The sequence below is a fragment of the Passer domesticus genome, chromosome 25 (genome assembly GCF_036417665.1).
Source record: "Passer domesticus isolate bPasDom1 chromosome 25, bPasDom1.hap1, whole genome shotgun sequence".
Lineage (NCBI taxonomy): Eukaryota > Metazoa > Chordata > Aves > Passeriformes > Passeridae > Passer > Passer domesticus.
Window position 1 is genome coordinate 5,802,770 of NC_087498.1, and position 71,127 is coordinate 5,873,896.

Consider the following 71,127-nt stretch of genomic DNA (forward strand, 5'->3'; position numbering starts at 1 on the left):
TTTGCAAACAAACCATGCCTGCAGTTGGCTGTGTCTCCTGGAGCAGCCAGGGAGGAAGGTTCTGCTCCTCCACAACCACGAGCACACAGAAAATGCATACAAATGATTGCAGCTGTCGCTAGCACGACGGAGGAGCAAATGCAGATGGCATGAAATAATATTCACAAACAGCTAATAGAATTTTAATGGCTGTAGGAAGAAAATAAAATGAAAGACGCCGTATTTACTTGGGATGTGAAGGGAGCTTGGAGTGTGCCAGTGCAAGGAATGAGTCACTTTGGACCTTGCATTTTCCCACATGCAGAAGTGGGCAAGGCCCCGTGGGGTTTGTTTATGGGGAGTTTAAATAGCAATCAGAGTCTGTGAAATGTTCAAGGGTGCATCTGCATAAAGTATGATGTTGGCATTATGCAAATGTCATGTATGATGAATGAAATGCATCAAATGTCTTGAGGACACCCAGATGTTAAAGCTACCAGGATGCCAGGAAACATGGGAGGAGGTGAAGAACATGATTTCTTCTTGAGTTAATTGATTCTCATGTTCCAGCAGCACCTTCTAAACACTTCCAATCAAGAAGCAAGCTCCAGTCACCGTTCACTTGCTGTGGTTGTCTTTTTCAATCATCACTCTCAGCCTCCAAGCCCAGCCCAGTCCAAGAGCCACCCCAGCCTTGCACGGGCAGATGAGATCCTTTCCTCACACAGAGCCCAGTGTGAGAGCTCCCTGCTCCACGGCTCTGCTTTCCTCACACTTTTGTTCTGTGGCCAAGGAGAAGGGCAGCAGGGCCCTGCTCCAGCTCCTGCCAGGGCGGTGGAGTCTGAGATGGAGGAATTCCAGCCCTGGCACACACAGCAGCACCGGGCAGATGGGGCTTTGCAGGGTGGCTCCTCCTTGTGGGTTTAGGAGGAGAGATCATAAAGATCCATATGTGCTGAGCAGGGGAATTTATGGCAGAGTGAAAGGCTGTCCTATTAAAAGGATCAGAAGCTGTGCCTCCCACTTAATTTGGATGTTATTTCGTGCCCTGCACTGAGCACATTCAGTCACCTTGAACCCTGTTGTGTTTTGTTGTGTTTTCACTGTACAGTCCAAACAAAAATACCCTCAGCCTTTTCTGCTGTGGAGCTGATGTCCCAGAGCTGCAGGGAATCATCTCCTGGCCAGCACCAAATCCTGCAGCTTGTGGTGCAAGTGAACTGCCAGACAGAAATGGTTCAGGTGAACTGCCAGGTAAAATGGTGCAGGCGAACTCCCAGAAAAAATGGTTTACATGAACTCCCAGGTTAAAATGGTTCAAGTGAATTCCCAGGTAAAATGGTTCAGGTGAACTCCCAGGTTAAAATGGTTCAAGTGAATTCCCAGATAAAACTGGTGCAGGTGAACTCCCAGGTAAAAATGGTGCAGGTGAACTCCCAGGTAAAAGTGGTTCAAGTGAACTCCCAGGTAAAAGTGGTTCACCTCTTGCTGCCCACAGGAGGCCGAGCAGCAGCAGCAGGGGAAGGGCCAGGGCTCCCCTGGCTCTGCTGAGTGGTGGAGCAGCAGCTGCTGAGCATCACACCCTGGAGGGGATTTCTGCTGTCTTTGGGGCACAGGGACCCCATGTTCCCATCCTCTTCCTGCTGAAGAAAAGAAGATTTATGGCCGTGAGCAGGGCCTGCCAGTGCAGTTTCCATATGGCAGAGGAGAGGAGGCTGCAGCAGGTGGGTCCCAGAGCAGATGCTGAGGATCCACACGCAGCCAGGACCTGGCTCAGGCTGCCTCTGCCAAAATCCTGAGCGTGCCAGCAGTGGAGCAATCCCTCTTTGACCCACAGGGGGAAGATTTGGGATAAAATGCCTGAAAGCATTTCGGGGACTGACAAGGCAAATGTGGGATTTGTTCTTTTCTGGGCCCAGCAGCAGCTCTTCCCTGGAGGGGCTGGATTCCACCTGCATGGGCTGGCCTGGCAGGGACCTCCAGGGTCACCCGGTGCCACCTCTGCCATGGCTGCAGCTGCACCACCCGGGCACGTGCTGCCCAAAGTTATTTACTTGCCATCTGAGGCCCTGGATGAAGGTGAGCGAGCTCCTGATGAAGTTAGGAATGCAAATCTCACCAAACTTCAGTGCTGCTGATCCCCCTGATGTGGCAAATCAGCAGCTGTCTGGCAATGACAGATTAAAAGTGATAATTTTATTACTGAGCACATCATTTGATGGTGTACAAATGGGATTGTGAGAGCCAGTTCCAGTGATGGCTATTGAATCTGCCCTGGGTGATGGATAGCTTTTAAATGCACCAAACCTGTCCACCAGCTGAAATTCATAATCTTTTTAGCACTTTTAGGCCGGAGATGACAAATTTTAGCTTCAGTGGTGCAAATTCCAGCCTCTGCTCCACCAGAGGCCTGACGGGTGTGTCAGCACTGCTGGGAGCTCCAGATGCACCCAGCAGTAAATAAAGGGTAAATCCCCTGGCAGAGCCAAGGGGCTCCTGAACTTTCCCTTTGTTTTCCCTCATTTGATTTCACATCTCCAGACTCTGCAGCACGCTCTCAGCAGCATTTAGCAGGAGTCTCCTTCTCTTTAATCCTTTCTCTTATCTCCCTGGGGAGGATGAAAGCTAAATGATGTTAATCTGCTAAATATTTCTGATCACTGAGAGCGCAATAGAAATTACCACCCCGACTGGGAATTAATTGCAAAATCAAATGGGCTTGGAGAGGGATGTCAGCACCTGAACATCCTTTCTTCTCTCAGAGAAGGACAGCTCTGGAATTCAGGGTAAAATCTCCACAAAAAAATGAGAATCAGATGCTTGGGGGATCACAGATTTCATTTTTGGAAAGTTTGGGTGCTCACAGAAGTTTAGGTGTACCAAGAATAAAGAAACTCTGGTTCTTCTGCAGAACTTCACAGTGGAAGGAAAGATCCAAAGCCCCCAGAGCCAGTGGGGAAAATCCCATTTGCTGCTGGGTGCTCCCACTCAGGGCTGAATGCACGGAGTAAAAACCAGCAGGAGCCAAAATCCTCTTTTATTTTATTCCGTTCTTATTCACTCAAAACCCCTGCCAACATCAGCTGGAGCTGGAGGGGAGCAAGGGCAGTGCCACGTGTGGACGAGCTGACCTAACACCTCTTTATTTAAAGCTTCCCATCCACTGAGAGCTCCCAGCCAAGGAAGAATCCCCTGAGGGACAACAGGAGCATCCCCAGGGCTGGTCCCAGCCCCACAGGGAGGTGTGCTCCTTCCTGACAGAGCAAGTTTTTCTCAGATTCTGTAATTTTTCTCAGATTCTGTAATTCCTCCTGTAATTCCAGGGGCACAGCCTGCTCCAGGTCCAGAGCCTGCCCCCGTGCCAGGGCCTGGAGCTGGCATTTCTCTGCTGGCACTGGCAGCTCTGGGGGAGCAGTGCCTCAGCTTCCCCAGCCTGGGGAGCAGCTTTCCAGGGCAAACCCCTCCAAACACAGAACCTCCATGAGAAACTCTGCAATATTTGGCTTCAAAATATTAATTTGGGGAGCGGGGAGCGGGGAGGGGGGTTAATGAATTTCACACTCAGCAAGTGCTGTCGGATTTTGGTGCCATCTGCTTCTGCTCAAGACACTTTCCAAGGCGGTTTTGCTGCCTGGATCCTCTGCTGTGGGAGCCCAGGAGCAGGGAGAGGAGGAGCCCTGTGCTTGGCCTGCCAGGGCAGCCTGGATCCACCTCCCAGTCTGACACTGAATATATCTGCAGCCCATTTACAAACAGCAGCAGCCTTGAACCGCTCTGCTGAGGGAAAGGGGGAGCATAGCAGGGGGATAAAATGGATAAAATGGTCCGTGGTGTGCAGAGCACATTCCCACCCTCACTGAGATGATTTTGCACGCGGTCTGTGCTGTGTTAATTTTCTCTCCTTTAATCCTAAAACACGACAAATTAATTGAGGAATTGCTTCACCCACCGAAGGAACAGAAGCAGCAAAATCCTCCCACCAGCAGAAGGCAGGAAGGAGGGGACACGAGGAGAGCCGTGAATATTTTGGGAGGAAGGGAGGAGGAGAACAGAGCTGCTCTTAGTGGAGACCCCTCAGGCCAGCAGCAGAGACCGTGAGGCACGGCAGGGACAAAGCCCAGGGGGTCTGGGGACTTGGGGATTTGGGGATTTTGGTGATTTTGGTAATTTTTGTGATTTGGTGATTTGATGATTTTGGCGATTTGCTGATTTTGATGATTTGATTATTTGATGATTTGGCAATTTGGTGAATTTGGTGATTTTTGTGATTTGCTGATTTTAGTGATTTTGGTAATTTGGTGATTTTGGAGATTTTGGTGATTTGCAGCCACGTTTCACTGCAGGCAAATTTCAGAGCCCCGGCAAAATGGCAACTAGAGACGTAATTATATCCCAATTAACTTTTTGTTGCTTCAAATGTCCCCCCAAAGATCCTGCCTGATCACTCAGCCTCCTTCAGTCCCCAGCAACCCTCGAGGCTGCTCCAGTGCCAGTGGGGCCCAGTATGCCCAGCCCAAGAAGGAGAACACAACTCCTTGCCCAAGAGAGCCCAGAGCCTGAGGGATTTTGCCAAAACCAGCCTTGACTGGTGCAGAAGGACCTCACAAAACCCCCGTGTGGGTGCAGTGTCACACGTCCTTTGGGGAAATGACAATTCCGTCTCTGGAGGAGCTGGGGGAGAAGCAACAGTTCTGCAGAGATTCCCTTGAAATATTGTGCACGAGGCTTTCCCAGAGCTCTGTGCTGTGACCCCAGGTGGAACATCCATAACTCCTGCACACAAACCTTATCTGGAGACATTAAAGAAAGCTGCTTGACATTGAAAATCAAATTGATTTCTTGCCAAGATTTCACAAGGGCATGTGTGACAGCAAATGACATGCTTAAGCCTTGCAAGAAGAAAATAAACATGTCCAATGCAAAAGCCATCAGTTTCTGTGCCAGCTTGAATTATGCACATCTGGAGTGATTTGACACCCAGCTTGCTTGGCAGCACGGAGGGAGCGTTGCCACGAGCTGAAAGAGATAAATAGGCTGGAGCAGAGCTGCCTGCCCCGCGTGAGGCTGCAGAGGAGGCAGAGTTAAGGCACTGCTGCTCACTCTCCTGTTTGCCACTCTCCTGCTCACTGGCAGCTCCTTGGAAAGCTCTGCTGCTGCCCCTGCTGCTGTGCTGAGAAATTCCCGGGGCTCCCCTTCTGCCCTCCTGCCACTGGCACAGAGCCCCCAGCCAGGCAGGAGCAGCCTTCTCCCCAAAACCCAGAACTCAGTGGGTGAGGCTCTCTGATGGGCAGAGCACCCAGAATTCATTCTCTGATGGGCAGAGCACCCAGAATTCATTCTCTGATGGGCAGAGCACCCAGAATTCATTCTCTGATGGGCAGAGCACCCAGAGCTCATTCTCTGATGGGCAGAGCACCCAGAATTCATTCTCTGATGGGCAGAGCACCCAGAGCTCATTCTCTGATGGGCAGAACACCCAGAGTTCATTCTCTGATGGGCAGAGCACCCAGAAATCATTTTGTGATGGGCAGAGCACCCAGAATTCATTCTCTGATGGGCAGAGCACCCAGAGCTCATTCTCTGATGGGCAGAGCACCCAGAGCTCATTCTCTGATGGGCAGAGCACCCAGAATTCATTCTCTGATGGGCAGAGCACCCAGAGCTCATTCTCTGATGGGCAGAGCACCCAGAGTTCATTCTCTGATGGGCAGAGCACCCAGAGCTCATTCTCTGATGGGCAGAACACCCAGAGTTCATTCTCTGATGGACAGAGCACCCAGAGCTCATTCTCTGATGGGCAGAACACCCACAGTTCATCCTGGCTGCAGGGCTGGCCGAGCAGGCACTGCTCACCACGGGGACACTGCACACAGTGACCTCCCACCCTGAGCTCTGGGGATTTGGGGTCCCTCTCACCTTTCCAGTCCCCAGGGATCCCGTTCCTGAGTGAATTGAGGTCAGCTGTCCAAACCCAACCCCTGAACAGAGCAGGCAGCAGGACTGCCCACCGTGTCCTGCTGGGTGTCCCAGGCCCTCTGAGGTCACTTCTCTTGGAATTATTAATATTGGAACGATCAAACCCACACAGAAACCCTTCAGGCCAAGCACCCAGGAGTGCATTTCATGCCCACACGGTGCCAGCGCCCTCAGGTGCCATAAAACCCTTCCCATCTCAGCCCCTGGAGAACAGAACCGGGCGTTGGATCCCCCGGGTGCTCCCACCCCAGAGACTGATGGCAGAGCCACCTCCCAGCAGCCTCCTGCTGCATTAACATAAAGTTTCTACTGCACAGCAGTTTGATCCATTTGTGTTTGTTTAACTCCTGTGTTCTGACAGAAGAAGATGGAGAATCTGCATAATTAATAATGACCCAAGCAATCTCCCTTAATGCCTGCTCTGAAGGCCTGATATCCCTGGTAACTGAGCACATCCATAACAGAGGCAGACAGGAGCAGGCTCCTTCAGCCCGCTGAGATATTGCTCCCCTGGGATCAGCAAGGGGTGCTTGGCAGCTCCAGCCATTAGCTGCAATTGCTCAGGTCATTGATAAAACTTCTTTTCTTTGCACAAAGGGAGCCCAGAGGCGGGGCTGCAGCACAGAGCTGGCACGAGCATGGATCTCCTTTACATATTTCTAGATTTGTATCTGCAATGGCACAGTGCTCCTGGCCTGAGCTGCCCTTTGGGTGCACGATGGTGGTTTTGGGCAGCCCAGGTCACCAAGTCCTTAGTGTCACCTCTGCTCCAAGCTGAGAGGCTGCCCAAAATCCCTGTGGAACAGGCAGGAGCGGTGCTGAGCCACCCCAGATTTAAACACCCCCAGCCCTGGCCACGAGGCCCCTTGGGAAGGGGCCTGGGAGCTGTGGGGCTCTCTGCAGGCAGGGGCTTTGTCTCCTGCAAGGAAGGAAACTTGTAATTCCTGCTATCAGAACAATGCTCTTTGCCAAATCAGATGAAATGCTTGTAAGAGGGGCTAATCAGATTCTACATTAATGAGAGAAAATATGAAGCTAATCAACACTCAGGCAGGTCTCTAGGCTGCAGGCCTATTAAACTTCATAAAAAATTAATGACTGAAAGAGCAAAATCGTCTGTAAGGGGTCTCCAGTGGCACGGGCAGCTCTGGAGCCCCGTTCCCCTCTCGTTGCTCTGCATTAGCCCCAGCCCTGCCCTGCTCCAGGACACTCCTGGTAGGTCCATCCCTCCTCACACCTCCTGCCCCACTGCCACGGTGCCTTTTCCACTGGGATTGAGGACATTTGTACCCCACCACTCCTTGGACTGGGCTGGGAAGGACCTTAAAGCCCATCCCATCCATCCATCCATCCATCCATCCATCCATCCATCCATCCATCCATCCATCCATCCATCCCATGGATCCCATCCCATCCCATCCCATCCCATCCCATTGATCCCATCCCATCCCATCCCATCCCATCCCATCCCATCCCATCCCATCCCATCCCATCCCATCCCAGGGCACTGCCAGGCTGTACTGGGCAGTTTTTGTGCTCTCCCCAGGCAGTTTTTGTTCTTTCCCAGGCAGTTTTCCATGCTTTCCCCAGGCTGGATCTGCAGAGTCCCTGCCGGAGCAGTCCCAGAGCTGCCAGCCCCCCGTGCCACCTCCAGCAGGTTGTGCATCACTAATGAGATGCAAAACTGGAGATCCCATTACAACGAGCTGCGCAGGAATGGAAACAAGGAAGGCTCCTCTGCCACATCTGTTGAGCATAAAAGGAGCCTCAGCTGATTTGGGCTGTTCCAGGCAAATTTCAAGCAGACAGGCTCAACCTGCCCGGTCCAGTCCCTGCCTCACAGGCATTGTTCAGCTCTCACTTAATTGCAAGGTTGTGCACAACAGATCACTTCCAGTGATCCTCTGTTTGCAGTGTGCTGCAGGGAAAACAATCATTGCTGGGGTTTTTTGGCTGGGAAAAGAGAAGACCATTAGAGGGAATCTTCAATATTTAATGCACTATGTAAATGAGATGTGTAAGCACAGATCTGGTTCCGAGCAGGAGGAGGGGAGGAGGTGCATTCCAAGTGTGAGGAAGACATCTGGAGGATTCAGCGATCGCTGCTCAGTACACGGCTCCAGCAGACCCCGGGGGCTGGCTCTGCAATCCCTCCGTGCTCAGCGCTGCCCTGGGCCTGGTTAGAGCCTGAATTAATCAGGTTGCAGTGCTGCCATTCCTGTGCTCAGCTCTGAGGTGTTTCACTCCATCAGTGGCAGCTCCAGGCAGCAGTGACCCTGCCTGGGGCACCCCAGGGCTAAGCCAGGCTCAGTCTCTGCCTGGGGCTCCGGAGGCTCCATGCTGCCCTGGATCTGGAGAAATCCTTCCCCTGCAGCAGAAAACAAATATCTGTGTGTGCCCTGTGGGATCAGTCTGGGCGCACGGCGAGGCAAAGAGGGTTTTCTCTGGCCCAGTCAGACCAAAGCCCTCAAACCTGCTCCAGGAGCAGAGGAAAGCCAGATTATTCTGGCAGACTGTGCCCTGCGGGTTTATTCAGACAAACAAACCGTGGGGGCAGTCTCAGAGGGGCCTGGCGAGGTAAGGACACCTGCAGGGATGGATTCACCCTTCCCCTCCCTTCCCCTGCAGGGTTTGAGACAAATCCTCACGGGGCAGAGGAGCCTCAGCTCACTGGGATTTTGGGAGTGCAGAGCTGGATCTCACAGATGAGAGGAAGCAGCTGCTGTAGGTCAGCAGCAAAGACAGATCTAAAATTCATCTTTCCTGACTAACAGCTTAAAGTGCCTCTGTTTAAAAAAACATGCAGCCCTTCGGAGAGGCAGCTTCACCTCTCCCAGACCGCGCTCCTACCGAAGATAAACCCAAGATGAAAAATTTATTGGGATGCAAACTGTGCAGGTGAAGTGCTGGCTCCGGCTGCAGGCAATAAAACTGCTCCTGCTGGCTGCACCCCTGCTCCTGCTCCTCAGCAAACACCTGAGAGTTCAGCAGCACCAGCTCACCCGGAGCTGCTGGTCCCGAGCTCTGCAGGACAGCTGAAAAGGACAAATCCTGGTTGTTCTTTAGTGTTTGATGCGTAATGTATGAGGAGGTGATAAAGTTAGCCCTGAATTAAATATAAATATAAATATAAATATAAATATAAATATAAATATAAATATAAATATAAATATAAATATAAATATAAATATATAAAATATGGATATAGATCTATAAATCTATAAATATACAAATATATAAATATATAAATATAAGTATGTGTAAATATAGATATAGATATTAAAATGTATAAATATAAATATACACAAATATATAAATATATATAGTATAAAATATATTTAAATATAGAACTATAACTATAACTGATGCCCTTCTCAAGCACTTTAAATTCCTTTTAAATGGTATTATTCGGGTATTATTAAAGAGCAGAGGTGGCATCCCTGTGCCCACTGAAACACCGAGGAGCCTCTGCCTGGAAAGGGAAGGAGCTGTGAACTACCAGCCCTTGTGCTGCAGGTTTTAGTGCTGGCTCAGAAAGGAGGGAGCAAAGCTGGGGACAGGTGGTGGCAGCCCGTGATGCCACACAGGGAACGCAGCAGCACCAAGGCAAAGCCAGCCCTTCCTCTCATCTCCTGCCCAAGCTGCCTCCTCCAGCCTCCCCCTGGCTGCAGGGCAGGGCTCTGATCTCACACCAAGGAAGGAGCTGCAAGGGGCTCTGAAGAAAGGAAATCATCGATTGCTTTGTCCCTTTAGTCTGGGCTTTTCCAGGCAGGGGGTTTTTACTGCTGGATCTCGTCCTGTTACTGCTGGACCTCGTCCTGTTACTGCTGCTCACCTGGAATGTGCTGAGTGGAATCAGCTCGGTAGAAATCCAAGCAAGGCATTCATGTGGCTTTTTCTCCCCTTTTGGGAATCCTCTCCTGTGTAAATAAGACACATAATAACCCTTCTCTGCATTTTACACATGTGCACAGCTCTCCAGCCATGAATGTCACAGCGCTGCTGCAATTATCCCCATTTTCCAGGAGCACGGGAGGGTCTGATGCACAGCCCCTGGCTGTGACAGCTAAATTTGTGTGCAGGGCAACTTCCAGCCCTCCCACCCTGTCCTCTGGAACAAGGAGGGATCAGGGAGCAGCATCCCAGCCCCAGTCCTGGGATCAAAGGGGGCAGAGGACATGGACAAGTGGCAGGATAGGAGGAAAAGGACTCGCCTTGGCCCAGGGAGGTTTACATTGGATATCAGGGATAAAAAACTTCCCAGGAAGGCTTGTAAAGCCCTGGAAAGGTCCCTCAAGGACCTCTCTGTTTTCAGCTGACAGTGCCCAGGATTGAGCTCCATTTAATTTCTGAATTTCCACAAAGAGCCTGGAAGTGATTGTGATTTTGCGGCGGGAGAAAGGGTCTCACCGCTCTAACCCCCGGAGGGTTTTAATCTGTAAATCAATAAAATCCATTAAACAAATTGCTCTCCCCCCACCCCCCTCCACACAGCCCATCCAAAGGGAGAGGTTTTGCCATGATTTCTTTAATTTGGAGCAGGTTGCAGAGCTCTGCTGATGGATTGGGCACTGCTGCTGGTGCAGCTCAGAGGGCAGCAGCAAAAACCCCAGTTTGAAACTTTGGATGGAAATAAATGGCCTGGAAATGCTGGAGGAGGGGGAAAAACCAAAAAACAACACTCCAGAAAAAGCCTGGAATGTTTGTAGGGTTTAGGCTTCATGCTCTGTGTGTGCAAATCAGGAGGAATGATTAAAAGCAGCTCTTCTCTTTGGAAAGGTTAAGTGTCTCATCTCACACAAAGGAACTCGGTGTACCAGCACTCTCAAACCCTGGAGTGAGATCAAGTGCTGGAGTCTTGATAGCAGAATATTTAGTGATAAAGAATGAGTATCAGGGAGGATTGAAAATATGGAGAGCAGGCAGATGTGCTGAGGCACTTGGGGCTGCGCTGACAGCACAGAGTTGGAAATTCACCCAGTGCAGAACTGAAAAAAAAAGAGAAATAGTTGGGGATGGATGTGTTTGGTGAGGGTGGCTCTTTACCAGGCTGGGACAAAAAGAGATGAAATAATTTCCCATCTCCCCTCAGGGCAGAACTCCGTGCCTGCAGCTCAGGGCAGCAGGGAGGGGGAAGAAGAAGTTCTCTGCTGGGATGGGGAGGGAAAAGTGATGGGCAGGAAACAGAAACTGCTGAGGAATGTGGGGATATGGATATGGGATGTGGGATGTGGGATGTGGGATATGGGATATGGATATGGGATGTGGGATATGGTTATGGGATGTGGGATTTGGATATGGGATGTGGATATGGATATGGATATGGGATATGGGATGTGGGATATGGATATGGATATGGGATATGGGATGTGGGATATGGATATGGGATGTGGGATATGGATATGGGATGTGGGGAGTCATCAGAGGCAGCCTGGGGCTGTGGCTCTCTGCTGTTTGCTGCTGGGAGGGGAATTTGGGGCTGTGGCTGCATTTGGGGTCACCTGAACACAGAGCCAGCCCAGGGCATGGCCAGGGTGACCCAAGGCATGTCCAGGGTGGCCCCAGGTCTGGCCAGGGTGACCCAGAGCACAGCCAGGGTGACCCAGGGCATGGCCAGGGTGGCCCAGGGCATGGCCAGGGTGGCCCAAGGCATGGCCAGGGTGACCCAGGGCATGGCCAGGGTGACCCAGGGCATGGCCAGGGTGGCCCAGGGCATGGCCAGGTTGCCCCAGAGCTCCCTGTGCAGCGTTCCCAGCACACAGCTCCCATCACAGGGCCCTCCCAGTGGAACTGTCCCTGTCACCTCATTTCTCTGTGTCCTGGTGAGGACAGGGAAGTGCTTTCCTTGCCCACCCAGCCTTGCAGAGCTGATCTCCCTGGCTGAGCTGAGCACAGCAGCAGTGCTGAACCTCACAGGCTCTCTTGGGTTCCTGAGGAATGGGAAAACAAAAGGAATCATCCAGAGCCAGCCTTGGAGCAGCCACAACACGAGGGGAATTTGCCCCTCTGGCCACAGGAGAGCTGCCAGCAGAGAGGAGCAGGGAGGTTTTGGGAAGGATCCCTCACTCTGCCTCCCTGGGTGTGAGAGAAGCACAGGGAACCCATTCAAGCAGTGTTTAGAGAGATAATTGCAGCAGCTAATTGCCAAATAATAATAATAAAACATCTTGAAGTTTGCTAATGGAGGGGTTGAAATACTGCAATTCTTAACAGACAGCAATTAATACAGGCTGGGGTATCCAAGAAATTCAGAGGCCTGAAATTCATCCATTCTGTTCTGGAACCACATCAGGACATTTTGTGTGGTGACAGCTCTGCTCAGAAATCAGTTCTGTCTGGAACTCTTTTATTTTTGTGGGGACAGACAGACAGATATCCTCTAGTGAAAGTTAAATGAAGTGAGAGCCCTTCTGCAAACAGTTTGCAATCCCTGTATTCATTAAAGTCAAAAGCAATTGTGCTGTTAATCAAGTCTTCATTTTAAAGGGATCAGAACTGGACCTGGCCCATCTCCCCCTCTCTCCCTGCTTCTCCAATAATCACAGATCAAATGAAAGCCTAAATCTGCCTTTCTGTTTAACTGAGCTCTGCCCAGCTCTGGCCCTGCAGCCACAGCACACTGGCAAGGTGTGACCAGGAGATCAGGGGCTGAATTTGGGCTGCTTTCCTTTGCTCCCTGAAGCAGTGCATGAGCCCTGTCTCCTCACACAGCTCTGTTTTATGAGATATAAATTTCCTTGCACCATCTGAAGCGCTGCTGCTGCCTGGGCCTTGCTGGCTCAGATATTCCATTTATTCCTTGAGATATTCCCATTTTTCTGCAAGGCCAGCCGGAAGATGCTGTCAGGGGGGAGGCAGCAGCTCCTCAGGCTCCTGAAATGCCTCCAGCATCTGCACCAGGATCTCCAGGAGCTGCTGCTGACCCTGGCTCAGCCCTGCTCCCCTGTCAGCCTGGTCTCTGCAGCCTGGGCAGCTCCCAGGGCTGGGGGCTCATTTCAGAGAGGGGATTTTCAGAGGTGGGCTCTGTCTGAAGGGCTGGAGCAGCCTCAGCTGCCACCTGGGGCTGAAATGAAAGGTTAAATTCAGCCCAAAAGGGAAATGGTGCCTTCCATCAGCGAGTGTGATTGCAGTGCCACAACAACGCCACAGGAGCCGTTTCATCCCTGGCATATTTAGAGGTGGCATTAGGGAGTGTACCAAGGTAGCAATTTTCTAGATAATCAACTTCATGTCTTCATCCGAAGTGCTTTTATACGTGTAAGTTAATTAGGGGAGTTAATTTTCACAAACGGCAGAAAATCTGCATTTTTTCCAGTGAGCTTTTGCTTTCTGGCAGCTCCTGGCTCAGGAGAGAGGGAAGCTGAGGCTGTGCCACCATCCCAGGCTGGAGCAGCAGGTCCAGCCCAGCCCGGCTCTGGGGGTGCTGCTCCCCTCCCGAGCAGCTCTGGGGCACAGGGGAACGTCCCTGCAGCAGATCCAGGGAGTGCAGGGCTCGAGCCAGCCCTGAGCAGCTGGGAAAGCTGTGCTGGTGAGGAGGAAATGGAATAGGAGAGAGGGACAATCATGGATTGCTTTGGGTTGGGAGGAACCTTAAAAATCAGCTCATCCCCCATCCCATACCTTCACTGTCCCAGGTGCTCCCAGCCCTGCCCAGCCTGGCCTGGGCACTGCCAGGGATCCAGGGGCAGCCTCAGCTGCTCTGGGCACCTGTGCCAGGGCTGCCCACCCTGCCAGGGCACAATTCCTGCCCAATATCCCGTTTAAACCTTCCCCAGCACACCACAGTGCTGGGCTGGAGGGAGGAACGCAAGGAAGGACCACGCTGAATGACTTTGCAATTATCTCCAGCCCTTTATGGCAAAATTCTGTAAAAGAGATAAAAGCAGAGAGTGAAGCCTCAGTGAAGCAAAAGGGAATTTTACCACATGCTTTAAAAGGCCTGGAATCTCAAATGGAGTCTGTAAAAGTTCAATTGCTCTGAATAGCAATGCTGTCTGTCCAAATTTAGCAGGGCTAGCTGAGCCCACAGCGAGTGCAGGGGATTCGCAGAATGACTCCTTCCTTATTTTAATGCCTCGGGTTGAGAGACAGGATTTTGGGTGATTGCCTTCGCTCAGAGCCCTGTGAGGAGCTCTCAGCACCCTCCCCTCCTCCCTGCTGCTGGCCTGCCTCAGCTGTCCCTGCCCTGTCCCCTTTGGCCCCGTTCTCATCACCCATTCCAGGGGACAAGGGCTCCCAGCCAAAGGAGGGCACACTGGGGGGAAGAAATCCTCCCTGGGAGGTGAGGAGGCGGGGAGGGAATTCCTGAGCAGCTGGGGCTGCCCCTGGGCCCTGGCAGTGCCCAGGGCCAGGCTGGGCAGGGCTGGGGACACCTGGGACAGGGGAAGGTGTCCCTGTGTCACCGTCCCTGCTGTGACTGTCCCTGTGTGACTGTCCCAGGTGTCACTGTCCCTGTGTCACTGTCCCTGTGTCACTGTCCCTTTGTGACTGTCCCTGTGTCACTGTCCCTGTGTGACTGTCCCTGTGTGACTGTCCCAGGTGTCACTGTCCCTGTGTCACTGTCCCTGTGTGACTGTCCCTTTGTGACTGTCCCTGCTGTGACTGTCTCTGTGTCACTGTCCCTGTGTGACTGTCCCTGTGTGACTGTCCCTGTGTCACTGTCCTAGGTGTGACTGTCCCTGTGTGACTGTCCCTGCTGGTGCCACGGGCAGCACAGCCCGGGAGGGATGTCCCCTGTGCCTGGGGCAGCCCTGGGCCAGCAGCAAACCTTCCCTGGCCGGGCTGTGCCTGCTCTGTGCCTGTTGTAAGGTGTTTGTGAGTTACTCACAGCCCCTGCCGTGCCCAGCCAGCACCCGTGGCAGGAGGAGGGGAAGGATGGTCACTGCAGGACCTGCCTGCAGGACACAGTTCTGTGTGCTTTGGGAATTTAGACCCTCACAGAGCCCTGACAATGAGTCAGCTCCTGCCTCACAGCATCCTGTGGAGCTGGGGAAGAGGCTGCCAGGGCAGCCACTCGGGGTTTTGGAGATGTTTGGGATTTCAGAGAGGGTGGGAGCTGGCAGAGCAGCCAGGAGCCAGCTGTTCCTCAGTGGGCACAGCTTTCCAAACCCTCCCACCCTTTGCTTTTCCAGCGTGGTTTCCACCAGGCAAAATGGAAACCACGGCACAAGGGGAAATAAAAGGCAGAGAGTGAGAGCTGCTGCTTGCTCCAGAGTGTGAACAGAGGGATTGAAGTACAGGCTATTCTCTATATGAAATAAACACCATTAAGGTACCCATTAACCTATGTGAGCCTTCAATTAGATCAGCAATGCTGTGAGGGAAGAACTGTTTCTGATGTATGCTTGGAGTGAATAATGAAAGATTGGCCCCCAGGTACTCCAGCCCTATCAATAATAAACATTATTACTAAATAATAGGAACGAAGACTTGGAGTTAATATTTAAAATGTGCATGAGACCAAGGCATGCCCAAGCACATTTCACGCTTATTTTAATTGCCACCAGACAAATGGAATGAGGAAGGCTGCACACTCCAAAGGGTGTGATTCTGTTTTGCTGAAGCACTCAGAATTTAGCGTGCCATTGTCAAGCCTATTTGGAGTAAATTGTGGGGAGAATTGCAATGAGAGCTGTAGTTGCCTAGCAAAGGTCTAAGATTTCCATTTAAAATTAATGTGAACTGTTTCTCTGAATCTGGCATATGGGCTTTGAGAAGCCCTGCCAAGATGTCAAGAGCTAGACTGCTCCCCCTCCAGCTCCGACAAAACGCTGGAGGCAACTTCCCCTGGTTTGGGGTTTGAGAAACAAAGAGCCCTGCTGAGGTGGGGCTGGGGAGCCGAGCTGGAGCCCCTAGGAGCTGCTCACCCTGCAGGGATGGCACCTCAGGGTCACAGCTGGGCCAGCTCTGCACAGCTGCAGCTGCAAACGGAATCCTGAGCTGGGCCCAGAGCTGGCTGGGGCCAGAACTTGCTCTCATTGCCCTCTCCATGAGCCCAGCCTGACGTGGCCCTGGTGTTCACAGGAGCCTCCTCAGGACTGGGCAAGAGCAGCCAGCCATGAGCAGAAATAATAATTCCAGTTATTCCTTCTTTTGGGATGCCAACACTGCCTTTAACAGCTGGATCCTCCTTGGAAGTGGGAGGAGAGACAAAACTCAATTGGAAAGGAGGAGGAGTCAGAAGAAAAACCCCAGAAACGCTTTTCCTGTGCAGGTACACCTCCAAAGCAGCATTCCAGGTCCTGCAGGGGACGGGCCAGGTCCTGGGGAAGGGAACTGAAGCAGGACCAGAGATGGGTTGGGTTGGAAGGGGCCTGAAAGCCCATCCCATCCCATCCCATCCCATCCCATCCCATCCCATCCCATCCCATCCCATCCCATCCATCCCAATCCAATCCCATCCCATCCCATCCCTTCCCTCTGTCCCAGCCTCACCCAGCCTGGCCCTGGACACCCCGGGGGTGGCAGTCCCTGCCCAGCTGGGCACCAGGAGCTCCCCTTGCTGTGGCACAGGACAGACGGACCCAGGGCTCAGACACACCAGGGGAATGTTTGTGCTGCTGGAAACAGGCTGGAGGAAGAAACAAAACATGCAGGCACACACAAAGACGTTGGCTTTTTTTGTTCAATCTGACTTGGACTCTGCTGAATTGGTTCATTGTTTGTGGGGGAATCTGAGCAGAATTAATGACTGGCGCAGGCAGGAAGAGGCTCTGTTTGCAAATGCACTGGCCAGACATTCTCCAAGATCTGTAATCTAATTTAGCTTGGAGAGTTAATGATTTTAATGATTTGTTGTGATCTCAAAACAACTGTTAGGAGATAAATCTACATCATTAAACCTATTATGATGTTTTGCTTCATTTAGCAAATGGTGTTTTTTGTTCTGAAGACGCCCACATTTTAAACAAGCAGAGGGTCAGCTGCTGATGGTGAGGAACAATTTATTCCCAGCTCCCTTGGAGACTGAAATGAAAGGTGTCCTTGGGAAAAAATAATTCCTCACAAATGTTATTGAGTGTTTTCCTAACAGCAGGCTTAGCTGGAGCTGTGATGTGTGTCAGTGTGAGTGGCTGGGACAGCAGACAAGATTCCTGCAAGCAGCCCCTGGTGCTTCGGGATCCCTTGGTGGAATTCCAGCTCCTTCTCAAGGAACCCCGCGGGACTAGAGGCTCTGGGAGCCGAGCTCAGGCACCCAGCAGCAGCAGGAGAGAGGTGCCAGCAGCAAGGAGCTGCTCAGCTCTGGGTGGGGAATTTCACTCCTGGCTTTGGGAGGACAGAGCCACGTCCCACAGCAGGGCAGGCCATGAGCCCTCCTGCTGCAGGACACGTCCGTGGGGACAGCAAGGAGCCACTGCCACCTCCCACAGTGCCACTGCAGCTCCTCCACCATCAGGGAGCCATGGCATGGCTGGGGTGGGAAGGGTCCTTCAATCCCCCCCCGGCAGGGACACTGCCACTGTGCCAGGCTGCTCCAGCCCTGCCCAGCCTGGCCTGGGGAGCCCACAGGGAGGTTCCCTGCCTCCTCAGGAGGGACTGGCACACAAAATGTGCCTTTAGCTGGGAGTGGCTGATCCCCATGGGCACAGACAGACCCTGGCACCCTCTGTGCCCTCCAGCACCCAGCTGCCCTGCTCCAAAGCCTCTCCTGCTGCCTGGGAGGACGGGGGGCAGAGCACAGGCTCTGTGCTCGCTGCCTTTCTGTGCCAGCTGTTTACACAGCACAGAGCAAACATCAGCCCCTTCCCCGCGAGCTGGAGCAGTCTATTACAATCTGACTACATTTGCCTAAGCTAAATATTTTATACCTTTCAAATATGATGCAAAGGGAAAAAACCCAATTCTGTAAACAGCAACGTCTGGGGTTTTTCCTTGCTCAGCTGCTCTTTATTCCCTGGGCAGGGAGGGGAGTTCTGGTTCTTCAGTCTCATTCAGCAGCCACCACCAGGAGCCTTCAGGCTGCCTGGCACAGGAGGGAGAGGAGGCAGAGGAATGCATTTGTTTGTTGTGGAAGTGAGGCACCCACTGGGGCCTGAGCTCTGCCCTCAGAGCTTTTCTGATCCCCCACACTGCCTGAAGAGCACTTTAATAACCCAAAGACTTGTCACTTCAATAATCCCAAGCTGATAAAACCCAAGGAAATTCCCTTGCATTGTGTTTGTTTGGGGGGAAGGTTCTTTCTTCAGCTCTGGATATGGGGAATGTGTTTTATTACCCACTGCGACATCTCCAAATGCAGCAGCTGAGCTGTGCTGGGATGGAGTCACATCCTGCCCTTGTGCACAGCCCTCAGCCCCAGAAATTCCTGTTCCTATCCAGGGGAGGAGCCGTGCACACCCCTGTGCTCCAGACACACAGAAAGGCTCTGAACTGGACACTGTCCCCACCCGGGTGGCAGCTGCTGCCTGACCCCAGCCAAGTTTGCATTCCCTGCTTCACGAGGAAAACCTCAAAGTCCATCAAAACCCCAAATTGGACACTTGTGTTCTGTATTGGAGAGCGAGCAAACAAACAGCCCTGCCACAGAAACAGAGCTTTCCAAGCCTGGGAGGGAGCAAAACCTGTATAAAACGGTGGAATTAGGGGGCTCTTTCCAAGCTGAAGTCCAGCTGAAGTTCAAGGTCATTTTGGTGCATCCAAGCCTTTCCTCAGCACCGAGCCATTAAACTCTGGCTGGGAATTCAGGCACAGAAAACATCTGGTGCCACACTCTAAATGAGTGCATGTAGATGATAAAATACAGCTGAAAATGTGAGGTTCCGTGGTGGCTGTGCTGGCCTGGAGAAGCCCAGTGAAGGCAGGTGCTGTTTCATGGCGACACTCCCACCATTTCCCATTTTCCTGGCTGAAATGAGACCCCCTGTTCATCACTTTGGCCACCATTCCCCTGCCAACTGTTGCAGCCATGCCTGGCTGTGCTGTGATATGTGGAAAGTGCCCTCCAGGTAGAACAAATGTTGGTTTATTTGCTGGGTGAAAATTCGTTAAATAAATCATAGATTCATCGTGGCACAGGAAATTAGCAATAAGCTGTGCCTGGAAGGTTGGACATATTGTACTTCAAAACAAGCAGGAGGCCACTTTGCAATTCAAAGGAGATATATTGGGAAATGGGAAGGCACATCTGTTAATCATTTTTTCCCAATACCCAAAAGGTCCCAGCAGAGCCCTGCTCCAACACCGAGTGCTTCTTTTAAATGAACTTCAGTGCCTCCTCTGCCAGGAGAGAGGCTTGGGAGCCTGTTCTGTGGAAGCTCTGGTGTCCTGGGCTCTGCTGGGAGTGGGGCTGGGCTGTCCCCACTGGGGGAGTCCCATATTATTATTATTATTATTATTATTATTATTATTATTATTATTATTATTATTATTATTATTGTTGTTGTTGTTGTTGTTGTTGTTGTTGTTGTTGTTGTCATTATTATTATTATTACTGTTACTATTATTAATAATAATTTTATCATTATTACTTTTATTATTAATAATTTTATTATTGTTGTTACTGTTATTGTTGTTGTTATTGTTATTATTGTTGTTGTTATTGTTATTATTATTATTATTATTATTATTATTATTATTATTATTATTATTGCATTCCCCTCTCTCAGCAGCCCTGTGGGCCTGGGCTGCTCTTTATTTGGCAGTTTCTCCTGAGTTTCCCTAGGAGAGAACCCATGGAAAGGCTGCTCCTGAGAGCTCCCCAAGTGACATCTGATGACTCTAAATAACAGGTTTGAGCGCTGCTCACGCTCCAAACATTTTTACACTTATTACAGCCTGTACAAAGCCTTTGTTCCTCTTCCTGATCCTTTCACAGCCTGATCTACCTGGAAATATTTCAGCAAGCACTGGAGCAGGGTGCAGGAAGCCCCTGGGCCTGCTGGGGCTGCTGCTGCTGGTGCTGAATGTTCTTTCTCAGCGAGGGAGAGGAGTCAGGGGCTGCTCCCTCAGATTTGGGGCAGGCAGGGTTTGCTTTTCTCCCTCCAGTCACGGGGGAAATCAGGAGAGCTGCACCTTCATGAGTGGCTGCCTTGGAAGGGCCCTTAGAGATGTTTTGGTTCCAAGCCCTGCCCTGGGCAGGGACACTTCCACTGGGCCATTTACGGAGAGAGAGACGTGAATGACTTCAATGGAAAATTCAGAGTCTGTGACAGACCTGGGCACGGAATCCTCCCTGCCCATCCCCGTGCCAGCTCTGTCACCCCTCCCACAGTCACAGGGCTCCTTCTCAGATGACAGCCAGCAGCTATCATTATTTTTTTCCCCCTTAAACTACCCAGCAAAGAAAAAAATCGGTGAAAGAAAGGCCAGCACAAGTTCAGCTGAAGCAGAAGTGATGCTCGTCGCTGCAGGGCAGTCTGAACTGAACTCCAGTGTAGTTTAGATAAACAAGGATTAATTATCTTTCTGTTAGTCTGGGAGGCAACTGATAGCACATATAATTAAATTATTTCACTGTTACTATTTTCTGAATGCTTAACCAAGAAGCAGAATAAAGGTAGTGAGGTTTTTTTTTTTTAATATCTTGCAGAACAGTTTCATGTTCAGAATATTTTGTTTTACTGTATTAGCTTGTGTAAACTGTGGCACTGCATGTTTTCTTTTGCTTTTATTTGCCCATCGGGTCGTTTACTTATTGGAATTGAAGTCAGAAGTGGTTTGCTCTCCCAAACAGCTCTGAATTTCTAATAAATATGTAAATAATGTATCTCTGAGCTGCTGCCCTTGGCATTTGGCGCTGCATTTTCCTCGGCAGTGGTTAGTCTGCTGTGAACACACACTTGGAAGGAATATCCATGCTGGAGCCAGGGTGCTGCCCTCTCTGCTGGGGCTGCAGGGCAGGAGCAGCCCCGAAGGGTGAGGAGGGCACAGAGCAGCTGGGGACAGAGCAAACCCGAGAGTAGTACCCGAGCACAGGGACAGCACAGAGCAAACCCGAGAGTCCCCGAGCACAGGGACAGCACAGAGCAAACCCGAGAGATCCCCGAGCACAGGGACAGCACAGAGCAAACCCAAGGGGTCCCTGAGCACAGGGACAGCACAGAGCAAACCCGAGAGATCCCCGAGCACAGGGACAGCACAGAGCAAACCCAAGGGGTCCCCGAGCACAGGGACAGCACAGAGCAAACCCAAGGGGTCCCTGAGCACAGGGACAGCACAGAGCAAACCCGAGAGTCCCCGAGCACAGGGACAGCACAGAGCAAACCCGAGAGTCCCCGAGCACAGGGACAGCACAGAGCAAACCCAAGGGGTCCCTGAGCACAGGGACAGCACAGAGCAAACCCGAGAGTCCCCGAGCACAGGGACAGCACAGAGCAAACCCAAGGGGTCCCCGAGCACAGGGCCAGCACAGAGCAAACCCGAGAGTCCCCGAGCACAGGGACAGCACAGAGCAAACCCAAGGGGTCCCCGAGCACAGGGCCAGCTCTGGGACCTGCTCCTGGCCTGGGAAATCCTGATTGCTCATCCAAGCAGGGAATCTCACCCGGAGGTGAAGTGCTGCTGCCACAGGGGAAGGGGAACTTCAGCAAGCCCTGGATTTTCTCTGGTGGCTGCAACACCCTGGCAACCCCCTCAGCCCCCAGTGCAGCTCCAGCAGGGACTGGGAGCACTGGTGGGGGCAGGCTGGAGCTCGGCAGGGAGGGAGCAGAGCCAGGCTGAGAGGGGACAGGGGATGTGACAGCCCAGGGATGGGGACTCAGCAGCAGGGGGAGAGGCTGATCCTTCAGGGCATGCTGGCACCCGGGATCGATGAGATGTGCAGGGATGGAAGCTGTGCCAGGCAGAAAGTGCAGCCACGGGGAAGGAGGGGGCATCACAGGGAGCACAGAGGGGCAGGGGCTCAGGCAGCCCCCAGCCCCTCCTGCACAGTCCAGCACCAGGCAGCTCCTGCCCCCGAGCCCCTTTCTATTTCCATGCAGCTCGGAGCAGAACAAGCTCTCCCAGCTGCTGGCACTGCACAAACCCTCTGCAGGGGCCAGCTCTGGGCACTGTCACTGCTGTGCATGTCCCTCCCCAGACAGGCCCTGCAGGGGCTGTGCCAGGGCTCAGGGCTGTGGCAGAGCCCGAGCACAGCCCCACAGCCCTGCCTGCTGTGCTGAGCTGCCCCTGGCACGAACTGTGCCCAGCTCTCCCCTGCCCTGTGCCCCCACGGCGGCCAAGGAGGGGCTCTGGCCGTCCCTGTTTGGGGATCTCTGTGTCCCCAGAGAGCCCTGCCTGCCCCTGGGGTCCCTTCACCTCTGGGGCCATCCTTTGTCCCTTCATCTTTGGGGCCATCATTTGTCCCTTCCCATCCTTTGTCCCTTCACCTTTGGGGCCATCCATTGGTCCCTTCACCTTTGGGGCCACCATTGGTCCCTTCCCACCTTCCCAGGGTGGAGACATGCCCTGGTGCCCAGGCTGAGCTCAGGAGGGAGATCCTGAGCTGCCTCCCTGGCTGAGGCTGACACGGTGGGATGGAGACGAGGCACCAGAGGAAGGCTTACCTATTTATTTATCTATCTATTTCTTTTTTTTTTCTGGGGGGAGAGCAGAAGGTCACGAAATTTTCTTGCATTTAAGCAATGAGAGGATGAACCCCTGAGCTCCCCGAGTGCTGAGGGCAGGATGTGATTCCACCCCTGTGAGCATTTCCACATCTAATGGAACAAGAATGTTTTGTGCTCCTGGTGCTTTATCAACAAAATGCCCTCCTGTAGCCACTTGGCCTTTGGAGATTATTTTCCCAGGGAAACTGTCATCACAGAGCTGATTAATTACTCTAATAATCATAATTTTTTTTTCTAATAAAACACTCTCTTCCCATTCATTAACTACATTGCAGGTAGGTGACAGTGGTAATTATTCTCTGGGAGTACTTCTGAATTATCTTTTCTAATCCAGCCTGTGCTGACATTTTTGAGAGAAAAAAACATTTTGTCTCTCTTTCATGAGCAGGCTAACATTTGAATATGCAAACAGTGTCAAAGCGTGCCCTCAGGATGTTTTCCTGAACTATGATTTATGAGCTCTGGCCATTGTATTTGCTATCATAGACCCAGAAAGGTCATTAGACAAAGAGGTTTTCCCTGCAGGGGTCCCTTGCCATCTTTATCTTCTGATATTTTAATTTTTTTTTCCCAGGCTTCACGCAGAAGAAGTGCTGTGAGTTCCCCCATATGCTCCTGCTGTTTATTATTTATTTATTCACGAGGGGGAAAGTCCTGTGTGGTGCTTCGGGCACAGAAATCCACATTTCCAAACCTTTCAGAACAGATCTGCTCAGGCCCTGCCCATCAGGGCTCCCAGGTGTGCAGCACACACTCAGTCCATGGGGATGTTGTCTTTGGGAATGGGAATTTCCACCCATGGCTGGAATTCCAACCTTTCCCTGGGTGAGGGGGGAGCTCACCCAACTCTCCCTGGATGGAGCAGGAATGGGGCAGGATTGCAAATTCACTCCTGAATGGAGCAGGAATGGGGCAGGATTGCAGATCCCTCCTGGATGGAGCAGGAATGGGAAGAGGATTGCAGACCCAGATGGAGCAGGAATGGGGCAGGATTGCAGATCCCTCCTGGATGGAGGAGGATTGCAGATCCAGATGGAGCAGGAATGGGGCAGGATTGCTCTGACTCCCCCAGACCCTTCCCCATCTCCTTTCCCTTCCCTGCACATTCTCCAGCACTCCATTTTTTAATTGTTTTTCTTTTTGAGTGGCCCACAACTGAACAGCTTTCTCAGTAGGGGAAGAGCCCATGTTGAATCAATCTTGCCTCACCAATTAAGGAGAAATAATTAGCTTTGTGTATGTATTAGGATGACTGGAAATGTTTACCCAACACGTGTGTGCAGGAAATCTCCGTGTGCACCCCCAGCCTGCACAGCTGGCTGAGCACCACCACATCTGCAGGAGCTCCCACTGACAGCAAGCTGGGGCAGCAAGGCCCAGCAGCTCCCAGGAGTGACTGTCTGTGGTTATTTACTCAAAATCCACAGTTCAACCCATGAGAGCCAGCAGGAAACACGTGAATATCAAATCCAAAGAACAGCTGAAAAGATCAGTGGGTGTGAGCGGGCTGCAGCACATCCAACCCTTCCAGGCCCTTTTCTCCCAACTCATCTTCCTTTCCAGTGGATCAGTAACCTCTAACAAAAGATCTGTCCTTTCTAATCATGCCCTCCTCATGCCACCCCCTGTCCACACAAACCCCATCTCGAGCAGGAGCCCCAGGGCTTTGGAAAAGTCTTTTTCAGCATGATTCTATTCCAGGCCAGCCTCTGCTGCCCCTTCCCTTTCGACTGCCACTCACCATCACCCAGCTCCAGCCCTGCAAACGCAATGTGACAACAGAGCTCGAGATGTGTTTGTGTCCATGCAGCAAAAACAAAGGAGGGAGGAAATGAGGATTTCTGTCTGCTTATTTGTAAAATGAAAATGGAGAATCCCGCTGTTTGCACAATGCCTGCTGCACCTGATTGCTTTGTTCCTTTGGTCAGGGTGCTCAGAACAGGTGACTGACACACAGAGTGACAAATATTTGCTGTGGCAGATGATTTCCTGCAAAGGCAGGACTCAGTTCGCCTGCAAAGCGCCCTGGCTGCCAAACTCTGCTGCTTCATTGTTCACTCTGAACGTCTGGGCAGGTAAAGCTTCACACAGCAAGGTCTACTGTAACATTTCTGCTCCTTTCTTCTTTTTTTCCCTCTTGAGTTCAGGATACCTTCCCCACTTTGATTTCTCTTTTGCTACAAACCTCAGCTCCACTGAAGCCAATGAGAACTTTCCCTGTGGGAGCAAAAAGACATTTTTACACTAAATTTAGGCTAAAACCAAGTAACCCCTTTTGATAAAAATAAAATACACACTGGGTACACCAGAGGTTTGAATTCCAAATCTGACAGACATGGGACACCCTCTCTGTGATATAGATGAGCTATAAATAAATGTATATGAGATATATACACATATTAAATACGTCTAAGCCCACATAACTGTTGATCCTTAAGAACTGTCCTTACACCCTGAAAACCATGATTGGGATTTATTTATGCTCCCACCTGGAGCTGGAGCAGCTCAATAATGGAGTAATTAAGTGCAATTTTATATATGCTAGATGATTTAATAAGCATATCACAGCCAGTTATAGAATAAGCAGTAAAACACTGCTGGGTGTATAAAACATCAGCTGTAAGATGAGAACTGCGTGTGAGGGCAATAAAAATCCAGATGTTGTTCTGTATTTCCGTTCTTCCATCCCAAAGTCCTGTGTAACCTTGGCAGAGCTCTCCAGGAGGACTTTTGGCATTTTTAGAGGAGCAGGAGGAGCCTTGGGAAGCCCCTCAGGGCTGCCAGGAGCAGGGTGAGCCCTGCCCTGAGAGAGGGAACTCAGGGCCAGGCTGCCCCCAGCCCTCGGTGCCCTCCTGCTGCCACCACATCTCACCACACCCAGCTCCTGCTGCAGCCTGGCAGCATGCCCAGGGATGGGGCTCCTGCCCTGCCTGCACACTGCCTTTGCCTTCGTGGCAGGACCAGGGGCATTGGGAACCCCTTCCTTTGGAACCGAGGAATGAATCCACCAAAGTCCTCCATCCCAGGTGTTTTCTGTTCTAGTCACAGCAGCAGGGCAGGGCAAGGGGGAAGGACTGGGCTCTGAAAGACCCTGCTGGGCTCTGAAAGCCCCTGGTGGGCTCTGAAAGACCCTGGTGGGCTCAGGGCCATGCCCTGGTCGGCTCAGGAAGTCCCTGGTGGGCTCAGGGCCATGTCCTGGTGGGCTCAGGGCCATGCCCTGGTGGGCTCTGACAGCCCCTGGTGGGCTCAGGGCCATGCCCTGGTGGGCTCTGACAGCCCCTGGTGGGTTCAGGGCCATGCCCTGGTGGGCTCTGACAGCCCCTGGTGGGCTCAGGAAGCCCCTGGTGGGCTCTGACAGCCCCTGGTGGGCTCTGAAAGCCCCTGGTGGGCTCAGGGCCATGCCCCGGTGGTCACACAGAGCCCAGGGCAGCGCATTTGCCAAAAGACCTCTCACACATCCAGGGATTTCTCACCACTTCCCCCAGGAGCAGGGCAGTCTCACCCTGCCCAGCAAAGACCAGCAGGTGATTTGCTGAAATTTAGGGTAGGAGAGCCTCACAGCCCCCCTGCTAAATGAGTTTCTCTCACTAATAAAAGGTTATTGTAAGAAGTCGAATGGAAATGTATTTGTGTTTAACAATTAAATGTAATTGGCAAGTGCTAATGGCTCTGTGATCGCAAAACTGGGGGAGAAAGCAAAGAGGAAGAAACCAGTTTGAAGGGACTTTATCTAATTTCATTTTAATTAGATCCTTTTTCTAACTGAGTTTCTAATTTTTCAATTAGCAATTAGCAGCTGCAACTCATTCTGAGCGTCACGAGGTGCCAGAGACACTAATTACACCACAGGAGTAGGAGGCTGAAAATGAGAAATAAAATTATCCATGAATGTTATTAGAAGAAAGGAATGATTACATTCTGTAATAATATACTGATGTGAGCCTAATTAGATTGAAGGATTGGGGGGAAAATAGGAGATTTCAAAACGGAGTCTATTGAGGAGCTTATAGGTCACCTTTTGGGCATTAATAATGATCAGGTGCTCGTGGCTGGGAGCAGAGGCAGCGGGGCAGCCAGGCTGTCCCTGCAGGCCCAGGGATGCAGGGAGTCCTGCTGGGCATCTCTGGGTCTCCAGGGAGTCCTGCTGGGCATCTCCGGGTCTCCAGACAGTCCTGCTGGGCACCTCCAGGTCTCCAGGGAGGTCCTGCTGGGCACCTCCAGGTCTCCAGGGGAGTCCTGCTGGGCACCTCCAGGTCTCCAGGAGCACCTCCTGTCATCCCCCTGCACCTTTGTTCTGCCACTCATAAATGGGCAGGTATCACTCACCTTGTTTTGAGATCCACAGCTGAAAGGAAACACAAAAGTCCCTTTTTTTTTCATGATTTAGGGGTCACAGCAGTTCCACTGACAGCAGAGCTCCACCCAAGCCCTGAACTTCCCTCAGGACAAAGGAGAGTCTGGGGGAAATGATTTATTCCCAGCAAGAGGGGAAGCAGTGCAAACCCAGAAAGAGCCACTTGAGAGCAAGGAGGGAGCTTTGCTCCGAGTCCATTTATCTCCCTGCTTAAAACACACCAATTTTTCTTTATGAATCAATAATCTCTTACAGTTGATTTAATAAAGGGGGTGACCTCTCTCCAGCTCCAGTGTGCACAACCTGCAGTCTGGAATCACTTCCAGGGACCCCAGGAATAAATGATTACATTCAAATGTGGTTCTTAATAAAATTTATGAGCCCCCATTCATCCCAGTGCCCTATTTGTCTTTATATATCTCACAGCATTTGCCACTAATTATATTCCTCTTTATAATCTGGGCTCCCCAGTTAAGGGCTGTAATTGATGGCTTCTGAAAATCATTCATTCCAAAATGGACCAGAAGGGTTTGTCCCACTCTTCCCTCCCATTGCTCCTTTCCCTCTCAGCACCCTCAGCCCCAAAACTCTTCTGAGCTCATGGAAGATCCAGTAACGGGTCTGTGATAAGAGAGGGAAAAGAGCAGTGGATTTAACCCAAATTCATCCCCATCAGTCGAGAGGAAAGGATGAGGAGAGTGCCCAAGGAGCAGGGCAGCAGCCCCTACCCTTCCCTGCAGCCCTCACAACATTCCCTGGGTGCCAGAGACCCTCCCGGGGTGCCCAGGGACCCTCCCTGAGTGCCCAGAGACCCTCCCTGTGTGCCAGAGACCCTCCCCATGTGCCAGGGACCCTCCCTGTCTGCCAGAGACCCTCCCCATGTGCCCAGAGACCCTCCCCATGTGCCCAGAGACCCTCCCTGTGTGCCCAGGGACCCTCCCTGTGTGCCAGAGACCCTCCCCATGTGCCCAGAGACCCTCCCTGGGTGCCCAGGGACCCTCCCCGTGTGCCCAGAGACCCTCCCCATGTGCCAGGGACCCTCCCTGTGTGCCAGAGACCCTCCCCGTGTGCCCAGAGACCCTGCCTGTGTGCCCAGAGACCCTCCCTGTGTGCCCAGAGACCCTCCCTGGGTGCCCAGGGACCCTCCCTGTGTGCCCAGAGACCCTCCCTGGGTGCCCAGGGACCCTCCCTGTGTGCCAGAGACCCTCCCTGAGTGCCCAGAGACCCTCCCCATGTGCCCAGGGACCCTCCCTGTGTGCCCAGAGACCCTCCCTGTGTGCCTGGGGGCTCTGCAGCACAGCCAGGGCTTGGATCCCATCTCCTGCTTGGGCAGTGTCATGGAGAAAACCAGCCTATAAATTAATCTTGCATTTAGAAGCTGGTTAATAGTTCTGGCCCATCATCTCCTGCCAGAAATCTGCTGCATCTGCAGAGCTTGAGGGAGTAAAAAGGAAATAAAAAAGAGGGATGAAGTACTCAGGAGCACTCTGCTCTGGTTTGGAGCTGCACAGGCAATATTTCCAAGAGCACCACAATAAATTTGAAAGCCCAACTTTCAAAAAAAGCCCGTCAATCACCTCAGGCACTTCCACTCCACAGTCATTTAAGACTTCTTTAAAAAATGCAAGAAGTCCATGTATTAGCGCTACAAAACAAGGCAGGTTCTTTCTCTGTCCAGATTTTATTTCTCCACCAGGACAAGGCCAAGCATCCTTCCTCCCTGTGGCCATCAGAGCCCCCTGCCCAGTCACCTTTGCATTTCACTGCTCAAAATTTTGTATCTCAAAAGCCTCCTGGGCCTTGGCACTCATGCCAGCAAATCTTGGAGTTTGTGTTTATTCCTGGGAGCATCACAGGGCCTGCAGAGCCAGGCCACAAGACTATTTTAAGCAAAATCATCACTTCAGATCCGATTCAAAAGGCCTCCAAATCTCCAGGAGGCTTCACTTGTCACACAGATAAAACATGTAAATAAACAGACGCTTGCCTGGTGGGCTGTTTGCTAAACAAACAAATGCTTTTCTAGCAGTGCTCCTTGCAGGGGGGGTTTGCAGGGTCCCCGTGAGGGGACAATCCCCTCAGACACGTCCTCGCCCCCTGCCCCTCGTCACACATCCAGCCCTGGGCCTCTCTCCCAACCTCTCAAAGAGCCACACATTCTCGGGAAATATTTCCTCCACCTCACGTGACACTGAACCATGGAAGGAAGGGTCCAAGAAATCCCCGAGCACAGCTCTAATTTTGCAGGGCCTCACAGCAGCCAGGCCCAGACTGATGGCCCTGCTCCGAGCCTCAGTCACTGACCAGCCAAGGCCTTCTGTCCCCTTCTCTTTAGACAAAAAATATTCCCATAATCTCGTTATCCCAACGTGAGTAACAGGAATAACACAGCAGGAGTGGTGTTCCTGCAGCTCTGGGCCTGTCTGGGATGGGATGGGATGGGATGGGATGGGATGGGATGGGATGGGATGGGATGGGATGGGATGGGATGGGATGGGATCAGTGGGATGGGATGGGATGGGATGGGATGGGATGGGATGGGATGGGATGGGATGGGATGGGATGGGATGGGATGGGATGGGATGGGATGGGATGGGATGGCTCTGCTGAGGCCTTGGTCCCACCCAGCCTTCCCCAGCTCCCTGCACTCCCCGAGCACTTTTATCTACTGCTTTTAACTAACTTCAGTAGCCAAAGGATGTGTCATGGAGTGTTAAACTTTATGGAAATTCTCCTGGAGAATAACATCATTTCACGGTGCATTACTCCACAATGACCTGGTACTTGAACAATTAATTTTTAAGGTGCAGCCTTTCTCTTCCTATGCTGTGTTTAGTTTTTTCCTAAACCATCAACAAGGCCAGGATTCCTTTTCTCTCTCTTTATGATCTGAGGAGACAGTTAAATCCTCCCAGCATGTGCTGCACTTCCACAATTCATCATGCAGAATATTCTGTTTGAAAACAGAGTGAGGAAGGGGAACCAAACTGCTCCAGGATTTACCTTAATTATTTCTACCTCATGAATCTGCTGCCATTTCTCAGCCTACCTTATTTTCTGCTGAAACTCTTCCAGACTTTCCCAGGATGCACTGAAGGCAATCTGTTCATCAGAAAGTGGCAATCTGCTGCGAGCACTCACTTTTAGGTCTGGCAAATAGCACCCAAAATATTCCCACTGTTCCGTGGGCATCTCCTGGGGTTTATATTCCATCTTTCAGTGGTGCCCTCACGCAGATTTCCCAGGTTTAAAATCTATTCTCCCCCCCTCCAACCTCAGCAGCCGACTGCCATCCAAGCATTGTATTTCCATGGGGCAGGACATGTGTAACCCAACTTTTCACCTAAAAAAATTGCTGAAATTTTTCTTTGACTTTATAATTTTTCCACATCTGCAATTTCTATAGAACTGTGCAAAACAAGGATCAGCAAGTCATTCCAAGCCATTTGATTTCATGGGGGAATTAATCAGGCTGAGAAATAACTCCCTTAATATTGGACATGATTCTCTTCTGCTACACAAACCTCGTGCCTTAACTCTGCCATCTGCATATTAAATCGGGATGTTTTGGTCTCCACTCCCTTCGGGGCCCCCTTGCCACCCTTCCTCTGCAATGGCCGAGCTCTGTGACGCCTTTCAAAAGTTCTGGTCATCACACATCCCAGCCTGGAGGGCAGGGGGCTCCCAGGCCAGACCCTGCATGGATAAATCTGATTTCACTGCCGTTTCCCCAGCTGCTCCAAAAAGCAGCTCCAGATTTGCCTCATGCCAGCTGGAGCAGGGACAGGAACCACCCTGGCCCAGGGCTTGGCAGAGCCAGGGATGTCCCCTGGCTGTGCTCCCGTGGGTAGGGGACTGTTCCAGGGATGTCCCCTGGCCCTAAGGGCTCTACCTCACTAAGGAAGGAGTTTCTTTCAGAGCTGGGTGGTTTCCAGGCATGAAAAGGGAGCCAGCAGGGGCTGGGAGCATCCCAGAGTGTCACTGTCACCGCAGACACTCGCTGTTAGTGGCAGTGGCAGTCCCACAGAGGGAACTGAGGATCTGACCTGGCTGTCGAGCCCCCTCCTTCCCCAGCAGCTCGCTCTGGGATGTGGGAGGTGGCAGCTGCTTGCAGCAGCCCTGAGCTCTGTAATTTTAGGAGATGGAGTGAAGCTTTAGCTCTGAACTCACACACACACGAGGCTGGAGCTCTCCTGGGCGCCCCAAACCATTCCTGTCCTGCCAAAGAAACGAGAGGTGGGAAATATTCCCGTCACGGGAAAAGGGAGACAAGAGTCAGGAGGAAAAGTCTCTTGGAACAACTTGGCCTGTGAAATGAAGATGTTGTCTGTCACCCAGGGAACGTGTTAGGCTGGGTAATTATTCCCAGGCTATTCTCTGGCTGCACCAGCCAAAACACTCACATCAAACTGGAGCACACGGAGCCTGTCAGTCACAAGCGATTTTTCAGTCTCAGTGACTTTTGATGAAAAATGCAATTTACAAAAAGGAATCAACATTTCCCTTGCAAGACATCAATAAATGACACTCTCGGAGATGCTCCAGTACCTTATAAGCACTGCAGCTCAGATCCCTTAAGCATTTTCCTTATCTGCTGGGATTTTGGCTGGAGCACAATTTCCTGCTCTCCCCAGAGCAGAGTCGCAGGATGGAGCCGTGCACAGGGGAATTGTTCCTGTCCACGGGACCTCCTGGCACGGGGAATTTTAGCTCAAATTTAATTGACTCTGCTTCAGCTCTGGAGCTGCTGAACCCTCCTGCATTGAGAAGTGGATGCTTGGAACTAAAAGACAGCAAAACAAATCCCTGGCAGTGCCCCCCTGGCTGGGCTGGCTCGGTGTGCTGTGCTGAACTGGGCACAGTTAAATGTGCTGTGAACTGGGCACCAGTTACATGTGCTGTGCTAAACTGGGCACCAGTTAAATGATCTGTGCTGAAATGGACACCAGTTAAATGTGCTGTGCTGGGCACCAGTTCAATGTGCTGTGCTGAACTGGGCACCAGTTACATGTACTGTGCTGGGCACCAGTTACATGTGCTGTGCTGAACTGGGCACCAGTTAAATGTGCTGTGTTCTGGATACCAGTTAAATGAGCTGTGCTGAACTGGGCACCAGATCAATGTGCTGTGCTGAACTGGGCACCAGTTAAATGAGCTGTGCTGAACTGGGCACCAGTTACATGTGCTGTGCTGGGCACCAGTTCAGTGTGCTGTGCTGAACTGGGCACCAGTTAAATGAGCTGTGCTGAACTGGGCACCAGTTCAATGTGCTGTGTTCTGGATACCAGTTAAATGTGCTGTGAACTGGACACCAGATCAATGTGCTGTGCTGAACTGGGCACCAGTTAAATGAGCTGTGCTGAACTGGACAGCTGCCCAGGACAGCGCAGCCCTCCCAGGACAGCGCAGCCCTCCCAGGACAGCGCAGCCCTCACCGTGTCCCTGCAGTGAAGGGATGGCAGCAGCACCCCTTGAAGCTCCTGGACACCACAGAGCCAGCCAGCCCTGCCTGGAGCTGGGGCTGCACCTTGTCCTGCTGCCCAGGGCCCCCTCCCTGCTCCTCAGAGCCCCGGGGACACCAAAGAGGGGCTGGCACTTCAGCAGCTGCCAAAGAGCCCGGGCACTGCCCTGCCTTGGGGTGAGTGGCTGGAAGTGAAGGCAGGGCTGGAATTCTCCCCCAGAGCCGGGCTCTGAACAAAGTGCCCGGCACTAAATCTCACCCGGGAGTTTCTTTTGTGTTTCTGCCTCTGATTGTGTGGGAATCGTTTACCCATCGACTTTAACTGCTAATACAGTTCCACGGAATGCAAAGTATAAATCAAAATTACTGGATCATTCCAACTCTGTCTGAGCCGTTGTTTATGTGGCATTTTTCTTCTCCTGCTTCTGCACGGCAGCAGAGACACCATCAAATGATGATATAGTGCAGACACCCACCAACATCTTGGCAAAGTGCTGCCAATAAAACCCAGCACGGTTAATTATTTTCTTAGTTATACAAAGCATAAACACTAATGAAGAGAAAAGGCTCTAAGAAAGGGCAGGTACAGCCAATCATCAGATGAGTGATGAAGAAATGAAATCACTTCTAATTAAAATGAGAAAAAACCCTCAGAAATGCCTTTGCCTGCATCCCAATGGGCACAGTCTCCCCTCAAACAAACAGGAGGAGCTGAGGCATTGATCAGGATGGGATGTGGGAAGGGACAGGTCTGGGGGTGCTGTTTGCGCAAGGCAGAATTCTATTAAGACCAAAAAAAAAAAATGAAAAAAGAAACAACCAAAATTATGGAAAAGAATCCATGCAAAGAACAGACATTTTCCCACTGGGAAACAATCCTGATGCAGGATTCACCAGCCAGACCGGGACTGAAACCCCAGACTGTGCTGAGAGGACAGAGGTGTTTCCTGAGAGAAAGAAGGAATATTTGGAAGTAACTCATCCTGCCCAGCCAGGAGCTGGAATCTGGCAGGAGCAAAGGGAAGGGAAGGCACAAATCAAAGCCTCTGTAAATCAAACCTTGCTGTTCATTAATCCCAACTTAGCACATTAAATAAAGCAGCAGTTGATGAATACCCCGAAGTAACAGTGGGGCTGAGTGAGATCTCCATGTTAATGTCCTTGATTTTGCAGGGCATTAATGAGGACCCAGCCTCCCTGCTCCAGGGTGCTCCTGGGATTCTGCTCTGCTACCCAGGATGGTGGAGAACACACTTGAATTTACACATCTCAGCTGAGAATAACAGCCATAAATGTGTTTAAAGGTGAAAACGGAGGCTTTCAGGAACTTACATCAAGATCCTTAACTAATATTGATAATTTTTTTACTGACGTTCACTGAAAACACAGATTTGCCAATAATGGACACACGGTTAAATTTTATAGAATTATCTCTCTCCTGAACACACACAGCATCATTTCTGAGCAGACCCTGCTGCTGAATAACCAGAATGTTGTACAGGTGATCTGTGGGGAGACACAGATGAGAAGGAAATGGGGATATTAAAATCCACCAGCCCAGGACTGGGTGCAGCAGGACTGGAAGGGCGAACGGCAGAGTGGAGTGGCCTGAGCCAAAACCCAAAAAGACAATTGTGAGCAATGTGTCATCATTAGTGGGGAGTCTCTGCCTGTGACTCCTGCTATGGATTTCCAGTGCCAAGATCTCTGTGCTGGCATGTTGAACAAGTGAAAGCGACAAAACTCAATATGGAAATTAAGATCATTAACGTTTTAACCAAACTGTCGATATTCTAAAAATTAGCACGTTCCTGCCAGAGAATCATCGTGCTGAGGACCTGGGGCTTGTCTCAGTGAGCCCTGCAGCCAGGCTGTGCCCCTGCCACCCCCAGTGTCCCCAGGCTGAGCTGGCCAGGGTGGCACAGCCCAGCTGCATTTCTTTGTGGTGCCTTTGGGTTTCAATTGCTTTGTTTCCTTAGGAAACCCTGCCCCTTGCACTGAGTTTGCCCCAGTGGAATCTTGAATTTCTGTTCTCCAAATCCAGGCTTTTAATCCCAGGATCTCAGAGTGGTTTGAGCTGGAAGGGATCTCCGAGACCCTCTTGTTCCATGGGCAGGGATTGCACCCAGTGAAGGGTTTTTGTTTCCCAAGTGTTTTATGCTCCATGGATTCCCTTCATTGCAATCCTCACACAGATTGTGGCCCGGAAAGGGCTTTTCCGGATTTTTCTGGAAAGGGCTTTTCCACAACTTTTTTGGGTGTCGAAGCCATTATAATCAGCATTTTCAAGTTAATTATTTTATTTCTGGCTGCTGTAATTTGAAAATCTCTGACTCAGCCACAGCCATCAAAACCAAAGCTGCAGTAAATGTGATTGTGTGCAGGAAGCTGACAGTGATCCTAACAAAACATGATCATTAAACATCTCCAATAACAATCCAATAAAACATTTCCTTGTGAAACGTGCACCAGCAAATCTGGAGTCGCTTTTACATTCTAGAGGCAAACAGAGCCACGTGCTTTCCCACCAGCTGATATCTCCTTGTTTGTGGGGAGGTTTTACACGTGGGGCAATCACTTATTCATTAGCACAAACACCGAGGGAGCATTTGCACGCCCTGCTCCCGACCTGGAGCTGTTTGTCGGTGACTTTTCTGGCTGAGCTCTAAAAGCTCAGGAAATGGGCTTTTCCTGGAGCCTGACGGGCCCTGCAGGAGGGTGGCACAGCTCTGAGCACAGGTTCTTTATCTCTGACATTTCCTCCAGTGACACAAGGTCAGGCAGGCAATGAACAGCAGAGCAAAGCCATGAAAAATGGATATTAATGAAGTGTGGCTATGAGTAATAATGCCATAAGCAACCTCTGATAACAAACACATTCCCCTAATAACATCTTCAATTACCTTCATTAATGTCTGTCCGTGGCGAAATGTGCAGTGCAGCCCTTCAGGAGCAGAGCCCCGGCAGATTTGGAGCACACTTTAACTGCCTCCCCCAGCCCATCCAGGAGAGTGCTCGCTGATGGATGGCTCAGAGGATGATAATATGCATTTATCATCATTTTTCAGCACCATATGCCTCCGTCCTGTCATCAGGAAGCTGGAATTGGAGTGGGATTGCCTGCACGGCTGGGGAGATGGATGGGCTGCGAGAGGCAGCAGAGCCTGCCTGGCACACAGGAGCTGCCAGGGGCACGGGGGGCACGGGGGGCCCCAAACCTGGGAGTCTCCAGGACAAACAGGAGCTCCTGCCAACCTGCCAGGGGTACAGGGGGACACAGCGGGTCCCAAACCTGGGAGTCTCCAGCACAAACAGGAGCTCCTGCCAACCTGCCAGGGGTACAGGGGGGCACAGGGGGTCCCAAACCTCGGAATCTCCAGGACAAACAGGAGCTCCTGGCTCCTCCAAGCTGCCAGGGACACAGGGGGTCCCAAACCTGGGAGTCTCAGGGGAACCAGGAACCCACAAGGCCAGCAACAACAGCAGCTGAGCCCAAACCTCTGTGAAAACCCTCTGGGGAGCACTGACAGCCTCAAGTTGCACCAGGGGAGGGTTTTTTTCGATTTTAGGAGAAGTTTCTTTGCCAGAAGTGCTGCCCATCACTGGCACAGCTGCCCAGGGCAGTGCTGGAGTGCCCATCCCTGGGGGGATGAAAAAGCCCTGTGATGTGGACATGGGTCAGTGGTGGCTGTGGCACTGGATGATCTCAAAGGTTTTTTCCCACTCTTTTACCATTCCTTCACTCCAGGGCTGGCAGCTCTGGCAGCAGTGCCTGCTCCCCTCCAGCTCTCCCCGGGCCCAGCTGAGCCGCAGCAGATCCCAGCCCAGCCCTGCTCTGCCTCCCTGAGGGAGCTCCTGAGAGGTGCCAGGCGCAGCTCTGGGAGCGAGATCCTTTATTCGGGTTTAACTCAGCGTGGCACTGACACCTCCCTCAAATTGGCTCTCAAGAACTGGAGCCCTGCTCTGGAGAAGGAAATTTCCAAGGAGAGGAGAGGTTATCAGTCAGCAAACCCTGGCGAGGCTCGACAAAGGAGGGATAATTAGTGCCTTCTGTGAAAGCATCTTTTGGGATGTGGCCATTATCTCTGTTCCAGGATGAAATTGAGACTGGAATTTCTGATAACACTCGGAGCTATTCACGGTGAGTGAAAGACCCTGGAGCACCAACAATCCCTCCCTCCTCCACAGCCCCGGGCCATTTATGGCTCCCTCAAGATGAGAGCAAGGCAGCACAGAACTCATTATTGGCGTGTTTGCCAACATTTCTGTCAGTTCTGGATTTTTGTTGACTTGAACCTCAGGGTTAGGACATTCTGAGTGAAGAAATCCCTTCCTGGCTGGAAGATATTTTTTCATTATATATATTTTCATATAATTTCATTTCAGATATTATTTCAAAGATATTTTTCATTGCTGCACATTGCAAAAATAAATTTAATGTTTAGAAATGGAAATTAAAAATTGTATAAAAACAAATTCAAGAATGGAGGGAGGGAGGGAAACTGTGCAGGTTCTTCTCTCCTCATGGACCTCACAGAAACCCTGGGCAGCGGGAAAGAAAAGCTGATGGAGATTTTCCTGTCACCACGAAGCCTTGCCTTGATATTTTTACAGTAATTTAAATTTAATCAAGTCATCATCCGTAAATTTGCTCTCCTCTGCCGTGAATTGGAAAGCGTGGCTGCAGCCCCGCAGGCCGGCGTGCTCCCAGCGAGGCGTTAATGGGGGGATGGATCCATGATCCATCTCCTCCTCTGCAGCGGGGCTGGGCAGCCGGGAGCCTCACCTGGAACTGCCGGGGCTTGGGCTGCGGGGATGGACAGCGAGGGACAGGGACAGGGACAGGGACAGGGACAGGGACAGGGACAGGGACAGCGAGGGACAGGGACAGCGAGGGACAGGGACAGGGACAGGGCAGGGAGGGACAGGGACAGGGCGGGGACAGGGACAGGGCAGGGATGGGGCAGGGACAGCGAGGGACAGGGACAGGGACAGGGACAGGGACAGGGACAGGGACAGGGACAGGGACAGGGAGGGACAGGGACAGGGACAGCGAGGGACAGGGACAGACAGGGACAGGGAGGGACAGGGACAGGGACAGCGAGGGACAGGGACAGCGAGGGACAGGGACAGGGACAGGGACAGGGACAGGGACAGGGACAGGGACAGGGACAGGGACAGGGCAGGGATGGGGCAGGGATGGGGCAGGGATGGGGCAGGGACAGGGAGGGACAGGGACAGGGACAGGGACAGGGACAGGGACAGGGACAGGGACAGGGTGGGGACAGAGCAGGGATGGGGCAGGGACAGGGACAGAACCAGGACAGGCCACAGACAGGGCAGGGACAGCTGGGGTGGATTTTGGGACAGGTTCCTCCCCCAGAGGATGCTGGCACTGCCCAGGCTCCCCAGGGAAGGGGCACTGCCCCAGGGCTGCCAGAGCCCCAGGGATGCCCAGGAGGGATTTTGGGGTGTGTGCGGGGCCAGGGGCTGGACTCTGACCCCTGGGGGTCCCTTCAGCTCAGACTTGGACGATTCTGTGAAACCCCAAACAAGTAACAAGGCACTGAAGGAAGGAGGGATGCCTGCACATCCAGGGGTGGTTGAGGGTTTATTTTTAAAAAGAAACCTTCTTGGCATATCGATCACTTTCCCTTCCTTTCCCTTCACTCTCTCACACAGGTTTGGGATGTGTGGGAAGGTTTTCCTCCTGAGATCTCCCCTCAGCCCTGCACACCAACCACGGGGAGGATGAGCAGCTCCTGTGCTGAGCTGACAGCCCTGAAACTGAAACCTTGTTAGCACAGCCAGGCTACAAATCTGCCCAGAGTGGGCTCCACCACGAGCCTCGTCCCTGCCAGGGAGATGAAAGAGATGAAAAGCAGCACAAGAGGAAGCAGCAGTTTTGTGAGTAGGGAGAGAAAAGCAGAAATAAGCAATTCCAGGGGCTCTGAGGTGCATTTTCCACCGGCCTGCAAAGCTCCCTGTCAGGAGCTTTTGAACCTGACCACACCAAACCTCCCGGAAACATTTGCCTGTGAAGAAAAGCAAAGGTGGGAATGTTCTGGAGGGATGTGAGGCTCCAGCCCTCCTGTCCCAGCTCCCGTCACAGCAGGGCCCTGGGAACAGCTCCAGGACAGAGCTCAGCCCCAGGGCAGGAGCAGGAGCCCCCCCAGGGCTGGGTGTCCCTGCGCTGGAGAGCAGGGATGCCCAGGAATGCCCAAAGTGCTCCCCAGCAGGAGCAGGACGGGCTCCCCGAGCTGCCCCCAGCCTCTCAGCCTGCAGGGATGGCAGGGCAGCTCCTGGGGAAGGGGACACAGCTCTGGGGGGAAATCTGCTAGGCTGGGGCAGAGGGAGGCTCTGCAGGGCCAGCAGCACCCTGGGCTGGGCTGGGATCCTCCTGCAGCTCCCAGGGGTTCAGCCCAGGCTGGAGAGGTGGGAGGTGAGCTGGCAGCTCCCTGAGCCAGGCTGCTGCCCGGCTTTACAAAGGCTTTTCCACAGAATAAGGAACAAAAGGATTAGGGAAAGGTGTGAATAATGCACTTCTACCCCTGTCTATCCCCGCTTGCTGTAACAGATTGGTAAAATAACTTCATCCACCAGTTTATTAACAGCTTGCCCTCTCTTGTATCTCACCTCCATAATGAGATGGAGCAGATATGATGGATTACATTTTGCCTCCTGCTTCCATCCCGAATGAATTATCATTTCTGCTGCTCGCAGCCTCGTGCTCTGGCTGCCTCCAGCCCATTAAGCACTGGCAAGGCGGAGGGGGAGGGGGAGGCTGTGATGGGGAAGGTAAAGGTCCCTCTGAGGAAGCAGTTTTCATTTCCAGCCTGGAGGAGATGAAATGAGAAGAGAAGAGGAGATTCTCCCTGTGTTTCCCCCAGCACTGACCCCAGGCAGGACCGTGTGTGCTGCAGGAGGATCAGAGCTCGGGGCTCGTGGAAAGCTCCGTGCCCAGAGCCAAGCACCCCCAGGCAGGCTGGTCTGCCCTCCCTGCCCAAAACCCCGTTCTCAGCCCCAGCTGAGGCCCTGGGAGGGAGCATTCCCCAATTCCCTGCTCTGCCAGGGGCTCCTGGCCACCTCCCTCCTCGCCAGGCTCACCCACCAGCGCAGACCACGGAGCAGTGACACACACTTGTGTTACACACTGGTGTTACACACTGGTGTTACACACTCTGTGCATCTGCACAGCAGGAATCAGGGGGTTCTCTGAGCACACTGAGGGTCTCAAATGTGCCAGAGAAATCAAGGTGCTGCAGGGCTTGGGGGTCTCACAATGCCCCTCAATACCTGGGTCCTTCACCAGGAGGGAGCCCCTGCCCAGCCCCTCACTGTCCCTGCAGTCCTGGTTCAGCAGGGGAGTGCCACTCACAGCTCCTGCTTTAGAATCATTTAAATATTGTTCAGGGTGCTCATCCAGAGCCAGGCTGGGACTCCAGGCGTTTTTTCTGTCCCTTTCTCTGTGGCAGCTGCTGGTTTGGAACCTCCCTTGCCAAGAGAAGGAAGCACTGCACAGCCCAGCTCCGAGCTGTCCGTGGTGTTTTCCAGCTGGAATTTGTGCAGCTGTACCTGGGGTAAGGACATGACAATTCCCTTTCCACTTTAAAGTCAGTTTAGCACTATAGAAATTCATGAAGCAAAAATTAAGAAGCTTCACACAGCTTCAGCACTGACCTCTTCTTTTTGTTCCTCTTTGCCAAGAATTTGCTACAGCTTCTGCTTCCCCGAGCTGGTTCTTCCCTACAAGCAGAAGAAAGCACCAGGGAGCTCAGTGTACCTCGTGGCAGCCCAAACCCCTCACCCACCAGCCCTGCACGCTCAGCAGCTCGCTGGGAACTTCTCCTGGAGCAACATTTGCAGCCAGGGTTTGTTGTACAGCATGGCTTAGCCCGATGAGAACAAGAGAGTCAGTAAAGTATTGCAAATTAATGTCTGAGGGGTGATGGCACCTTGATGGCAGCTGCACTGAAATGGGCCAGATGAACTCATAACCCAGCCTGAACTTTGGAGGAACTCGAGGAGCTGCTCACTCCAAGGCAATGGGAGAGGAGAGCGGAGCTTTGGCTGCTCCAGCAGCTTGTCAGACACCTTTAATTTCCACCTCCAGGATTCCCTGCTGTGCTGAGAATATGAAAGATATTGATTCTGCTTGTACCTGCAGCGCAGGACAAGATCTCAATCTGATTCTCAGCTGCCCTGAGTGCTGTGCTGTGCAGTGGGGGCAAAGCCAAGCCTACAGCAAAGCCTGGCCTGGGGCAGGGACCCCACGGGCCTGCAGGGACACCTGAGGGCACCTGGGGCACCTGAGGGCACCTGAGGGCACCTGAGGGCACCTGAGACAGCTGCAGGGAGCAGCTGGGATCCAGGGCAGGGATCCAGCCCTTCCCAGGGAGGGATCCAGGTCCTTTCCAGCCCAGGACACTCCATCACTCTGCTGGCACCCAGCTGGTTCTGTGCCAAGCCCACTCTCCCTGGCCGTGTCCCCCCTTGTGTCCCCCAGCAGGGCCACCACCCCCCCAGGCTGCCAGGAGCCATCCCAGCTCCTCCCAGTGCCAGCTCCCCCCTGCTGCAAACCCAGTGGCTCCCAGTGTCCCAAACCCAGTGGTTCCAGTGCCATACACCCAGTGGCTCCCAGTGTCCCAAACCCAGTGGTTCCAGTGCCACACACCCAGTGGCTCCCAGTGTCCCAAACCCAGTGGTTCCAGTGCCACACACCCAGTGGCTCCCAGTGTCCCAAACCCAGTGGCTCCCAGTGTCCCAAACCCAGTGACTCCCAGTGTCCCAAACCCAGTGGCTCCCAGTGTCCCAAACCCAGTGACTCCCAGTGTCCCAAACCCAGTGGCTCCCAGTGTCACACACCCAGTGGTTCCAGTGCCACACACCCAGTGACCTCCTCCACAGGTTCCAGTGTCACAAACTCAGGTTCCAGTGTCACAAGCCCAGCTTTGTAGGCTCTGGCTTACAGGGATTAAAGCTCAAACACTCAGATCCTGTGCTCTGTCTCTCCTAATCCAGTAATAATACCCTGAGACTCAGAAGAGAGAGAAAATAAAGGTGGGGGGAATAAAAAAGAAATAGATTTTTGTTGGAAGTCCTTGAAAAGCACGGGTGGGCTGGGAACAAAAGGGCTGCTCCAAACTCACCCCTGTGAGCAGGGCATGGATGGAAACCTGGGTGAGAGAAGAGCAGAGGAGCTCTGGAAAGACAAGGAACCTTCCCTGGCAGATGGATGTAAATGTGCCTTTCAGTGCAGGAGAACAGTTGATTCTAAGGCATGAAATCAAATTAGTGCATCTGCAGCTGCCTATGTGTCATCCAGCTTCATATTTTACACACTAAAGACAGTTTTTAACCTCATGTTAGCTACACTTCTCTTTTTTTTTTAGCTTTACACTCCAGGATTTGCAAAGTGCTATTGGCAGGTATTGAAATGAAAGCTGGAGCAACGGTGCAATCTGTCTCCTCTCCCATTGTAAAGTGACAGAAATCTTTGGGAGATTCATTCACCAGCAGGTAGGAGACTTGGGAAAAAATTAAATCAGCTCATCGGGAAATGCAAAACTCCCCCAGAGCTGTAAGGCAAGAGTGGATTGTGGAATCTCATGGGATCACAGGACGGTTTGGGCTGGAAGGGACTTCAAAGATCCTCTCGTTCCCAGCCCTGCCCCATTCCTGATCCAGCTGGGGATCTTGGCTCCCAGCAGCCAGGGCCTCTCCCTGGCAGTGTCTGCTCCAGGGCATTTGTGCAGTCCCACGAGCCCGGGCTGAGGGAATGCACCCAGAACAGAGAACTGCTGCCATGAGCTCTGCCCAAACTGCTGCTCCCTCATTTTCATTCCGTGTGGCTGAGGACCAGGGCAGGACCACGTGGCTGCACACGCAGAAAAAGCGTTTTCCTCGTTAAAGCCCAATTAAAGTTATTAGCTGTCCATAGATAATGTAGCCCTGTTACACCACAGCCATATGGATGTTCAATGATAAATAATTTAAAAATGAATATTTTAAAATAAGAGTCTGGCTTGCAGTACTGAAAACTTTCCTACTTTTAACTTGCAAGTTAAATTTCCAAAACTGGGAACAGTGCAGGCAGCAGAGATGATTCTGAGTTTGTTGTCTGATTTGCATCATAAACAATAAAGAATTCCATTTCCACTTTCCATGAGCAGTGATTACACTACAGAATAGCTGCCTGCAGCCCTCAGAATTGATCCGAATAAAAAGCTGCTCTTGTGGAGCTTTTATAACCAATTCCTGAGGGTTTGGTCAAATTCAGTGCAGGCTAAAATTAAACAGAGATTGATTTATGTAGAAGGAACTGTAGTTGCAAGGCTGCTGCAGTGTGTGTACAAGTGGAAACGGCTCTTGCTGAACACAAACCAGATTAATTGGAACTGAAGGAGGAAGACAAGAGGTACAACTTGTTTCCTGCTTCCTTTCCAGTGTCTGCACGAGGATGTGATCCAAAGGCAGCTCTGTTTATGCAGATCCTTCTTCTCTGACTCAGCAATGCCACTGAAGGGTAAATCTGGTGGCAAAGCAAAGCCCCTGCCCAGCCTTCAGCCTCCCTCAGCACTGGGTGATCTCCCCATCCCATTCCACGGATGCCATCCCATCCCATCCCATCCCATCCCATCCCATCCCATCCCATCCCATCCCATCCCATCCCATCCCATCCCATCCCATCCCATCCCATCCCATCCCATCCCATCCCATCCCATGGATCCCATCCCATCCCATCCCATCCCATCCCATCCCATCCCATCCCATCCCATCCCATCCCATCCCATCCCATCCCATTAATCCCATCCCAGATCCCCAGCACACTCGTGGTTATTTCTGGCCCTGTCAGGGAAGGGGGAGTTTCAGGAGGAGTTCAGAGTCGGGGCTGCCAGAGCTCTGCTGCCTGAGAAATTCAATCACGCTCTTCCCTGTGTTCACAGGGCTCCAGCTCATTTGGGGAGGCTGAGGAGAGCTGCTAAGATTCCATCTAATCTCTGTAAACAAGTTTATATCCTTGATTTTCCTGTGCGGGTCTGTCAGCCCAGACGCGGAGCTCTGCAGTGCAAAAGGCAGGTTAATCAAACAGCCTTCAAAATGCAAATAAAATGCTGCAATTAATAATATTGGTACATAGATTGATCTGGAAGTTATGGAGGGAAAGGGATGGCTTGAGGACCTGGAAGTGTTTCTGTTATCAGATTACATTTTCATGTTGTTATAAAGCTGTGAGGGTGGTTGGGAGTCAGCGTGATCAGCTCCTAAAATCCACAGCACCTCTGGCATAGGTTAAACCCAGGCTTTAGGGTCTGTGAGGACACAAACACCTGAAACTCACATTTATCAAGTGTCTGTCCGTACTGCCAATAAGGAATTAAAGAAAAATTAATAGTAAATAAGTTAATTAATGCAATAATGAGGGAAATGCCCTTTCAAGAGCAGAGCACCCATGTTCCCAAGAGCTCTGTGCACAGAAGCTCCTTCCCCTGGGCAGGCTGCCCGAGGCCCTGCCCTGCTGCCCCCCGAGCTGCTGCCACGCTGCCTCCCCTCTTCCCTCAGAGACCTGAGCCCCCTCACAGGAGTGGGGGTGCCCCACAGCAGGGACCCCATCCCCAGGGCACTCCCCAAGGGGAGCTCGGCAGGGATGGCTCAGTGGGGTCAGCAGTGACAAACCCAGCCCAGGGATGGCTCAGTGCCCCAGCAGTGACAAACCAGGGATGGCTCAGTGGGGACAGCAGTGACAAACCCAGGGATGGCTCAGTGGCCCCAGCAGTGACAAACCAGGGATGGCTCAGTGGGGTCAGCAGTGACAAACCCTGGGATGGCTCAGTGGGGTCAGCAGTGACAAACCCAGGGATGGCTCAGTGGGGTCAGCAGTGCCCCCAGCCCAGGGATGGCTCAGTGGGGTCAGCAGTGCCCCCAGCCCAGGGATGGCTCAGTGGGGACAGCAGTGACAAACCCAGGGATGGCTCAGTGGGGTCAGCAGTGACAAACCAGGGATGCCTCAGTGGGGTCAGCAGTGACCCCCAGCCCAGGGATGGCTCAGTGCCCCAGCAGTGACCCCAGCCCGGGCTCCTGCTGCTCCCTGCAGGACTCACAGCTTCCCGAGCTCCGCCGGGGCTGCAGCCGTGCGCGGTGCCTTAAGAGGGCTGTCTAACCAAAAGCTCTGGCTGTGCTTCGAGGAGAGCTGATGAAAAATGCTCCCTCTCCAGAAAAGCTCTCCTGCTCGGGCCGGCTCAGAGGCTCTCCAGCCGCGTTCCCAGGAGTGCCCTCTGTCACTGTCCCCTCCCAGGCTCACACAGACTGTCTCTGTGATTTGTGGGGCTCTCGGGGGGATCCCAGCACTGCTGCTCTCCTTGTTCTGCTGCAAGGGAAGATTTCCTGCTCCTCTGAGCCTCCCCTTTTGCTTTTTCCTTGTTGCCATTACGCCCATGAATAACCACGAATTCCTCCCTGGCACCTGAGACCCCCCAGGTCACTGGGACAAACGTCTTGTGCACTCCCAGCTCTGTCATCTCCTCTTTCTTTTTCTCCCTTGCTGTTTTCACAGCATTTCATTCACTTGCTCTGTGGTTTCCACACCTAAGCCCAGCCTGTGAGCAGCACAAGGCGAGCGCTCTGCTTTAACAGCTCCAGGGCCCTGGGTGTCACAAAACCACAGCCCCAAGGGGATGAATCCTGGGATCACCAAGGCTGGAAGAGAATCCAAGGTGATCGAGTCCCACACTTGACCCTGCTCATGGAATCCCACACCTCCACTGGGTTTTTGGAGCCTCCCAGGGCTGGTGGGAGCAGCCCTGCCCTGTGGAGCCTCTTCCCACCCTGGAATTCCTCCAGGGAGTTGATTTTACACCTCCAGGTGGCAGCAAGGTGGATTTTGGGATTTGTTCGACACTCCCAGAGGGAGCTGAAGAGAAATTCCCCTTCTCCCCCAGACACTTCCCACTCCCATCCCACAGGGAGAGCTGCAGATTCCAGCCTCTGTCCATAGATCAGAAGTCAAAAAAAGAGACAGCAAAGGGTGAGGGAGCACACACTGCCAAGATGGTTAAATAAAGTCTTTTTCTTTCTTCTTTCCTTTTTTAACAGCTCTGTAAAGTGCAAATGTGAAGAAAACCACCCACAGCAAGATGGGTTAAGGAACATTTGTCAATAAGAAAGAGAATAAAAGCAGGCACTAAAACAACAGAAATAATGACTCTGCTTCCCAGATTTTGATTCCAAAATGTCTGGTGCCTCAGGCAGTTATTGAAAATCCCTTCTCCAGCACAGCACCTCCCTGTTTGCCTGAAATCGTTGGAGTTAACAAATATTCCGTGTGTGAGGGAGAGAGGCTCTGACAGACAGCCCAGAGCTACTGGGGAGCTGGGGCTGCCAGCAGGGAATAGAGACCAGAGCACCAGAAATATTACAGCAATAAATCTTCAGCCTGCAAAGAAATATTTCCATTTTCCTCCTCTTTCCCCGCCGTCCGAAGGAGCTGCAGCCCTCCTAAAGCAGGTCTTGGTGCTGGAGCCTTTGGAAATTGCCTCTTCCACAGGAATTGTCTCATTACAGTCTGGAATCACCAGCCCAGCTGCTCAGCTCTGTCTGCCGGGCACAGAACAGCCTGGGGTGGTCCCCAGGGGCTCCCCACGAGGGGACACCCCCGAGGCAGGGAGGGTGGCCCCACGTTCCTGGTGGGGGGCACGTCCTGCCGGGGTCACTCCTGCTCTCCCTCGCTGCCCTGGGCATCCCTCAGTGCCCAGGGGAGCCCCAGAGCCACCTGTGCTCTGAAGGGTGCTGGTTCCAGAGCCAGACCTGCAGCGTTCCCCCAGCGCTGCTCCCAGGGCTTCTGCTGCCCTTTCCTTCCTCAGAAACCAACCCCACGGGCTGTGAAACCTCTGCTCTGCCCTGACACCCACACTGCTGCTGAGGGGGAGCAATTCCGGCTTTCTGGGCAACCTCTGACATCAGAGCAGGGCTCCAGGGCTGCCAGGAACCCCAAACAAGCACCTGGGCTGCTCCAAGGCCTCTGCCCACGGCTGCGTGCACGAGAGGCACAGGATGTCACCTTGGATGTCACAGAGCCACCAGCAGCCAGAGGAGCCACCCCGAGCTCAGGAATGTCCATCTCAGCCTGCACTTGGTCCCCACACTGCTTTTATTCCCTTTAACCCTCTCCCATCCCTTACCCAGGGGTGCAGGGGGACTCGGAGCTGCGTCACCTTCCAGTCCTGCCAATAAATCCTGATTTGATATGGAAACTGTGCATAGCATTATATTCTAATTTGATATTTAAAACAAGCCTTGGCAGACAGCTGACTCCTTTTGATGCATTTATCTGATTTCTCTCTGCCTTTTTATCCTGAAACATTCACAGGGAATATGTGGCATCATGTTTTTGTTACGCACACTGAATCCATGGAACTTCCAGTTCCTTTTTTTTTTTCTTTCTAGAATTTGGTAAATATATGAGCATATATTAAAAAAAAATAAAAAAAATAGAAAGGCAAATGCCAAGACTGCAAATTGGGTAAAATTCCACCACATGCTACAGAGAGAGAACTCCTAGAGCTCTAATCTTGGATCTTTGATCTTCATCATCTTCACCCTGGCTGTTCTTGCTGCTCTTCCTCTTCCAGCCCAGGTCTCCAATTCCCCTTCCCTCCTTCCCTCCAGGCTGGCCAAGCTCCCCCGTCCCCTCTCCCACCTGGACTCCAGATTCCTGCTGCAGCTGAGGGGCTGCTGGGGAGACCCCTGCCCTGGGAAAGGCTCTGCAGGAATACTGGAGCATTGTGAAAGGAAATGAGGGCAGAATTTTAATTTTAATGTTAATTTGAATTTTAGTGAGGAGGCTCATCAGGACTCAGGGTGTTCCTGCTCCCCACACTCACCACGATGGAAACTGCAGCCAGTTCCACTGAGAGCACAGCAAATCCCTGACTTTGGGGATCCTGCAGGAAAGTGGGAGCCTGCTGCTGGTTCTGGATCAATATTCTGAGGAGGAGATGGGCAGGGAGCAGGGGAGCAGCCAGTGACACCAAGGGACACCAGGGGACACCAGGGGACAGCCAGCCCTGGCAGGGCAAAATCCCAGCCCTGCAGCAGGGCCAGGGCAGCTGCTGGAGCTGCTTGGCAGCAGAAAAAGAAAAAATTGAGGTCAAAAAGAGGAATGCAAAGAGAGAATGGACAGAAAAATGGGAGCAACCAAGAGCCAGGAGCCTCCCTGGAGAGGGAGTGGGCAGGGCAAGCTCCTGCAGGCCACAGAAAAGCAGAATTGTCCCCTCAGAAAGAACATTTCTGCCTCTCCTGACTGCTCCCCCAAGGGTAACCGACCTAATTCAATTAAGTTTTCATTTCTGATGAACTCTGGTTATGAAACCAGCAGCACCAAGGGATAATTGTGAGCAAACTCATTCCCCCAGTCGCAGGGAACGCTCTGAGTGAGCCAGAAAAGTTTGTCCTCAATGAATCAACAAAAAAAGTTACTCAGAAATAAGCAAGCCTTTCACTGAGTTTTGGAGAATTTGTTTTCGTGCGAAATGGAAATGAGCTGGTGGTGGCCACAGAGCTCTGCAGAGCTTCAGCATTCTGAAGAATGGGTTCATTTTTATATCACTCAGAGCTGTTATTTGAATTGCCATCCCCGCCCCATCACTCAAAATGAATTTTCTCCAAAGAACACTGAATTTTTGTATATTTTATGAACTCAGTGTGCAGCAGAGCCCACCATGTGATCCCAAGGAAGATAAAAAGTGTCATTGAAGAGAATGAAGATTACAAACGGCTTCAATTAAAGCCACACAAACCCCTGGATCCTGTTTTCCACATTTCAATATTTGTCCACCATGTGCACACAAACAGCCCTCCAAAGAGCCCTGCCCTCAGTAATTTTCCTTTTCCTTAATCCTGGAGTGCCCAGCCTGCTCTCCTGGGATATTAAGAGGATCTCCTAAGGACAATCCACCCTCACACTGATTCCATCTCCCAGATCTGCCAAATTGGCTGCCTCAGGAAATGGGAGCGAAGGAGCAGGAGCACGAGGAGGTTTCATTTAAATACCACTTGCAGGGGTAAGCACAAGTTTAATTTCAATGCCTCTTGCAGCAAGGGGCAAGCACAAGTTTAATTTAAATACCTCTTGCAGCAAGGGGCAAGCACAAGTTTAATTTAAACACCTCTTGCAGCAAGGGGGGAGGCAGAGGCTGCTGCTGAGGCTGTGCTGGGTGAGGGGATGCAGGGCAAGGACAGGTCATTGTTTGGATAACACCAGCATCACACACCCCCGAGCTGGCAGGGGACAGGGGCCGGACTCCAAATCACACTGATGGAGCAGGAAATGTCATCCAGAGAGGGGGAGGGAGGGGCTGCCTCACACTGAGACTGGGAGACACTGGGAATGATGTTTGCTCCAAGGTGCTGCTGGGCAGCCAATGTGCAAATCTAATTAAGGCCTTCTCAGCTTCTCTTTGGTGGTTTTTTTTTCCTTTCTGTTTTTTTTTTTTGCTCCCTTTTTATCATCCGGACCACCGCAGTTATAGATCACAGTTAATTGGGGTTTCAGGTATTTCCTGCTAATTGTTGACTGTAATTAATGCTGCCTGAGCAGGGGGAGGTGAGCTCTGGAGCTGGGCTGGCGCTGGGCAGGACGTGATGAGAGAAGCCCCAGTGAGTCCAGGGCCAGGAGGACCCAGCTGGGCAGGGGGAGGAGCTGTGCTCAGCGAGGAGAACCCCAAACTTGTCCTTTATCCAAAACCAGCACAAAACCAGCGGGATTCAGAACGGATGGACAGAGGAGAGAAAACAGGGAGTGAATTTGCACTTGGACATTGGGGTGGGACAAAGGGAATGGCCTCAACCTGAAAGAAGGGAGATTTGGGCTGGATACTGGGCAGGAATTTCTCCTGTGAGGGTGGCAGCCCTGGCACAGTGCCCAGAGCAGCTGCACTGCCCCTGGATCCCTGGCAGTGCCCAGGCCAGGCTGGGCAGGGCTGGGGGCACCTGGGACATGAAGGTGTCCCTGCCATGGCAGGGGTGGCATGAGCTGATCTTTAAGGTCCCTCCAAGCCAAACCCTCCTGGCATTTCTGTGATTTCAACAGAAGCATTTTTGGGGATAAACTGTTCCAGTCTCCTGCCCCTTCCCTTATTTTTGTGCTGGCTCCTTTCCAGCCCAGTTTGTCCTCATTTCTCACCCTCGCTTTCCCAGCACAAGCCCTGGGCACCCCGAGCCCCCAGCCCTGGGCAGGAGCTGCCCAAACCCCCCCAGGGACCCTCCTGCCATCAGCAGAGCTGGCAGCCAAGCTCAGCCCCGGGCACAAGTTGTGGCCAGAACTTTTAATTCCAAATCCTTCAGGTTGACATTTCCAGAGGTAACACGACAATTGCTTGTGCTAAATCAATTACTGATTATCAATATAGCACTTAGCAATGTATAATTAGTATGTAAGAGATATATTTAGCTGTAGATTACACCAATAATAAAGGCTACATGAGCAATGGCTGTATAATTACATTTTATGAATACAGGAAACCTGTGAGAAATGCTCCGAGATTTAATTGACATTTAACAAGATAACTACAGCAAGTTAATTAGAAATTATATGCTAAAAATATGAATTAACTTTTAAATAATATTTAAGCTTGCTGCACTCTAACTGTAGTAGCTGGGTTTGTGCCACCAAAACACCTAAATGAAATAGTCCTTTCAAATACCATCTCTAATTCATTTCCCACAAACCAAAGCCTGTATTATCAGCTACTCATTCTGAATCCTTTTTGCTATACAGAGCCCGAGTTGATCAGCTTAGTGAAAGGCTTATTTTTATGGTCCTTTCATACTTTTTTTTTAAAAATGAGATTTCTCTTACGTTTCTTTCAGCAACCCAGAGAAAAGATTCCAGTTCAGCTGTGCCTTCAGCTTTGAACCCAGAACAAAAATGCAAAGTAAGGCACTGACAAGCTTTTAGACTCCCTGCAAGGTGATACATCAGGGATTCTGACAGTGCTAATACACCAGAAATTTGGAGAATAAAGCAGCCCTGAGCTGTGGCTGGGTGCAATCACAAAGGAAATGGAACAGCAGGCCCTCAGCACAGCTCTGTTATTTTTAGATCCAGGTAGGGCAGTGTGAAGAGGACGGAAATGGAGCCCAAAATGCACTTTGCTGCAGGTCCTGGGGGCAGCGTGGGCTCAGTGCAGCCTCAGGCAGACAAAGCTGCAACAACTCCAGACCTGGCCTGAGGCCTGAGCCACACCTGACCAGAACTCTGGAAAGCCTCTAAAAACAAAAGGCAAAGCCTTTTACTGCCCCAGAGCCCCCTGCCCAGAGCTCCACTGCCAGGGGTGCTCTTTGTCCTGGTCACCAGGAGAGAAATGGGAAAACTGAGGAAAAAGGGGATTTCTGAGAGTCAGGAGTCAGGGCAGAGCTGCCTTGGCACTGCTGCCTCCGTTCCCATCCCAGGGGATGCTCAGAGGGATTCTGCTGCAGGGGTTTCTCCTGCCAGGCATTTAAAAGAGATAAATGATAAAGAAATAAAGTGCTGGGATGATTCCAAAGCCCAGCAGCTCACCAGCTCCCACTGACCCCCATGCCCATCCCTGCCGTTGTGTCTCCAGGCAGAATTTGGGAAGCCCAGTGCCAGGGGGGCAGAGCTGAGGGGTGGAATTGCCCCCCACAGCTGGGAGGGGAGGGGGATCCCTCCCTGCTCCTCCCCAGAGCTCCTCAGCAGCCCTGAGGGTTCTCAGCACAATGGGCTTCTCCCCTAAGAGCCATGAGGATGCTGTGGATGTTTTGCTGAGCTTCTCTGTAAAACATATCTTAAAGAAGATAAAGTAGGTGTTTATATGAGTTCCTCTTCTGTGGAAAAAATATTTAAAGAAGATAAAGTGTATGATTATATGGGTTCCCCTTTTCACTTTTACTTGGTCAGTAGATTAGTCAAGATTGATTTTTCTGCATGAGAGGGAGAGGCCTAAGGTTAAAAGATAAAAGGGTAGATTCCTTTTAAAATGTAATTTAGATTTTTCTGGTATTAGCTGCAGTATCATCACAAAATCACTTCAATTTGCCAGGAGCACCTGAGCCCCACCGTACAGCTGCAGGGACGCAGGAGAGGTCTCCTCTGGCCACTGGAGCAGCTGGGGACCTGCAGGACCTGCCCTGGGAGGGGTCCCTGCCCGGGCCCTCCAAACCTCAGCCACACGAGGGACAGCAGTGACAAAAGTTCTGCTGAATTTATTTCCTTTTGCCGCTGCCAGTGCAGGTTTAGAATTGAAGTTTTAGGATTGAAGTTTTCAGAGCTTGTGTCTGAAATGTCACCCTGAGGGTGCCCAGGGAATGGGCACGGCCCCCAGGGCTGCCAGGGCTCCAGGGATGCCCAGGTGGGATTTTGGGGTGTGTGCAGGGCCAGGGGCTGGACTCTGACCCCTGGGGGTCCTTCCCAGCTCAGGACATCCCATAATCCATGATCTGGCCTCTCCCCAGCCCCTCTATTACAAACTGTGCCAAGCTCAGGGTCACAGAGACCGGGGCTGGAAGAGGCTGATGTGAACTCCCAGCACGAGCAGAGCAGAGCAGGGCTCAGCCTGAGCTCAGCTCAGGGCTCAGCCTAAACTCAGCTTGGGGCTCAGCCTGAGCTCAGCTCAGGGCTCAGCCTAAACTCAGCTTGGGGCTCAGCCTGAGCTCAGCTTGGGGCTCAGCCTCAGCCTGAGCTCAGCTCAGGGCTCAGCCTAAACTCAGCTCAGGGCTCAGGCTGAGCTCAGCTTGGGGCTCAGCCTCAGCCTGAGCTCAGCCTGGGGTTGTCACCACCTCTCCTCATGGCTGGGGAGCAGGAGATCACAGCAAACCCAGCTCTGTACCTGGAGCCCTCCTTTTGTAGGGACAGGCACCTCTGCACCACGCGGCACAGAGGGCTGGCGGAGGGACCGGGTTATTCACCAGGAATAATTGAGCTGATACGTTTCAGCATTTTTCTTTGAATAAATTATTTGCAAATAAACATTTTCATTATTCGGCCATCTCTGATGTTCCATTAGCATTCAGTGAATTATTTATTCAGCAGCTTTTCCCATCAATCACTGAATAAATTATTCGCAAATAAATTATTCTACCAGCTTTTGCTTTAAAGATGTCCCTTTGAGAACAATAGCTTCCCAGAATAGCAAACAGGCAAAGGGAGCAATTTGAAAGGCCTGATCCTCATCTCGGTTGAATTGGTGCAAATCTGGAGGATTATCATGGAAATTCCTGGCCTTTTTCCACGTTTCCCTGCCTGTGAGTCAGATTGTGGTGCCACAGTGCTGCTGTGTGCCAAAGGCAGCACGGGGGGGCTCAGAGAGGATAGACCCTCTGTAACCCATGTCCTGAGAGCAGCTCCACTCCAGCTCAGACCGGGGCTGGCTCTGAGGGTCTCCAGCCACAGGGAGGGCTCAGGTCCCCCGGGTATCCCAGGAGGGAGGGGAGCTGGCCCTGCCCCAGCCCCTGCTCCTCACCACACCTTGGTGCAGAACAAATCCAAATCTCCTCCGTGCACCCAGCCCAGCCCAGGAGTTGTTTGTGCCCGGGCCAAGGAGGATGAAAGCCTGCTAGAACTCAGTGCAGGCTCCATTTCTGCCAATTTTCAGGCATAACTGAGGTGCAGCACAGGGGAATTCGCTGAACTCCTCCGTCCTTCTGACGAGAAGGAGCCGCTTTTGTTCAATGGCACAAAAAGTGGCCCTGATTAAAGCAGCCAGGTTTATCAGAGCACAGCAGGATTTATCAGCTCCCCCAGCCGGTGGGCGCCTCCAGAGAGGGGCAGAGAGGAGCTGGGGTGCAGAGGGCTCGCTATCAAAGCTCCTGATCCCCAGGTGAGACCAGCCCCGGAGGCTGCGCCAGAGCTCTCGTGGCACCAGCCCTACCTGGTGCTATCACTGCAACAAATAATTGCTAATTTGCACAAAATGAACAAGTGAGACACGAAGTAATTGTATGAGGGGGGACAACCCAACAATAACATTAAGATCTGTAATTGACTTAATACCAGACGCTCTTCCCCCGGTGAAGCTCTCCTCATCCTCGGAGTAATTGTGTAATGACATTTATGGGGAATAGACTTGTGACATTATAAATGACACTTATGTCAGGATTGTCAGGCTGTGACAGGCTCAGAGACAGCTCCAGTGAGAAATTAATCACTTCTGAGGCTTGAAAGTTGCTCATTTATCGCTGCCAAATAACATCTTGCAAAAACAAGCTCTCGCAATGAGATGCAAGCTCCCAGCCACCTCACCCTCCAAGATGTGTTCTCTCCTTGTGGGAAACCTTCCTGGAGAGCCTGCAGGGATGGGGCCCTCAGTGGGCACGGGCAGCCTGCCCCAGGAGCACAGATATTGTCATCCTCTCCATCTCCCCTCCTCGGAACATCTCAGCACCTCCTAGCAGCTCCTTGTGGAGCACAGCTCTGTAAACCTGCCCCGATCTCCATCTCTGTGCTCCACATTGCCAGGTCATGAAAGGGTTAAATTATTTACTGGGGAGAAAAGGACGTTTTGAAATGCACTGTACATAATGAATATCACAAAAAACAGAACAGCAAACCTTCTCCAGATCAGTGTAGGGGCTATTATTAGACTATCAAACTGTCATTTTTCAAAGCATTTCAATTGTCACCATTTTTTCTAATGGCTTCTAAAGCATTATCTAATGCCTGGGCCAAAAAAACTGCAGAGGATCAAAGCATGTTGAAAAGCAGCAGTCAGGCTGCATGACAAATAAGTGTTTGCAGGCTAAACTCTTCCCATCCATTTGCCTTCCAAAATATTTGTGAACTTCAAACCAAGATGACTTCATTTGTGTTCTGGGGTTTTCTTCAAAAGATTCAGGTGTCCTCAGGATTTTGCTTTCTCTTTTTTCCTGGCATGGGAACGTTTAAGGGGAAGGATGACCCAGCTGAGGTTTGGTGTAGCTGCCATGGCCCTGCAGGTCCTGGGCAGGCTGGGAGAGGTGGAGGGCTCCAAAAGGAAACTGGAATGGTGCTGAGGATGGAGCAGCTGCAGGGTGGAGGAGCAAAAAGCACAATCAGGGAGGCTCCTGCACGCTCAGAACCTTCCTGTTCCTGTGTCAGAAATGGCTGGGGGTGTCAAAACCCCTGGAGGCTGTGCCTGCTCTGCCCTCAGTGACCTGGTGGCTCCTCTGAGGGAGGGACAGTGCTGGGATCTGCCTCCTCCTGCTGTCCCCTTGCTCTGGATTTCCACAGAACTCCATCAGGAATCCCCACCATGGCCCTGGGGTCTGTGTCCCCCTCCTGGGCTGTGCTCCCCCTGCTGTCCCCATGTCCTCGAGCCCAAGGGTGAGGCTGCTGATGGAACCTTTGTTATCTCCAGCCCCAATGACAATGGAATTTACCAAAACTGCTTCAGTTTAACCGAGTGTGACGGCAGCAGCCTCTTCCACAGCCTCATTAAATGCCATGATTTCCTAGGTGCAGGTTTACAGCAGAGGTGAAGAGCAATGATACGAGCAAGGCACGGACTTGTTAGAGCCAGGACTTCTGTCCAGATGGCAAAATGAGTTATTCTGTTTGCATCTTCCTGAAATGTCAGTGTTTGCCTGTGTTAAATCTGGGGCTCTTTATGCACGGAGAGGAGCAAACGGGAGCTGCTCAGAGGGAAAACAACAGCCCTGGCTGCAGAAAGGAGGAAAAATCTGGATTTTCTCAAGCCCACCTCTTCCCATGGACAAAGCTTTGAACCCAACATTATTGCTGCTGGATGGCTCAGGGAGTTATTGAGCAGTGCTAAAAATTGATGGGAAGAGGATTCCCAAGGCTGCTTCCTCTGCCTGTATCCATGAGCTGCCTCTGATGGGAATAGAGCCCAAATTCTCTGCCTGCCACCCACTCCACAAAGCCACTCTGCAAACTCAGCCAGTTTTTGCTGAAGTTTTCCTCAGTGAACAAGTGGTTGGAACCCAGCTTTGCACTATGGGTGTTCAGAGGCAAAAAAAAGAAAAAAAAAATATTTATAGATTGCAGGCTTAGAGATTTTTCTGAAATCGTAAACAAAAAGGGGAGAAAAGCAAGAAGTGGATGTATAAGTTTATGGCCTATGAAATTGAATTGCCTTTTACAGGTCCTTGCCTTTGGATGGACAGGCAGAGGGGCTGGCCTGCTGTGGGAGGAGGGACAAAGGCTCCCAGCACAGGGGAAGGGGCTGTGCTGGCTGACCAGGGCTGCAGACACCCAGGAGCTCTGTGCTGGCTGACCAGGGCTGCAGACACCCCAGGAGCTCTGTCCTGGCTGATCAGGGCTGCAGACACCCAGCAGCTCTGTGCTGGCTGATCAGACACCCAGGAGCTCTGTGCTGGCTGATCAGGGCTGCAGACACCCAGCAGCTCTGTGCTGGCTGATCAGGACACCCCAGGAGCTCTGTGCTGGCTGACCAGGGCTGCAGACACCCCAGGAGCTCTGTGCTGGCTGATCAGACACCCCAGCAGCTCTGTGCTGGCTGACCAGGGCTGCAGACACCCCAGGAGCTCTGTGCTGGCTGATCAGACACCCAGGAGCTCTGTGCTGGCTGATCAGACACCCAGGAGCTCTGTGCTGGCTGATCAGACACCCCAGCAGCTCTGTGCTGGCTGACCGGGGCTGCAGACACCCCAGGAGCTCTGTGCTGGCTGATCTGGGCTGCAGACACCCCAGCAGCTCTGTGCTGGCTGATCAGACACCCAGGAGCTCTGTGCTGGCTGATCGGGGCTGCAGACACCCAGGAGCTCTGTGCTGGCTGACCAGGGCTGCAGACACCCCAGCAGCTCTGTGCTGGCTGATCAGACACCCAGGAGCTCTGTGCTGGCTGATCGGGGCTGCAGACACCCAGGAGCTCTGTGCTGGCTGACCAGGGCTGCAGACACCCAGGAGCTCAGCCAGCCTGCAGGTCAGAGCCAGCCCCCGCTCATTTGGTCTCCAGTGAAGGGAACCCCAGGCTGGTTTGTGTTGGAAGGGACCCCAAAGGTGATCCCAAGGGCAGGGAACCCCCCCCCATCCCGGGCTGCTCAGAGCTCCGGGAAGCTTCAGGAGCTGAAATTCCAGCAGGAACGTGCCTTGCTTTGTGGATCAACAGAGACACAAATACAGCATGGCAAGGAGCAAAAATCCACGTGCTAAATCACCAGAGAGGCAGGGAAAAGGGCAGGGGAAGGAAAAGCCCTGAAGTGACTGGGAAGCTTTGCATTATCCCTGCAGCACACCCAGCTCCCTTTCCTTCACGGGAATTGTCAGGTATTGACAGGGAGTCTGTCTGCAATCTGGAATCTGTCTGACGTGGAGGCCTCTGGATTTGGCAGGAGAAAATCAATGTAATTTGGTGGAGCTGGGGCCAGGACAGAGCAAGAGAGAAAGCAGCCAAGTTTTATCACCCAGAGGGTTTTTCAGAAGCTGCAGCAGGTTCCACATCCTGCCCTGTTCCAGCCAGGGCTGAGGTCCCAGTTCATCCCCTCAGCCCAGGCCATGGCCCTTCCCGGTGCAGTGACCTGGAAATGAAGGGATGCTGAATCTGCTCTGGGCCCTCAGGAATCCACTCCAGGCTCTGATCTTGTTTAAGAGTCTCTTATTTCCAAGTTATTTTTTTCCTAACCTCGCCATTCAGACCCCAGGTTTCACAGCATCATTTCCATGGCATTAAAAGAGATTTAAACCCCACCTGTTGCCTCCCACCTCACCCTTGGGACCTGGCAGAGGAGAGAGGAGCTGCTCAAGAGCAGAGGTTTTGCCATCAACATTCAGGAGACAGCAGAGCCAAGCTGAGCCCAGCTGGGCTTCTAAACTCCTGCAGGAGAGTAAAGTCAGACCAAGCTGTGAAAACCCTGAGGGGCAAAGCACAGAGCCCTGGAGCTCCGTGTGAGGTGACCACTGAGTAGCTCAGGGGATGCTCTCAGCACACCCCAGACCTGTGTTTGCTCTGAGCCCTGGTCCCTGCTGGGCTCCGAGCTCGGCAGTCCAGCCAGTGGAGCTGGGTGATGCTCTGAGAGTGAAGCAGAAACTTCTCTGCATTGGCTGGAGACCAAATCGCTGAACTTTTGGGAATCCTGCAATCTCTTGGAGACGATTAATGGTTTTGTTTATCAATTTGGGCATGCTAATGGGAGCTGAGGAGGGCAGCAGGGAAAACCAAGGCACACTGACCCCTGAGGAGCCCGGAGTGACTGGAGAGAATTTCTGAGCAGGGGCAGGTGGGGAAGGGCTGGTGTTTAAACTGGGATCTAAACCAGAGCATAACAATGGCCACGGCACAGAGGCCACGAGCATCCCACAAATGCAGCTGGAGGAGAAAAAGCATTTTTAATGTAAAAAAGCAGTTTTAATGCAAAAAAGCGTTTTTAATGTTAAAAAGCGTTTTGAATGCAAAAAAGCGTTTTTAATGTAAAAAAAGCATCTTTGAGTGTAAGAAAGCCCACACTTCCCTTTGACTGCAGAGGGCCCCTGACAAAGGCAGGAGTGGGAGGATGCAGATGGGCACGGGGGGAAGGACAAAGGCAGCTGAGCAGAGCGTCCCGATTCTCATGCAAAGCCCCTGCACTTTCCAGCCCTTGAAAATTCAACACTTTTAAGATCCTGGCTGGAGTTCTTAAGTGCTGAGAAAGGCAAAGGGGCAATCAGGGTAAGTGGGATTGGCTTGCAGCAGGTGAGGGGAGGGATGGGGGTGCTGGGGGGCCTGGAGCCCCCTGCTCCCCCAGATTTCCCCCAAATATTCACTGAGGATGAGACCCTGAGGGAAATGAGCTCTGAGCCTGTTCCCGGGTCAGGATGTGCATTCCTGTTCAGATTTGCAGCTGGAATTTTCAGATGTGTGAGAGCTACCAGCACCCATAGCGTAGCAGGAACTGAGTTAATTCATTTATGTGTTTTAAAACTTGTAGCAATAATAATCATTATCATTACAGAGCACTGTAAGTGCTAACAATAATCAGAATAATAACTATTACTGCCAGCAGTTACCATGATTATTACTATTATTACTTCCTACAGTATTAGGGATCAATTCAGCTGGGAGACAAATGAGCACCAGGCTGGGGAGGGAAGGGGGAAGGCTGAAGACAAAAAGGGAAGGCTGGAATAAACCATCCCCTTCCCTTCCTTTTTGGCAACACGTGACAGAAGATATCCAGCTGTCCCAGCTCCAAGGAGGGGCATTAATGGATCACCTACCACACTTGAAAAGCTTACAAAAAATCTGCTTATATTTTTTAATCACCCTGCATTTTAGACCTTTAAAATACAAATATGGATTTCAAACATATCAGGGGAACAAATTAACTCAGAAAAATGGCCGTACTTTCCAAGGTTGCACCTGCCATGAAATTGCTCCAAGTTTGCATTTTCCCCGAGTCTCTGGTGTGTCATTAGAGCAGATTGATCGCCCTCCTCTCCCAGCAACTCCCCCATTAGAGGGTTATTGTATGGAAATTAATGGCAGGCCTGAAACATTTCTTTTGCAGCTGCAGTAGTAGAAGTCAGTTTTGATTAAGCACTGGAAGCCGGGCAGACTGGGGTGATCTCTTTGCTTTAGTTCCCTCTTTTATTATCACTGGTGTCAAGTTTTGTTACTTTAACCATTCCCCTGGTACTCCCACTGCCTCCTTGGGTAATAATAGGGGTAATTTTTTTTATGTGCACATCTATTTATTTTAAATATGTACAATCCCTTGCCAGCACCCTTGCCACAGCCCCAGGAATTATTCCTGCAGAGGCTGCAGGGGCAGGGCAGCAGGGCTGGGATGGAATCAGGAGTGGTTGTGTCTGCTCAGTGGTGGCACGGAGTCCTGGTTCAGGGCAAATTTGGGAGATAATTTGGGGTACGGAGCAAACTGGGCTGGGGGCTGTGCCCTCCCTGCAGGGACAGAAGTGTCACAGTGAAGTCCAGCAGCTCAGGGGGAAGAGCAGAGGGGAGGAGAGGATGCCCAGCAGGAAAGGCTGGAGGTGGTTTTGTTTGGATGATTTGGTGGCTGATTCCTCTGCACGCTCAGTTCATCCCCTCTCTGCCCAGGTTCCTCGGTGGCGTTTGTAAATCTGGATTTCATTAAAGCACAGCAGCAGAGCAAGGCCCTTCCCAGCTCCCCTCCTTACCCTGGGCTGACTCAGAAAACGGAGAGAGCTCTTCTCCCTTCGAGCAGGAGCTGATGTGAAGCACAGCCCCAGCCCTGCACCTCCCTTTCTGGGATGTGGCCATCGTGTGGCTGCTCCAGCAAGGAGCCACCCCAGGCAGGGCTTTCCAGGCCTCCTGATAAAACTCCAGCATTCAATGACAAAGTACTGTGCTGCAACTCCCCATTTATCTTATTAAATGGTCCCAGAACAGCTCTGAAAAATGTATTTAGCACAAAGATATCTATTAATTAATAAGCACATTAGTCAGCAATCAATACTGGGCTGATGATATTGTTTAAATTATGCATGGATAATAAGGATCAGGTTCTGCCTCCCTCATCTGTTTTAAGGCATATATTGAAAATGAGTAGTGCAGAACGGCTTTGCATTTTAAAAAGTTTGATTAAAATTATTGTTAAATAGACTAATCCTATGAACATATTATATTGCATAAAATTAGCCCTGAGCACAGTCGGTTTATCACCTCAGTCTCTTCACAGCCCATTGATTCAGCAGACACTGGGAGCAGCCTGTTCCTTTCACTGCATTTGTATTTTATTGTGGGGTATTGTTGTGTTTGAAAGCTGAGCAGGGCACTCCTGGCAGCTCCTTTCTCCTGCTCCGAGGCTGCAGCTGGTTCTGAGGCTGATCCCTGGGGGACAGAAGTGACCTCCCAACAAACACCCCCAGGATGTCCTGCCCGGTCCCACAGCACACACCTGGCTCTTTCTCTGGTGGTCCAAATTTGCCTCTAAGCAGGGTTGTCAGAAATGGGAATAATTTAATAAAAGTGAAGAAAGTCAGTGGAATTATCCTGGCATTTGCTTTGCTGCCACTGCTGTGGTTTAATAGAGCTGAAATTCTCAGCCTGGACATTCTTAAAGTGGATTAAAAACTATTTGTTTTACGTTCAGAGGCTGTCTGTGTAGGGATAAAGTTAATATATTATCATATTTAACCTACTAATATTTATATTAATACGTTTAAGTGATATTACATTCATTTCAGCCATTTACACAAGCAGTTTTACCTGGATAGTTTTAAGTAAATTGGCTGAAGCTCATTTACCTGAGTGTACACAAGCCCCAGTGCCAACAGATTTGCTGTTAAATCATCCCTCTGAACATCCCTGCACAGGCACCTGGAGGAGCCTGTCCAGCTCCACAAATCCCCTCTGGCCAGGCTCCCTGCAGCCCCCAGGGGTGGCACTGTGGGTTTGGCCCTGCCTGACCCCAAAATGCAAAGCCACCCCAGCCTGTGGCACGAGGAGTGGCACAGAGCCGCAGGAATTGAGGAATAAATGGATTTTCCCAGGCTCACTGCGTGGCTGGGCCGCTGAGGAATCCAGGTGGGAATTTTCTCTCAGTGATTTAACCGCTGGTTTGGGGTGGCTGGAGAGGAACCCAGGATTGCCCAGGATTGTGGATCTGCTCCAAACAGCAGCCTGGACACCCCTGGACGTGAGCATGGACACCAGCAGGAGCCCCAGCACGGTGTGAGCTGAGCATGATTGCCCTCAGCAGCTCTGAAACCTCCCAGAAAATCCTCCTGGAGGTCACAGAGCCCCAGAGGATGCTCCAACACCTGCAGTACAAACAAAACTCTGAGAGCTGGATCTCCAAATTAGCTTTAGGGCCTCCACACACTGCTGCCTTAATGATGTGAAACATAATAGCCTGCTGTAATAAAGATGAATTACTTTTTAATAAAATAATAAAACTCTGGTAAACACTCAAGCTTTACCACTTAATTTGTCCCCAGTGCTCAGACAGGAGAAAATCTTGCGTGCTGCTCGGTTTTTAACAGTGTCAGTGATGAGGCTGGAGTGACCCTGGAGCAGCAGGTTTCCGTTCCCTGGGCAGCCTGGGCAGGCCACAGCTCCCCGTCCATCAGAGCTCTCTGCTGCAACCCAGAACTTCTGTCACAATGGAACATCCTCCCAGGGACTTGCAGCAGGCCGTGGCAGCACTCTGGCAGAGGGCTGGGTATGAAGTTTTCATTATTACATGAAGATATTTGAGGAATGCCATCAGCTGTAAATCCATCCTTCCACAGCGCATCAGCACAATATTTTGTTCATTCCTCACCCACTGATCCCACCCTGCCTGCAGCTCCCCATTCCCTGGGTTTTGGTTACCTTGGAATTGCCACAGAGATGAATTCCAGTCTCTGTCCCTGGGGAGGGAGAGCAGGGCTCAGGTCCCGAAGGAAACGCTGATGTGGCTCATCAGGAATTCTGCAAAGGGGACACTGTCAGGAGGAGGTGAAGCCCAGCTGATTGCTGCCACGCTGCCTCTTAGGCAAAGGCACCAAGGGAAAGCCAAGGCACATCTGCAAAACTTTCCCTGCACCCAAAGCTCACTGAGATACATCAATAGATACCAGCTGGGAACTTGGAGCATCCTAAAAACACCAGAAAGGAAATTATGAACCGAGCAAAGACAGGCTTGCTCACCTGTCAGAAAATTCTGTTTACTCTCAGGCTTTGAAAGCAAACTGCAAACCCTATCAGCACTGGAATTGATTGAAAAGAATTTTCCCTTTGCAGTGTTAAGCAAACAGGAAGGTTCCTGTGGCAGCACGAATGGTGTCTGTAATGGCTTGCTAAGATCCTGCTAATTAAAAAAAATAATCTCATTTGAAGATAGTTAATGGATTCAGCATTTCTATAAAGTATTAGGAAGGCAACATTATCTGAACTTGGGGCCTGGGTGATTACTGTGCAATTAGTTGTGATTCAATTCACTGAAGAAAAATGCACCAAGGAATAACCACTGGCAACAAAATAAATGTCCTGCAATTGTGCTACCAACTGCTTTGATTTTGTCTTAAGTTCAGGATTTTGATGCCATCATGATGCTTTAATTGCAGCCCTGATTGCACATCACTGGGCTTGATTTATCCCTTTCCCGGAGACAACCTCAGTGAATCCCTCCAGATCCATGATTTCTCCCTGCTCAAACCAGATGGCAGCTCAGAAAACCTCCTACAGCAGTGGGGTGAAAGTACCTGGGGTTCTGCACGATGAGGGGGGAGCACCCTTTGCCAGATTCAGCTGCTGCCTTCAGCACCACCAACAAAGGGCAAACTGCTGTGCCAAGGACAGCCAGGGTGGGTCGGGTGGCAGAGGTGGCACAGTTTAATTTGGCGGCTTGGGAGAAGCCAGGGATGCTCTGCTGGCTGCCCCAAAATCCCACCCTCACCCTGGGGCTTCGGAGCTGCTGATGTGAAAATTGGATTTTTCCACTTAGAGAACTCCTGGTGTCCGTTTCTGGGGAGCAGAACCAGGGGCCACCAAACTGAACAGGAAGCTTCCCCTGTTTCCTCCTGCTGGACAGTTCTGGAGAGCGCTCCCTCTGGAATGATCTCACAGTTCTGTTGTCTCCCAGCTGATCCCAGTTCTCTCTTTCTAAGCCATTTTTAACCTCCTTTCCTCAGCACGGATGAAGGTGTGAGTTTGCACAACTGTATTTCGGTGGCAATGCTGAGTTCCATCAGGTTTCCAGAAAGAGAATCTGCATTCCTATGAAAATCCCCCCGAATTTCAGCGCAGGGTTCCCACGCTAAAGCTCCAGAAGCGCTCGGGGCGAGTCAGGACCAAAGGAAAGCAGCAGGCAGATAAGGATCAGCGCTCAGCTCCTGCTTTCCCTTCCTCCAGATGAGCAAATCCATGAATACGAATGGCAGGAGCAGGCTCGGGAGCTCCTGGAGCTCCACTAGGGGTCTGTCTCCGCTCAGCATCCCGAGCCGGGCAGGGGAAGCCTCCTGGGCCCGGCTGGGTGGGAGAGCAGAGCTCCCATCCCTGCGAGCCCTTCCCTATCAGCAGCATCGCCAGGATGGAGTTCAAGCCCCGCTCGGCTCCCAGATGTGCCGGGTGGGTTCTCGGGCACCTCGGGGTGGGTGGCCGGGCAGGGCCCCGGGGCTGCTCTTGGAAGTTCTTCTATTTATGGAAATCATCGCCTTTCATTTCGCTTAATTAAAGCGCCCCGAGCCATCGGGCTCCCGATTCCAGGAGATGAAAGGGATTTTGGAAGGCACACGGGGGCCAAAGCCGGAAGCCTAAATCTGAACCGGGAATTCAGTGGGAAGAGACGACAGGAGATTCAAATCCAGGCAGAGATCAGCACCAGCCCAGCTAAATCCTGAGCTCTGATTCCCACCGGGGAGTTTAACCTGCACAAAATAACACAGGCTGGAATTTTTTGTTTCCACTACTGACCCAAACCATAATGATTCATGTGAAAAACCCAAATATAAACGACAGTGCAAACTACACCTCACTTTCCTGATTTATCCAGTTCTAAACTAATTCAAATATTCACCTGAAATGCACATTTTTCATTCCAGAGAAAAATTGTGAGATAAAATTCTCCTGGCATCACAGAAGTGCTCCTCAGAGCAGTAAGACATACAAAGACTGAGCAGATCAATCCCACTGCTGTGCTGCTAACTGCCTTACAGGAGATCCACTGTGGAAGGGATATTGGGGGGTTTGTGGGTGAGCCCACCCATCAGAACCTTGGTACAGTCAGACTCCATTCCGTGCCACGATCTGTTCTGGCATCAGGAGTATTCTGATCTCATCCTCGGCGTGGCAAACCCAGACCCAGCATCAGCAGGCACTGGGCTGGTGCCAGCGGAGTGTGGTGAGCTCAGCTCCCAGCCCTGGGCTATTCTTCCTTCCCAGTGGCCACCTGAGGCAAAGCCACTGAAAAATGGCAAAGAGCAGCTCTGGAGATGATTCCCGATTTGTGTTTTCCAGGTGGCACCAGAAATACCCAACTCTGGTCTCCAGGCAGTGCAGGTGAAGCTCTCTGCTCTTCAATTCCCTTTGTGGCCCCATGGGGTGCTCCCTAATGACCCCTTCACTTGCAGGAGCTGCTTTTGGTCCCACCAAGTTGCACAAAGCCTCCCATGTGTCACTGGGACATTGCCAGTGTCTCTCTTCTCACACTGGTGTCACTCCAGGTCTGTTACACCACCAGCAGTGGATTGGATGTAAATAAAATCCACATAAACCTACAGGAGTTGACTCAGCCCTGTAAATTCCAACTGCATTTCAAAAGGAGCCAGCTGCTCTTGGCAGAAGCACCAGCAGTCACCCCAGTGAGGGGCTCAGCAGCACAGACAGCACCAGGAGGGTTTTACACTCTCTGTTTCTTATCAGCCAGTGACTGACTTTCCCCAGGGTCCCCTGGAAAACACCACACGACAATATCCCGTGGTTCCAGCTGGCCAGCGAGGTACTGGAGCAGGGAAATGAATCTGCTGAGCTAATGAAGCTCAGGTCGGGACTGGGCAAACACTGCAGGAAAGGATCTGCAAACATTTGTTCAAGTGAAGGCCTGGAATGGGCTCCAGTGGCCCCCACGAGTCCCAGCGGCTCCTGAGCCTCTCCTGGAGCCCTTGCACAAATGGGCTCGTGTTGCAAAGAATATCCAGACCAAGCCCCACAAAAACACAGGCAAATACATGCTCAGAGCTGAGCAGTTACACAAATATTTCCCCTGATGAGTAATGGCACCCGTGGCTCCCGTGCTGTTTGTGAACTGGGAGTCACCTGCCTGCGAGTCCAGAACGCACCAAAGAGCACGGAATGGGAAAAGCACTGGGCTGTGACAGAGGTGTTCTGGCAGGATTTGTTAATATTTCCACTAACATTCAACCCAACACCTTTCACTGGGTTAGAAATTCGCTGAAATGTCTTTGGGAGCTGTTCCTGGTATCATCCCATTTACCCCAAAGCCCTCTCAGCAGGAATCTGTGCAGCCCAGAGCCCTTGCAAACACCTGCCAGTAACTCCCAGCTCATCCCAGCTCCAGCAATGCCAGCATTCCTCCAGGAGCTGAACCTGAGCACAGCATGGCCCAGACTGCAGTGACACCACAGTGGGGCAGCTGATCTGTCTGAGCAGCCCGGGCTCTGGGCAGGGCAGTTGAGAGGTGAGGATGTCACCAGGATGTCCCTCCTGAGAGGTGTGGGAGGGAGCCTGAGGCCCCACCATGGCCGAGGTGGGAAGGAGATGCTCTCCTCCCCGGGGAAGGGTTTCTGCAGGGCTCTGGCAATTGCCCACCCCAAATCCAGCTCCTACTGGCTCAGCCAAGCACAGGAAAGCTGACTCTGCGCCAGGAGCCTCTGACAAGCTGGATCTTGAAGGCTCAGAAAACAACGCCCTGACAACTTTTGTATTTGCATAAACATTATTTAATCAGTTCTGTGCCATCTCATTTCTACGGGAGGCTGTGCCCAGACAATTTCCAAAAATGAGTTTAAATGCATGTAATTCTGGTGGGAATAGCTTTCCCTGTGCCCCTTCCTGGAGGCGAAGTGTGCTGGAGGAGAGGCCAGGCGGGGACAAGGAGCACAAATGTCCCTGTGCTGGCTCAGACACCCCTGCACTGGGCTGCCAGCTCAGCCCACACAGACCAGGGAGTTTAGCAAAGGCTCTGGTGGTGGTGGATGCTCTTCCAGCAGCTGCCACTCCAGGATCTTGAGGCTAATAACTCCTTTCTAAGGCATTGAAATGATGTGTTGTGGTTTGTACTGATCACAGCCCTGAGAAAGAAAATAACCCCTGTGCTTTCTCCAGGGCTCCTGCTGAATGTGTTTCCAGAACATTCCTGCACATTCGACCCGTGACACGTCTTTCCTTGAAAGAACAGACCTTCCTGGATTCCTTTGACTTGGTCTTTGGAATGGGAAAGCTCGCTCAGAGGAACTCCGAGCCTTTGAAGATAATTCATGCATTGGTCAACAACTGTAATAATGCGGCTGAAATTACAGTGTGCTCCAAGCACCGAACATTAAAGACTCTGCATTTTATAAAACTAATAAATCAAGCATGGTAAGGGCTCAGCTCCTGGCTGGGTGCAGATAATGGAGCAGCTCCACGTCCCCGAGTGGCAGCACTTGGGGTTATGCACTTGGATCCCTGAGCTCCCAGAGGCACGGGCTCAGCAGTGGATGTGGCAATGCCTGCTCGGGCTGTTCCAGGTTCAGAGGCTCTCACGGAGCTGTTTATCACCAGAGGCAGATCCAGAGTGGCCTCTTCTCCCTTTCTGTCTCTCTCCCTCTTGTTTCTGACTCTGAACTCTTGTTGCTACCAACAGGAGCCATTTCTTCTGAAGCCGTGCATAGCGGGTGATATGTTCTGAAAAACAAATCCTGTCTTGAAAAACAAGTTGTTTTTTGTGCTCAAACACAAAATCAGAGGGCTTTCTCTGACTTCAGCTGAGTTAGCAAACAGTTCTGCAAAGACTCTCACAGCTGAAGGGTAACAGCCAGGCTTCTAAGGACAGGAAGTTGACGTTCACATTTTCCTGGTGCTCTGTTCTCATGAGAATCCAGGAGCCGCCTCCTCCCACCAGCCTGAAAAGCCCTGGAAAAGCAGCACAAGCTAGGGCCAGTTTTTAGCTTTTCCCTTTGCAATAATCATAATATTGTGCCTATAAGATTTAGGGAGATGTAGGGATTTTTTCTTGAACAGAGGACAAGCCCTTTGTCCCAGGTCAGTGCAGCTCTGATTTAGGTCCTACAGAACAAGAGAGCTGCCCTGGTTTGTGTTTCTGGCAAGACTCAGAAGCACATTTGTGACTTCCCCATGCTTCTAACATGGAGAAAGGAGTAAAAAAGAAAATTACATGACTTCTCAGGCTGTCCTCTTGGACTTTTTCCCACTGTCTTGAAGTGGAATCGCTCTCACATTCCACTTGGGCATCACAGGTAACGGTTTGTCTGTGCAGTTGAGCTGAACTGTTTGGAGCAGCCCCAGTTCCTCAGCTCAACATCCCAGAAAAACACCTGGGAAGGTGACAAACAGCACCAGCACTGTCCCTGCAGCTCTGCCCTGGCTGTGTCCCCCATCCTGTGCATCCTCCCGGGGTTGTGGATCCACTTAGCTGGCAGCCCAAGCTGGAAACAAAGGGAATGGGGAATGGAAATTTACTTCCATTTAGCCGCGACTGGGTTTTATGTGGAAAGCGCACCCCACCCTCCCTATCTGAGGATCAGCAGCAGCAAACTCCCAGCGCTGTTGCTCAAGGGGAGATCTCCACTGTCAGGTTGATTTGCGATGCTTTTGAGTTGACAGAGCGCCTGGGGCAGGGGAGGAGGTGGGTTTGCAAAGGAAGGAAGGAAGGAGATTAAACCTCCATCAAAATGTGTGGTTACCTGTGTTAGGGAAAGGGAGAGGCAGTGGGGGAGGGTGGAAAGGCAGAAAACCTGGGAAAACTGCATTGCCAAATAGGGAAATGGGGAAAAGACAGAGACTTTGCACAAGATCCCGGGCTTTCCCTGCGCTCCTCCAACAAAGCCCCATCAGGGAACTTTCCTCCAAATCAGTCAAGCACCTGAAGGGAAGCTTTCGCAAGAACAGGGTGAGGAGGCACCAGAGATCCTGGTTTTAAACAGCAGTGAGCACCCCAGGCTGGAAAAGGAGTGTATCCCAATACTCTAACAATGGGCAGCTCCATCAGAAGTTCTGGAAGCTTGGATGGTTCAGTACCCCGACAATAAGATTGCAGGTGATTCCAATGCTGTCCTCACATTTGGAAATAGGTGACACTCTGTGCATCTTGGAGACACTCAGATATTCCCTGCTCTGGGGAAAAACAGGCAGTTACCACCGAGGGAATTCTGTGTGGTTCTTTCTGGTTGAAGGAGCATCTAAAAATAAAACCTTGAATGACACTGAAATGGCAAATAATAAAAAAAACAACCAAACAAACAAACAAAAAAAAAACACCCCAGTACTCTTTTTAGTGCTGTGCCTGCAGAAAAGTGCAGGAGATGATCTCAGGGCAGAAAAATTACAGCTCCTCCTTCATGGCCACACACCTGAGTATCCCTGAATTTGGCTTATCAGACTCCATCAGTGACTGAACCAAATCAAAAGCAGCTTAAGTGTTTCCATCAGGTGGTTGAAATGTAAACTCCACAGAGCTCTGCCTTCCCCCTTTTCATTCAAGCTTTTTCCAGCCCTGGCGTCCATCACCCCTCAGGCAGCGGCACAGGACCCCAAGAAGACTGTGAAGCTGCTGGTTCGTCTTCCTGCAGGTGCGATGTCCCTCCCCTCAGAGGGAGCAGATCATGGCTGGATGTTCGGTGGGATTTGATTTTCAATCTTTTCCACTGAAACCATCTCTCCTCGGAGCACATTTCCGCTCCCTCTCTGGTTCACCCCTCGAGTGGCACCTCCCCACATGGCCGGGAGCATATGCAGGGCACAGATTGTCAGGAGAACGGGATGCAGCCTTCCCAACCACGCAGCCAAACAACAAATACCTATCACATGGCTGGGAAAAATCTGTGAACCTTATGGATCCACCTCACACCTCCTCCCAAGGCAGCTGCCAGGGAACTCACGCTAAGGCTTCACCAAGGACAATAAATATCCAGAAAGGAACAGGCCTCCCTTAAGCAATGAAGGCAATAAATTTGAGTCCCAATTTCAAAATATGAGCATTCCAAAACCTCCCTCCCTCCCTCCTCCCAACTTCACAAACCAGGAGAGAGGATTAAGATCTACGGTTTCCATTCTGGCTCCATCCTGAGGATGTGTCCAAATGCGAAAATGATTCCCCAGGGAGCCTGGATTGCAGGCACCACTTAGATGCTGTGATGCACTTTCTGGGAAAAGGGCAAGGACTGACTGCTGGAAACACGGGGATGTTGTGCTTGGAACAGCCTTGTTCAGTAACTCAGGACTTGTTAGCTAAACCTTCCACCTGGGAAAGCCCTGGCACCACGTCCCCATCCCGCGGGAGGACAAGGATTTCCCTGCCCTGTGCCCCGTGAGCAGCACCCAGCTCCGGTGCTGGTGACAGCAGCTCTTTGGGAGGAGATTTTGGGGCTGCCAGGCCAAGGCTGACCCTCAGTTTGCTCCTACCGACCTCCGTGGCAGCAGTGGCTCAGCAGAGAAGGGCTGGTAATGATCCCACGCTGAGGAATTGCCTCCTGAAACCACCGGGATCAATAGGAAAATCTTTCTGCTAAAAGTCCAATTGATACCTCAGGACCCCGAGCTCACCAGGGCATTGTTCTCTGTCTCAACACCCAGACATTCTTCTTTTTAATTGCCCACCGAATTAAAACTTTTGAAACTCCTTAATGACTGGATTTATACTTCATGAAAGGATCGTTTGTAATTACAGGCAGTTTGGGGAAGGGGGTTTCTCTTTTCATTCTAATTGCAAATAATTGACTGCAGAATATTTCTGAGCATTTCATTTTGAACAAAGACATATCCTTTGAAGTCAAAATTCAGTTTATGCCTTTCTGCAAAGGGGATGCATAAGAAAATATGTCTTGCTTCTGGTAATGGGAATTTATTGTTATGGCAGCCAGTGCAGCACTCGATCAGAGCTGGACTTTCTGTGCAAAATACACCACTAAAAAAAATGGATGGTCCCTGCTTGGAGAGATCAGGAGGCATTTCCAGGGTGATTCAGTTACAGGGAGCAAGCAGAGAAATCACCAAGGAGGAAATGGCAAGAGGAGAGTTCTTGGGGTAAGAATCTCCCCCTTGAGCACGAGCATTTCCAAGGACAGGAGACTCTGAAGAAGCCGTTGAAGGCTTGGGAAACATCAACACCCCTGGAGACACTGAATGAAGCACAGATGGTTTAAAAGTGCCTGTGATCTGGTAATCTCTGAGATTCCTGCTCAGAAGAAGGCAGGAGGAGCTCTGGAGGCTGCACACTGAGGTGAATTCTGTGCTTATTTAGGAAAAAGAGGACATCTAAGGAAGGGACATACTGAAAGGAACACTTTTGTCTGTGCTGCATCAGGAAAAAATAAAGTGAGGGTTTGTTCCAGGAGAGAATTTATTTATCTTCATTTTCTACCAGCAAAGCATGAAGCGATTTAAAGACATTGGATCATTCTATTCAGTAAAATAATAGAATTATTCAAGACGACTTGAGAGATTTGGGCCCAGGCTTGCAGATTTTCATTATTTTCTCCATGGCCTTGAGGGCGTGATTCATCTGTGTAAACGTCTGGATCTGAACTAGGCACCTTAGGCTCCTCTGAGAGATAAGAGAGAGAAATCAGCACTTGCAAGGTGTGATTCATCTCCTCCTGAGGCAGACACCCAAGCTGGTCCCACAAAGCCCTTTGGAGCAGCCCTGTGTCAGTGAGGAGGAGCAGAACTGGTGAAGGGTTGTAACCCCAGCTGCTTGAGGAGTCACTCTTCTGGCTGGCTTTAGGAGAGGAAATGTGTGTGAGCCTCTGATAGTACAGACACAACCTAAAAACCACCCCCAGACCTGTCCATTTATGAGGAAAAAGAAAATCAGTCTGCCTTCATCTCCCCAGTTTGTGCTCCTTGAAATCTCTGGGACATGAAATTTTATTCCAACTATTGAATAAAATATCTTCCCAGTTCTTGGTTGCTTAAATTTCAGTAGCCTGTCATCATCCTTGTGCTTTATGAGCTCCCTGATAAGAAAGGCAGTTGAGGTTTTCTGGATCTTGTTCCCTGCTATATTCCAGATGAATGTATCCTAGATTAAGTTTGACAGAAGCAGTATGACTTCGATTGTTCCTGGAATATCTCATCTGTAAAAGAAGAGGAGAAATCAATTCCACAGAATACCTGGGGGAAGAGAACAGGAGGAAACAACTCCCTTGGAAAAGGAGGTTTTGCCGTGACGAGGGAGCGAGGAAAATACAACTCTGGGGTTGTTTTGCCAATGTTCTCTTGCCT

At 51.5% G+C, this 71,127-nt stretch overlaps 1 long non-coding RNA gene across 1 annotated transcript; it reads right to left on the reverse strand.

The window, feature by feature from the left end:
- Positions 1-7,958: 7,958 nt before the first annotated feature.
- LOC135286244 (uncharacterized) lies at positions 7,959-35,351 on the reverse strand. Its single transcript, XR_010350679.1, has 3 exons — positions 35,218-35,351; positions 9,791-9,875; positions 7,959-8,323 (listed from the first exon to the last, which is right to left on the reverse strand). It is a non-coding gene; the product is annotated as an uncharacterized LOC135286244 (long non-coding RNA).
- Between the last annotated feature and the right edge of the window lie 35,776 nt (positions 35,352-71,127).